General features: G+C 36.4%; 3 long non-coding RNA genes and 1 pseudogene across 3 annotated transcripts; all 4 read right to left on the reverse strand.

Annotated features, from left to right (window-relative positions):
- LOC147510413 (puromycin-sensitive aminopeptidase-like) overlaps positions 1-290 on the reverse strand; it is a 9,195-nt pseudogene extending 8,905 nt beyond the window's left edge.
- A 26,378-nt stretch (positions 291-26,668) lies between these two features.
- Positions 26,669-27,592, reverse strand: LOC147510414 (uncharacterized). The gene is made up of 4 exons (XR_015216784.1): positions 27,529-27,592; positions 27,218-27,456; positions 26,824-26,923; positions 26,669-26,739 (listed from the first exon to the last, which is right to left on the reverse strand). It is a non-coding gene; the product is annotated as an uncharacterized LOC147510414 (long non-coding RNA).
- A 988-nt stretch (positions 27,593-28,580) lies between these two features.
- LOC147510415 (uncharacterized) lies at positions 28,581-29,966 on the reverse strand. Its single transcript, XR_015216785.1, has 3 exons — positions 29,760-29,966; positions 29,597-29,639; positions 28,581-28,620 (listed from the first exon to the last, which is right to left on the reverse strand). It is a non-coding gene; the product is annotated as an uncharacterized LOC147510415 (long non-coding RNA).
- Positions 29,967-34,128: 4,162 nt separating this feature from the next.
- LOC147510416 (uncharacterized) lies at positions 34,129-36,175 on the reverse strand. The gene is made up of 4 exons (XR_015216786.1): positions 36,054-36,175; positions 35,164-35,908; positions 34,665-34,741; positions 34,129-34,586 (listed from the first exon to the last, which is right to left on the reverse strand). It is a non-coding gene; the product is annotated as an uncharacterized LOC147510416 (long non-coding RNA).
- Positions 36,176-72,089: the final 35,914 nt, after the last annotated feature.

The following is a 72,089-nucleotide window of genomic DNA, read 5'->3' on the forward strand; positions in this document are numbered from 1 at the left end:
TAGGATTTAACATGGAAAACTTACTGAATTTTGATTGCTTGGGGCAGATGGACTTTGGTGGTCACGTCGACCCTCAAGAGATCTTTCAGTAGACACATCTTTCGATTTAGTCCGTCCCTGTACGAAAACATATAAGGAAACAATAATATAAATGTAAATCTAGGAATTTGAAATTTTAAAAAAAAAATAGAATCCAACATTGTATACATACAGAATTCAGATTGTGATTGCTTTGGGAAGATGGACTTTGAGGGTTCATTGCCACCTCTGGAGAAGGTTGAACAGACGAATGGTTTGGTTGAAAATAATTTTGATGTTAGTAAATCAAAACAAAAGTATATATGGAATCCCCAAACAAATTGGAATACCTCTTCACTATTCAATAGTTTGGCAACAAGTTTCTTGACAGAAGACATTTCTTCCAATACATCATCATATTTCTCCTGCAATTCACTCATCCTCCCATTGCATTGTTGGATACCATACAAAGTAGATGGAGTAACTCCATATCCCACTCCATGCGCACGCCCATTAGGATCAGGACCTAAAACTTGTGAGAGGGCATCTCCTCTTCCACATTCTATATCACAGTCTATTTCATTCAACTTATCCTATAACAGCAACAACAACAACAAGAATAAAAAATATAACTAGAGTCGCATGAAAATCGAATAAGCATGCCTTTTATCTTAGAAAATATTTTATGAACAGTGAACGACATACTATTTTCTCTTTAGCAAACTCATTTACTGGTTCTCCATTTTTCTCTTGTGGCCCCTGCACCCAACCCATACTGATACCTCTTGTAACAAGCTTACCAATCTGACCCTTTTTATGCCTCTACAAAACAAGTAAATAAAACATTTCACATATATATATTAAGTACTCTTAAGGGGAAAAATCTTCACAAGTCAAAAATAGATCATTCAATTACCAACTCATCTTCCAATCTTGCATAACCTTTACGACTACAAGTATGGGGCATCTTGTGGTGTTGAACTGCCTTCTTCCCATTTTCCCTTAGTTTCTACAAAAAAAAAATATATGAGTCTTGATATGCAAAATGGATTTTATAAACCATATAATGTATGATGAATACCTTGTATCCTTCGCGTGAACAATTTGCAACAAATGCTTTCCAATCAGGTAGCTTTACATTAGTTGGGCAATGTGCAATTCTAGCTTGGTCAGTATTATATGCATCATAAATTCTTGATCTCAATTTTGTTTTGAACCCACGCCAGAGCTTCCCAATAGACTTAAAAGTCTATTTTCTAGCACGTTCTGGTGCTACAAAATGTTGCTGTAAAAAGATGCATAAACAAATATTACTATATTTCTTTGATAATATATAACTTGCCATGTAAATAAAGAAATTTACCTTTATAACAGTCCACATTTTGTCCTTAATCTCAGGTGTTACTTTATACCAAGTAGGATAGCCAATTAGAGCGCGATCCCTTACTACTTTGCCCAAGTAACTGTTGTATAAGTTTGAATTAGGACCTATAGGTAGACCTTTTTCATTAAAGTCAAGCACAAGTTTTTTTGAGCTTTTTGGATCCAATTGATTCAGTTTTGTGGGCCCCCTGGTATTGGTTGGCTGAGGATCATTCGAACCTTCTGATGCATTACCTTCTCCTTCGTAGTCATTTTCATAGTGGTTTTCCAACCATTCGTCATCTTCCATTTCCAGGTCATGATTTCCATTTTGTTGCTCACTTGGTAGCTTTTCCATATCCCTTGGCAACCTTTCCACTTCTTGAACTTTCTTACCATAAACTTTATTTAGACTTTTGGAACCTTGTACATGACAAAATAAATTGGTTTAATATACTTACAACCACACCTTAATGACACAATCACAACCGAAGCATAATTATTTTTCTAAGTGGAAATTAACAATATACACAAACCTGAATGTGCACGTCCACTTTTCTTAGATGCTTCTACAAGTGCTCTTTTAAACTTTTGAACCTTAGCTCTTGCTGCTTTTTGGTACTAGAAAATCAAAACAAACAGAAGAAAACAAAATTAAAATACTACAAATGCAAAGATGAATAAAAAAAATGAGAGAGAATCAAAATATCTTACCGGGGTTAGTTCTCTAGTCTTTTCCTTTGCCATTCTTCACATGCATTGAAAAGATTAGAAAATATGTATAGCAAAAAACAAACAATCATATACATGGCACTTAGGTAAAATAAAGTACATAATTTGATCATGACCATAACACAACATGCCTTGCACCATTATAAGAAGCACTCACAAAACATAATAAAGTCAATAACTAAATAGACAAAAACAAAAACCACATAATAATCAGTCTAAATGGACAAAATGAAAACAAACAGACCCAATTACACTCTATTTCTCTTTTTTTTTTGTAGCACCCAAGTTCCCTCACAATCTTGATGCTTATAGACTTCGCCTTCTACATCACCTTCGATGTCATTAACTAGCTCCACACTTGTAAAAGGTGGTGGTGCAGGCACATTGCTAAGGTCCTCCTCCGTACTACATTCAAAATCACGGAATCCATGAGAAGGTGCTTTCAAAACCACAAACCAACTGCCATCATGTGATTCTCGTGAGTAGAAAACTAGTTCAGCTTGGGATGCAAGGATAAAAGGGTCTTGCTTGTGTGTTAAACTTTGATGCAGATTAACTAACGTGAATCCCTCTTCTACTTTGATCCCACTTCCTACGTTTGCCCAATCACAATTAAATAATGGGTACTGAAAAACAACATAATCTAGCAAAATTATCTGTTTTATCACACCATAATATGTCACATTTTCCTCGATTTGTTTGGTGTCTTTAGCACTTGCCCTACACAAGCTACTAGCTGACAATGACACTCTAGAGTTTTGAGTTCCTTTTTCTCCATCCTTTATGTGGAAGCGGTAGCCATTTATCAAATAACCTTTATAGCTCCAAGCATCGCAACAAGGTCCATCCGAGAGCAAATCCAACATATCAGATACATGTTTGGTTTTTTTCTCATTTTCAATCTAAAGACAAACAAAAATTGAAAGTCAAAATCTTACATTGATTAAAACTTCTATAAATTTAGATAACAAAACCTACTTCTTCACCTCAAGCTTAAACCACTCATTGAACGTTTCAGCATGCTTTGCTCCTAAAGCACCTTCATTTCTTCCTAAGCGAGGTTCCTTGCGGATGAGCATTTTTTTGTGTCTTCTGTTTAAAAAGGTGTTCATTAATATATATATATATATATATATATATATATATATATATACGATGTCCTGCTTCAACCATGTCTCTTGTTAATGTAATAATTGTCCCCTTCAATAGTGGCTTACCTTCAAGAATACTGGATTTTGTGGACTCATCATTATAGTCTTCATTTCTACTTGGTTAGTCATTATTAATATCAACTCGCTTCATATGCTCGGAAAAAAATGTTACACTCTCTTCAACTAAGTTACATTCCGCCATGCACCCCTCGGGCCTTGCATGATTCCTTACAGTTGCTTTCAAATCCTTCATATACCTATACTCGATAAATAATTTAGAATGCAACACTCTACAAACTAAAAGGTGTATCTTTTAGCTAAAATATATTGTAGTAATAACAGGGAAATATAAAAAAAAAAATACCTTTCAAAAGGATACATCCAACGAAATTGCACCGGTCCTCCAAGGCACACCTCCCGCACAAGATGAAGCATCAAGTGTACCATAATGTCAAAGAAAGATGAAGGAAAATATCTTTCTAGTAAGCACATTGTCACTACAACTTCATCCTCCATTTGTTCCATTTTTTCCTTATCAATAGTCTTTTGACATAGTTCATTAAAGAATGAACAGAGTCGGAAAATTGCATTCCTAGGCCCTTTTGGTAAGAGATTCCGCAAGGCCAAAGGCAACAGTTGTTGCATTAATAAATGGTAATCATGGGACTTCAAGTCATATATAGCATATTCAGACAAGGAAACACGGTATGATATATTGGAACTATACCCATCGAGGCAACTTGGTAGCTTTCAACCTTTCACAAAAATTTGCTTCTCACTCTTTAACAAGGTGCATTGTGATGCGAGGAAGTAAAGTTCTACTCCCATTCTCAGATAGGGTGTAAGTCGGTCTTAATCCCATTTCTTCCAAGTCTTTCCTAGATTTAAGGTTATCCTTTGATTTTTTTTTTTTTTTTTTTTTCAGATTCAACAAAGTTCCGAGCAAACTTTCACAAATGTTTTTCTCTATATGCATAACATCTAGATTATGAGTTAACAAAAGAAATCTCCAGTATGGCAAATCAAAAAATACAGATTGTTTCTTCCACAATTTTGCACCTCCAGTTTTTTTTTTTGCTTACCTTGTATGCCCTTTCCACGTTTTCTTTTTTTCTTTCCTATAGGTTTTCCCCAATCATCTCTCAAATTCTTTTCCGAATCTTTCCCCCAATCATTTTCTATAGATTTTACCTGAGTAAAAATCTCATCAAACTTCAAAGGAACTGGCTTAGCCCCGTGTTCTTGCTTCCCATTAAACCAACTTTTCTTCAAACGATATGGATGATCATCATCGGAGGAACCTACGACTTCCCATGTAAGAGAATTTCTGCTATGCTTTTAGCCAATCTGCACATGTATTAACGCCACACCTAGGACATGCTAATCTGCCCCGTTGCACATCCAAATAGGTTTCCAAATGCTGGAAAATCATTAATGGTCCACATTAAAACAGACCTTAATGTGAAGGTGGATTTTCGGTATGCGTCATACGTTTCCACACCATCTGTCCACAAAAGTAGCAGGTCATCAATCAGTGGCTTTAAATAAACATCTATGTCATTACCTGGCTGGCTAGGACTGGGGATTATCAATGTCAACATCAAATACTTCTTTCGCATGCACATCCAAGGAGGTAAGTTATATATTGCCAAAATGACTGGCCAACAACTATACCTCGAGCTAAGAGAGCGATGAGGATTGACACCATCAGCAGACAACACTAGTCAAAGATTTCGTGCTTCATCACCAAAAGAGGGCCAACTTCTATCAATATGTTTCCATGCAGGACTATCAACCGGATGACGCATGTTTCCATCAGTACTCTCATTGGATGCATGCCATGTCAACTGTTTTGCCATTTCGACAGATTGAAACATCCTCTTGAACCTTGGAATAATAGGAAAGTACCTCAAAACCTTTGCTGGAACCTTCTCGTGTACTTTTTTTGTATGAGGATCAGTTTTCCGTCGTGTAGTCTTGCACTTTCGACGACACTCACATCATTTTAAAATCACCAGTGTATAACATGCAATCATTTACACATGCGTCGATTTGCTTATAATCCAAGTCAAACTTCCTTAACAGCGCCCTTGCTGAATTATTTGACTTTGGAATAACATTACCCTCCGAAAACATATCCTTCAACGCCTCTAAAAACTCTGTAAAACCTCTATTAGACAAACCATGTTTAGCTTTTATGCTATATAGCGTAACAATTGCTTCCAACTTCGTATACTTGCTACAACCTTCATACAATGGCCTTTCAGACTCCTTAATTGCCTTTTGGAATTTGGCTTCTTTTTTTGGATCACCAGAAAACTCTTCTTTCTTATTAATCTCATTTGTCGCTTTAAGCATCTCATAAGTCTCAGTGAGGTTAAAGTTTGTAGTTTCAACTCTTTCATCTACTACATGCACTTGCCCTTCTTCTCCATGCAAAACAAAAGGATCATAAGTCATATCAATACCCTCAATGATCAAAGGTCTTTTACAATGTCGGGACTAAAATGGTTAAAGTTTTTGCAACTAATGCACGGACATCTAATGCTTGTTTTATCCATCAAAGGAGCCAAAGAGAATTCGATGAATTCATCAACAGCATCTTCGTACTCATCACTAGCTCTGGAAAATTTCAGTATAGTTAATGATATATGTACATAGTAATAAGCACTTGTTTCAAATAAAGTAATATAAGTGTAAATTATTTAACCTATTTAAAGTTCTCCAAGTCTTGTCCATAACATCGCTTATATTGAACATACTATATCGAAAAGTAGCACCTAGATGTATAAGAATCAGAACAGCATTACCATTTAATCTTGGGCGGTTTTAATGGCAAAAAATTGTGCCTCGACAATTTCTTATTATTGTAGAGTTGTTCAGAACTTATATACATATACAATTCATCATAGAGGCAGGTCGGAAATATGACCAGCCAGAAACGCACCATGCAAACTATTAAATAATATCGATAGACCTCATCTAATTAAGGGAATACTTCAATAATAGACTGCAAACCCAAACCATGAGTTATTTTGTAACTTGTAAAACCAGACTCCATGACTACCATCTAGATAGCAAGTATCACCATTGCAGTATCATCATGTCCAATTCCACACAAAAAAACAACTTTCTCTCTACAAAACCATCCCAAAAACTTATCCATAAACAAGTGCAATCCAAAAGATTGCAGCCAAACAATCCCAAACAATTAATCTTAAAGATGAACTAAACACAGCAAATCACAATAATTCAATAAACATATCGAGAAATCTTAAAGAGGCCATGCCGATTCACAAGTAGAAAAACACCCAATTGAAAAACACTAAAAATTTATCACACCACCAGACAAACACAAATATATTGAATAAAAAGATCGGGAAATTAAGTATGGAGAGGGGGCGAGAAAAAAAAATGAACCTGTTTGCGTTCTTCCTTCACTCACGTGTAAGATCTACTGAGAAAGATGATTCTTTTTTTGAAGAAATCTTGAAAACAAAGTATAAATTAGTTAATGTATATGAGAATAAAATCAAGAGGAGAGGAAGAAAGGAAGAAGAAACTAACCTGCTTCGCAATAATTTTCAGCCGACTTTCTAGCTTTTCCCATACCAGTTTGCTGTAAGTATAACTTATAGCAAGTTCTCTCAGCGGGAAACCAAAATTTTTCGTATCAAATTCGCAGTTTTTTATTTCTAATTTTCGTTTAAGGCTAGTCGAGCAAACCAATGGCTGTTTAATTTCTATTTCTAATTTTTTGATGATCTTTCGATTCTAACTGGGGAAACCAAAATATATTTAGTAGAAAAAATCGCGGGCTTTTATTTTTTATTTCTTGTTTAAGGCCGAACCATTCACGCGCCTATTTTATTTCTATTTAACCTAATTTATTTTTAGATGGTTTTTTCTAACTAATTAACTTAATAATTAATAGGTATATTAATAATAACACTTTGGAAGTGATTTCCAAAACTTGGCAAAATCACTTTTAAAGTGATGTTGAATACATAGATATTACATCACTTTATAAGTGACACGGTGAGTGACAACACTTTTAAAATGATGTTGAATACATAGATATTACATCACTTTTTAAGTGACATGGCGAGTGACGTAAAAAAATGTTACTATATCACTATCACGACATCACTTATTAAAATGATGTTGTACAACTCTACTACATCAGTCTTTCAAATAAGTGATGTTAAAAAAAATTGTGATAATTATTACATCACATACTGAGAAAAGTGATGTCATAGTTTTCATATGACATCACTTAGCTGAAAGTGATCTAAAATTAGTGATGTCATATGTCATATTTGTTGTAGTGTTTTTCTTTGTCCTTGGGTATAGGTGACAGAGGAATACCGATGGAAAATGATGGAGACTCATTTGGCACCATTTATGCATCCTCATTGAACACCATTTCTGCATCCTCATTCAGTACATGATGGTGGACTGCTTTATCAGTTTAAGGTTGCACTTCTTCCTTGTCCCCCTCTTACTGGTCCTTCTTTTTCAACTCTTCCTTGAACTTTTCATTTTCTTCTTTGCACAACAGAAGTTCTTATTCTAGTATGTTGTGCTTCTTTTTCAACTCTTCCTTCAACTTTCCATTTTCTTCTTTGTACAAAAGAAGTTCTTGTTCATGTGTGTTGACCTTCTCTCTCAACTCTTCCTTGAACTTTTCATTTTTTTTCTTTGCACAACAGAAGTTCTTGTCCGAGTGTGTTGGCCTTCTTTTTCAACTCTTCCTTCAACTTTCCATTTTTTTCTTTGCACAAAAGAAGTTCTTGTTCATGTGTGTTGACCTTCTCCTTCAACTCTTCCTTGAACTTTTCATTTTCTTCTTTGCACAACAGAACGTCTTGTTCGAGTGTGTTGACCTTCTTTTTCAACTCTTCCTTCAACTTTTCATTTTCTTCTTTGCACAAAAGAAGTTCTTGTTCAAGTGTGTTGACCTTCTCCCTCAACTCTTTCTTCAATTGTTCATTTTTTTCTTTGCACAACAGAAGGTCTTGTTCGAGTGTGTTGACCTTCTCCCTCAAAATTTGGATCTCCAATCTTATTGACATGGCTTCTTCATCTTCTTCAGTCGTAAGCTGGACAATCATTTCTTGATCAGAGGGTACAATGTCACTGGATATGTTCTGCAACAATGTTATTTTCTCATCTGTTATAGCTTCGGCATCAACAATTACCTGATAAAGTTCAGCATCAACAATCTGTGTTTGAAATTTAGACCATGAACAATCAATGTTCTTACTCTTATTGGACTATGAACATTCAGTGTTCATGCCTATTTGGGGGTATGAACACTGATTGTTCATAGCCAATGGAGTATGAACAATGATTGTTCATAGCCAGTTTAGTGGTATGAACAATATTTGTTCATAACTACTTTTGGATATTAATAATACTAATACTATAGTATATTTATACACTAATATTATAGTGTATATTTATACACTTCATATAGGTTGAAATCTACCTGATCAGAGGGTACAACATCACTGGATATGTTCTGCAGCAATGATATTACCTCATCTGTTATAGCTTCGGCATCAACAATTACTTAATAAAGTTCAGCATCAACAGTTAGTGTTTGAAATTTGGGTCATGAACAATCAATGTTCATACTCTTATTGGACTATGAACATTCAGTGTTCATGCCTATTTAGGGGTATGAACAATGATTGTTCATAGCCAGTTTAGTGGTATGAACAATATTTGTTCATAACTATTTTTGGATATTAATAATACTAATACTATAATATATTTATACACTAATACTATAGTGTGTATTTATACACTTCATATAGGTTGAAATCTACCTGATCAGAGGGTACGTCACTGGATTTGTTCAGCAGCAATGTTCTTTCCTCATCTATTATAGCTTCAGCATCAACAATTACCTGATAAAGTTCAACATCAACAATTAGTGTTTGAAATTTAGACTACGAACAATCAATGTTCATACTCTTATTGGACTATGAACATTCATTGTTCATGCTTATTTGGGGGTATGAACAGTGAGCATGATACAAATCAACTAAGTTGACAAGAAATCTACTCAAACAAAGTTCATGCTTCAGTTAGCCGACCTGAATCACTAACTAGCTTCAATCTAAAGAGCGACTGAGTTTGTCACATTCCACAACTCCAAATCTTCCCCACATAACTTTCACAAAATCTACTTTCTTTTTCTTTGTGTTTTCTAGGTCTGTGTTTTGGAATGGGCTAGAGAGACGAGAGTGAGAGAAAAGAAGTGGTTTGGGGTACGGACAGATAGAGAGGAGGGTGACACGAAAGAAGTGGTTTTTTGGGGGACTTTTGAATAGTGACCTCAAGAGTTCGCTACGCTCACGGATTATAATCACTCACAAACTCAATTCCCACGTTTAAATAGCCCACGAACCCAATTTTTAAATTTTAATAAACCTTAACGACAAAATAAGTTGGCCCGACCCTTTTTATTTTTTAAAATCCAACTTTTACCCTTTCTTGTTAATAAACAAAATTACGGATAAGAAAACCAACTGACAACATGTTTGCAAACGGACTGTATATCTCATCATTTCATAAGATTTCGCTCTCAAATGAAAGAAAACTTCCACCTTTCTTAGAATATTTTGTTTCCTAGTGCCTACTTTCTTAGAAGAAACAAAGAGTAGCATAATAAGTGCATATCAACCATTCTCTGCTACTACAACTTCCACCTTCGAACAACCAACTCTGTTACTCATTTTGTATTTACTACTGTCTAGTCCATTAACATGTTTCAATATCCATGGCCAAAAGAAAAACTTGAGCAATAAACTTTAGGTACTTTAATCCCTCATTGTCGGACCCAACTTGCAACATCACGACTCTTTTTCATCACTCTAATTCTCTTGAGCCTGCCACACTTAATTTACACTAATACAGTCTCAAAGATTACACTCCATTTTCGTGTGGTTTATGATGTAACTAATAACTAGATTTGTATTCAATCTTGTCCATAATATTAATCTATTTTTCTTAACAATATTTGGTAATCAAAATAGATTTTGATATTATGAATAATCTCCCGAAAAACAGGTTTGTTAGTTTGTTACCGTGTTTCGATATTATGATAATCAAAACAGATTTTGAGTCTTTGATATGATAATCAATCGATCGACCAAACTCTAGAACAATTGGACAATGAACAATGATTGTTCATAGACATTAGCTATGAACATTCTTTGTTCATATCACGATTGGACTATGAACAGTGATTGTTCATAGTTTGGTAGCTATGAACACTCATTGTTCATAGCTATGAACAATAAGTGTTCATAGTCCATACTGAACAATAAGTGTTCAATGTTCATAGTCATGAGCTATGAATATTCTTTGTTCATACCACAATTGGACTATGAACAATGATTGTTCATAGTCATGAGTTATGAACATCCATTGTTCATAGCTCTAATAGGGATGAACACGCTTTGTTCATACTCTAGTAGGTATTATTAGGTATGAACAATCATTGCTCATACTTTACAATAGGTATGAACAATGAGTGTTTATACTCCAATAGGTATGAACAATAAGCTCGCATGTTTTGTATATGAACAATGATTGTTCATACCTATTGGAGTATGTTTTGTATACTTGACCTTTCATCTACCCGACCCGTTTTTTATTTCGCGTCAAGGGTATACTTGACCTTTCATCTACCCGGTCCTTGAGAGTGATTATGAAAAAAGCTTGGGTTTGGGAGTGATTATTTCACTCGATTTGTCCTCGAGAGTCACTCTCTGTTTGTTTAAAAAAGCGACATCAAAAGAGTTCGCTACTCTCACAGATGATAAATAATGACTTCATGGTCCATGAACAGAATGTCAATGTTATGTTCATTGTTCTTCTTATAAGTCCAACCTATCATGCTTGCTTTGTTCACTAAATAACACTCTCACCGAAATAATAATGGATCTACATTAATAACTATACACACCATTCAACTATATGCAACACTCTTAAATTCCGTCTGTTCAAGTATCATCCACATTTGACTTACTCAAAAAGTCAAAATACCTTTTGCACATATTACATTTACATTACAAAATGCAAACTTCTAGCAGAGACAATCTGCTTAACAAAATGAACACTGAGACAATGCCCTACAACTTCAACCCTCTCCGCCTCTTGCACAGCCAAAAGTTTGTCATAGGCCTCCTTGGCAACCTCTAGCTCTTTATTGTACAGGTCGGAGATAGTTGCCATCTCCCTCAGCTTCCTGTACATGGCCAGAACCTGACAAACCACAAAATAAGTCAAATCGGAAAGATACTTTCAAAACATAAAGAAAACAAACTCAGATCGGAAGGACACTCACAAAGCGTGTTCATCCCTATTGGAGCTATGAACAATGGATGTTCATAGCTCATGACTATGAATAATCATTGTTCATAGTCCAATTGTGATATGAACAAAAGATTCCTATGCCCAGACCTATGAACAAAAGATTCCTATAATTATGATATGAACAATCATTGTTCATAGCTATGAACAATGAGTGTTCATAGCTACCGAACTAAAACAATCACTGTTCATAGTCCAATTGTGATATGAACAAAGAATATTCATATCTCATGACTGTGAACAATCATTGTTCATAGTCCAATTGTGGTATGAACAAAGAATATTCATAACTATGAACAATGAGTGTTCATAGGTCATTGTGTAGGAACTGTTATGGTTTCGCCGAATGATTTACTACGAACCGTGAAACACCCACGTGTAACGGAATAAGGGGTGTCACAGTTTGGTTAGAAATTTACCTTTAGATCGGCTAAGATAACTCTAAGAATCCAGAATTAGCAACCTCTTGATCTTCTGTTGTATTCCTATGTACAGAGTGGACGTTGTGTGGGCAATGATCTTCCAACCTCTTCTTTCTCACTTGGCCTCTCTCTCTCTCACAACCTTAGAGCCGAATTGGATCTGTTTTTGCTTGAGTGATGTCTGAGAAGAAAATGTCCAGAGAAAGAGGTTTCGTTTTATAGGCTACAACAGGGACCATGAGGAGAAATTAGGGTTGGGCCTCCTGACTGGCTTGGGCTTCCCATGTTCGCCCAGAACACACAGCCCAAGTCCGTCAACAAATGGCTTATTCCACTAAAGGCCATTGTTGCACTACCACCCTAATCCCAAATTACATGTCAGCATTTATGGGCTCCATATTATATGCTCGTTGATCTCCCTGTGTTTAAGATATCGAATGCCCGTTGATTAAGTCAAGTTACTGACAACTACATTAATCAACTTCTTATGTCCTTGAGTAGTACCACTCAACCTCATTGTCATGTCAGATCAAATCCACCTGCAGGGTTTACATGATAATCCTTATGAGCTCCTCAAGGGGACATCATCAGCCCGACTTCTTGCGGGACACGGATTCCTTCTATAATCAACAACACACATTACATACAATGTCATTACCTAATCCATTGAGTTTGTTGATTCACAAATGAATCTCACTCATTGATGATTTAAAGCAATGTACAATGCACGTAAGTGTCCGTTATTATATCCGGATTAAGAGGACAAGCATCCATAATAACAGAGGCGTTTGTTCTCTTATATAGTCAGTATAAAAAGAAACAACCTTACTTGGTCTTGTTCAATACACAAAATATACTAGTGTAATCCTATAGTCAAGATAGACTAATATCAGGTTATACTACAACCGTACCAATGGTTTGTCCAAATCTATATAGGTTGTGAACGTTTACTTATACTTTATAAGATACTGATGATATGATTTTCTGTGTGTCACCACACACTATATCATCTACAACATAAAGTATTAGACACATACATATAACTAATAACATATATAATATGCATAACATTTACCCATATGATTCTCATTCAAAATATACAGAATTACAGTTATTACAAAAGTAATGTTTTTAGTATATAACCCTATCACATTGTTCATAACTACCAAACTATGAACAATCACTGTTCAACGTCCATTTATTTAAAAGACCCATAAATAAATATCATATTATTATTTTCCTTTTATTATTTATCATATTATTTAGTTTATGTCAATTTTTTTTCCACCATAGATTTAGCAATTTTATTAATAAGTGAATAAAAAAAACGATACAATATGAAGTGGGGACTTAGTGTTTGCAAGACCTACATTTTTATTATGATGGAGCCGACATGAAAATATCGAATTTTAGATTAAAAAAAGTTTCCACTAATTAGAGTAAATTAATTAGGCAATTTTAATGGTCCTCTAATTTTGAAGAGAGAAATCTAAAGTTCTTTTAAAAGCTCACGTGGGCCCGACACTACACCATATCTGTTGAAAAAAGACATGGCAAATGTGTCGTTTTTCTAAAAAAAAGACACTTTTGGGTGTCGTATGGTGACCCGTTTTTTTTTGCAGTCGTTTTTTTTCTACAACACTTGACAAGTGTCGTTTTCATTTTTTTCATTTTTTTACAAAAGGCCGAATCAGGGGCAAAAGAAGCCCCTAGCCCAAAATCTACTAAATCATAGCCAAAAGAAGCCCACCCAATATAGGGTAATTGGATCCATTCTTTCCTAACCCAAAATTCTCTTTAGAAGCCCCATATCCAAATATACCTTCCATAAAAAATAAAGAAACTTCACAAAGTAAATAATGGGTCGATGCTCCCACAACACTTAACAAGCCCAAAAGTGACAAAGAAGGACCGCGATGTATTAATGTTAGTGTGTCCATAAACCACTACACTATTTAACCAAAGTCCTACCCATCCGATGAAGCCCAATCCGGACTTTGGCGTCAAAACTAACAAGCATTAGAAGCCACCCCCTGCAGGAGTTAAATAGTGTAATTACTAATTAGAGACAAGATGAAATTAATAGCAAAAGTGATCACTAAAAGTAGCTTTGCATCTGCTCTAGTCAATTTTCGATCGGAAGGTAGGTTTGCATCTTTTGGATTAGCTAATTGTATGTGGAATTGTGGATAAGAAAACTACTCTTGATTCATAAAAATCAATTATTAACTAGTCGTCATACTCATTAGTACTTGTTACATAATCCATTGCTCCAAGAGACAATAAATTAGTGGACAGGGCAGCAAGAATGTATTAAAAAAGAATAATGTTGATGCATACTCCTTAATCCCCCTCTCAATCCCCACATATATAAGAAACACATTTCATAATGATCAAAACTAGGCACCTTGATAAATCGAAGAGGCGGGGACCTAGACATCCCTGTTCTCATCATCTTGAAAGATGATCCGCATGTAATCTAACAAAAAATGGTGCTAAGTTCGAGAAACCTACGCTTGTCGTATGAGGAGCTAATCTTTCCAACCGGTTTTTTTTGAAGGTAGGGTTTTTTGCTATACCGGTTAACACGCATTCATGTCCACTAAAAGCAATCTCTAACCTTCTTTATAATAAGGATGGAGATTTTCAAAATTGGGAATAAGTACCAACTCCTGCTCGAGACATCAATAAAAGATAATGAAACAGAAGCAAATAAACACATGAAGGCCCAGAATGAACAAAAAAAATAACATTGGAGGGTCATTCTTTAACTAGGAAAAAACTAAAGCATCATGTTTTCCATTCAGAGGCAATTAGAAAAATAAAGACCAACTGCTATATACAGCCTAAAAATCCATAAAAATGACAATACAGCTGCTATGCTACTTGATAAGAGCCCAAAACTGTAGTTTTAACCCCTTAACAATCATACTTTTAGACCAATTATGTGAGTAATAATTAAGAGTTAATACTGATTACGTGTTTTTATGCATTTCAGGCTTCAAAGTCTATTATGTGCAGAAATGTGCCACTTTAACGAGATAAAGGAGCGAAGGTCGGTTGCTAAGGAGTTCTGAATAAAGGACAAGATTCAAGGAGACAAAGCCTTTGTAAAGCCCGGTTAAAAGTCAAGAGTCAACACAAAGTAAAGAGTGCACAAGTCAGCAGAACTTCCGAAGGCCGTATCTTTGGACTCAGATCTCGGAATTGGGAGTAGCTTATGTCAAAACGACCGGCTCGAAAAGAGCTTTCCAATGGTCCAAGCCTTGGCCCAATCAAAGGAGCAAAAGTGGACGAAACATCTGTCGAAGCCAACTGCAGCTGAAGAGCCCATTTTGGACTAAAGAAATTGGGTTTTGGGCCCGATTTTCCGGCCCAAAACATGGCTCCAAGCGCATGCACGATTTTTGGATCCAGAAGTATAAAAACAAAAGCTTGACTCTTTGTTAATGGCAGTTAGGTTAGGAAGCTAATATTAATGGAGTTTAGGGTTAGAAAAAGTTAGATCTAGATTAGTTAATTACTTAGTTTTCATTCCATTAATTAGTTTCATTCTTTGTTTTAGCTTAGTTATTTAAATCATTGAATATCATTCATTAGATAAATAAAATAGTTGTTATTCATTCAATCATATCTTGTTCTTATTGTTCTATTAGATAAATAAAGTTAATTAGTTCTCCATAATCTAGTTTCATTTTCATTTATTTATTAGCTTAAATCCTTAGATTTACTTATTTGTCATTATTAGTTTAATTCAATTATTGCATGAGTAGTTTCAAATTGAGTTTAAACAAATAAAGTTCAAATCTTTATATTATGTCTTGTTTAGATTCAATTGTTGGGAATGGTAGAATAGAAAATTCACAGCAAATCATTACTCTCACCATTGTTTCTCTTGGGTTTGAGTAGTTGAATTCTATTTACGTCTTGAGGGTTTAAGAGTGGAACGAATCCTGACTCTCTGATATTACTTCATTATTGAGAGTAGGAATATTGATATAAACACGTATTTACGTAATTTGATTATTTGTGTTTACGCATAGATAGTTAGAATACGTAAAATTACTTTTATCAAATGGCACCGCTGCCATCTTAATCTCGTTCAAGGCAAGAATTCAATTGCTTGAATCCAAGGGGCAATCCCCCATTCTCTACCCACCCACCCTTTTAATTTTTCATTATTATTTCTTGAATTTTCTGAACTGTTCACTGTTTTAGGCATAGGGGCTGCGGATTCACAGAGACAAACACTGCGGTGAAGGTATTTCTAAATTTTTGAAAATTCTGAAAATTTTCAGACATAATATTTAATGTGTTTTTGATTTACTGGAATATTTTCAGATTTTTCAAAGTTGGCTTACCTTGTGAAAAAAATACGATCTTTACAGTGCTGCATTTCAGTTTTCACACCGTATGTTCTTAAAAAACAGACGAATAAGGTTACTTAGGGAGCTCTAAAAATTCTATAATTTTTGCAGGAGTATCTATCCTAAGTCAGAAGTTTTTAGTAAAAATTTGACGAGTTTTTTATTTGTTTTGACCTCCTAAATAGTAGAGTGTTTCCAGTGTGTTTCTGCAGTGTTGCAAACACTTAATATCTGGAACACCAGCCGATAAGGAGAGGTTGTAGAACTCCAATTGCTCTCAAATTTTTACAGGAACAAGTAGGATCTGTTAGGAGTCTCATGTAAAAATTTGGCAATTTTTGGATTTGTTTTGATGGGTTAACCATTCGGTTGTTTGTATTGTGTCCGAAAACCGTTTCGCAAACTTTGAAGGGCTGTAGAGGGACTTTCACAGCTCCGATTGATCTGAAATTTTACAGACTACTTGATAGACGTCTTAGCAAATTACTGTAAAAATTTCAAATTTTTTGGAGTACGATAAAAGGCCTAAAACTTGAAAACCCTGGAGCGCGACCCGCGCCCAAACCGAGCGCGACCCGCGCCCAAAACACTGGACATTCGAAAACCTTGAGCGCGCCCGCGCCCAAACCGAACGCGACCGCGCCCTCCAAGGAAAATTCAGCGTGAACAGCCCGATTTTCACAGGTTAGTTCAAATTTCTGTTTCTTCAAGTTATTCAGTGTTTCTAACTTGTTAAATACACTGAGATCGCGTATACAAGACGCTATTCAAACGCGTAGCAAGGAGGCATTCAGGTACTCCTTCTTCCACTCCTCGCCTCTTCTGTCAGAGGAGTTTTAATTCTAGTATAATCAGGCTTGTTTTTCATAGAAATAAATACAACACGCCTATCTAGAATTTCACACACTACACTTGCATCAATGGCTAAAGAACAAGAGACTCCTCTCTCTTTTTTTAAAAGCCCTAAACGATGGCCCTAAGTCGCATCGTTTTTGCAGACCTAGTGGGGATTTTCGATCCCCCCTAATATATTTAACTTGTTACCGGGTTTTCATGGTTTAGACCATGAGAAGCCTTACCAAACATACGTAGGGATAGACCAAGTTCTCACTACATTCCATCATCCTAGCGTAAGTCCGAACAAGTTAAACTTAGGGTGTTTCCTTTCACCCTAGCCGACAAGGCGGCGTCTTGGTTAACTGCCCAAACGCCAAACTCTGTGGACTCATGGGCTCAACTTGTTCAATTGTTCATGGAACAGTTTTACCCACCACTGAAGACAGATGAAATGCTTCACAAGATTCATTTCTTCCACCATAATCCTCATGAATCCTTTTCGAGGCACGGAATCGTTCAGCGATCTTCTCATTGAATGCCCATCATAATCTTGCGAAAGACACGCTTGTTCGTGGCTTTCTTCAAGGGGCTTTCACATTATCATAAGGAGGTTCTAGATATCATGACTGGGGGTAGTTTTCTTAGTAAAGGAGCCTTGGAGGCTTATACATTCTTAGAAGATCAATCTAAGAGGAACAACAATTGGGGAGGTAACGATTCCTCCCGCCCTCTCCTTCTTCTCTTGAGGTTAAACATGATCCCGAAGCTTAAAACTCTTATCGATGCCCTCACTAAAAAGGTAGATGCCATCTCGCTCAACAACAACCCACTCCAACCATGAACATTAACTCTACTCGTTGTAATGTCTCATTTGTAGTCTTGAGCATTCCGACTTCTATTGTCCTCTTGTCTATGCACAAACACCACCACAACCATCACACTTTAACCAGTTAACTCAACATCAAGGACAAGGGAACTTAGGTGACCAGAATAGAGGTTTAGTACCCATAACCCAGAACTATCAACATCAAGACATGAACGCTCAACAAGCTTTAATTCCAATACAACCATCTACAGACAAAGTAGTAGTGACCTTGTTGGAGAAACAAAATCAAATTATGCAACAAAACTCCAACTTGATGAAAGATCAGCATGATCAAAACTCTAATATGATGAAACAAACGATGCAAATGATGCAGTCTTTGTGCCAAAAGGTTATTGACATGTCTTCTAACCAAAATAATAACCAAACCGTGTTTTCCAAGTCAAGCAATGCCTAATCCTAAGTCAACAAACACCGCCTTTGAAATAAAAAGTATTCAGTGTAATGGTAATATAAAAAAAGGGGACCTCTACAAGTCACTACCCTTCGCTCGTTGCAGTAGTTGATAACCAAGTGACTATACCTAAAGATTACCCAAAAAACTAAAAATGATACCATACCAAATACTATAATAGAAACTCAAGACCTTACAACCGTAGAAGTACCCGGTTAAACCACAACCAAAAGGGAAAACATTACAAGACCCAATAATAGAAAGTGAAGACCCTACACCTGTAGAGGTTCCAATATGGAAACCTAGTTGGAAAGTGATAAAAGATAAAGCAACGGTTAACAAATATGTTCCCCCTCATATTAGGTATAGGGATAAAACACCGCATGAACAACTAGATTTTCCTGTAGAAGGTGAAGTTAAGTCTATTGAGAGTTTTGTATATCACATTAGTGCTTCTGACGCTTTAGTCCCCACACTAGTAGATACCCCTCTTATGGAAGAAGACAAAGATCACAATTTTGACTCTTTGAACATAACTGAACTAGAGAAAGAATTTTCAACCCTGCCTTCTGACCATACAAGAGATGGACTAAACCTCACAATAGACGAGATAGATGAATTCCTCAAAGATGGAGATGAATACCATAATTATATGGATATGAACAACCTAGATGAGGAATTCGACGAGTTTCTAAGAGCCTGTGATGATCCACCTTCTCAAGCACTACCTAGAGCGCCACCCTACCACCATCCACCTGAGTTAATCCCTCATAAAATCCAATCATTCTTCCCACCCTTTTCTTCTAACACTCATCCACATTCCAAGTATTTTCCAAAACCATTAATTTACTCACGATCATTCACTTGACTCCTTCTTATTCAACGGTTGCGTCGTAGAAAGTTTTGGAGCTTGATTCTGTTTGGTGGTGCATTCCATGTTAACTATTTATGGAAAGATCCACAATTGTTTAGATTATTGATATATGGGAAACTGCATGTAAATACATATATATCACTTTAAGTCTAGGGAATCTGACTTTAAAAGACCCACGTTTTAAAACAAATTTTTACAAACCTGTTTTCAAAAATTTGTTTGGGGGTGGGGTGTTTGGTTTTTCCATGCTTGATCACTAAACTTCCTATTCTTATCCCCACCTCGCTCCCTTTAAGAGTAGCTAGATTTCTCTTTGTTTGTTGTTTTGATGTTGTCTTTTATTATTTTTAGTAGATAGGATGTTACGTTGTTAAATTCCGTAGTTAACTTTGAATTTGGTAGTTAAATGTTGTTTGAATTTCAATTTTAATATAATGTTGTTCTTTTCAAATTGTGCATGGATTTTATTGTTAATCCCACCTTCCCAAATTGTTTGGGGGTGGTATTATTTATTCTATCATGATTTGTAGAAGATCCTCCATTTTAGAGTTTGTTTTGGAGTGAAGGTTGAGAATATTGTCATAATTGGCATACCTATGATTAGATGTGGTGGTATGATGAAATCTAAGAGAGTTTAGAAGTTACTAGTCTAAATCCAAAGATAAAAGATATTAGGGTTGTTATAGAATCAAGAATATGAGTTGTTTCCGTTTTCGTTCGAAATTTTATTGTTTCCGGAAATTGCCTTAAAGCTTTTGGCAACTTACCGATTCGTTTTAACAATTCAAAACCTATAAAAACTTCATTCATTCTACACTCACAACCCACACTACACCTAACTTCCATTTCTCACCTTTCACTCCCACGTTTCCCACGTTTCGTCACATTTTTCACGAATCAACACTCTGAGCGCCCGCCCACGCCTTCGGCAGCCCAGCCTACACTTTTGTCAGAAATTTTGTTCAGAGCGCACCCGCGCCAAGGTCAAAGCGACTTCGCTCAAACACTGGAATTCCAAATACGAGGCGACGACTTCGCGCCCTAGTTGGCCTTTCGCCTTCTTCTTCGTCGACCAGAAAAATTGCAGTTTTCAGCGGGTTGTTCCTGGTTCATTCGCGAGTTGTTCCAGAGCATAGTTCGAGATGACATCTCCTATAATAATACCGAACAGTCTTTCAAAGATTTGTTTCAAAGCACTACTTATGGTGCTTGGTTTCGCTAGTGATCACACACGTAAATTTTGGGAACCGCTTATGGTTCTTGCTAGCATTTGTTCTTGGACTTGCTATGCCCGCTGAAATACAAGACCCATGGTGCTATTGGGTAGATAATATGTATGTCTACACTTATGAGTTTTTGCATGAGTCGTATGGGGCAGGCATTTTCCGTATCGAGGACCAAGGGGAATATAACGTCGCCCTCGGTAGCCTGTCCATGAACATAGGAACTGTTATGTTTTGGATCATGCTAAACATTTTAGGGGAATGACATTTTTCTTCTGTGAATGATGTCACTTGCAGCGTCTTCCTTGCTTTAGCCACGGGGCCGTATGTGCCATGACCTTCCCGAACTTTGATGTCTAGTTTAGCACGAGCCCATAGCATGAGGCATAAGTATCTTCTTATGCCTATATTAGTTTGCCGTATTATACTATGTTTCTTCCCTATTTTTGTGCCCGTTTCACGGACCGGGTTAGGGGTCGACATTGTGAGATCCACCAATTCTATTATTCGATCTTTCCGCGTAATGACTTGGCAAGGGTGGAGGATACAACCTCATCGGGTTGCACCTTACACCCCATCCCACCAAGTGGCGCTTTAAATGGTTAGGATCCGTAGATGATAAATGGCGGCAAGCTTGGCAAATTATAATGGCATGGCAGGGATGCGAAGGAACCTCACTTCTTTATAGAAGAGGATGGATGACGAAAACGCTTTGGAGTGGAGGTAAGTTTTTAGTTTTGGGTTAGTGTCTACTTATGTCCCAAGCAATTTAATTCTGTTAACCCCATAATGGGTGGAACTCTTATAGAGTTCGCGTCGGTTTTTATTTCCTATATTAGTATATTCTAACCTTGTTTTGCGATGTTCCAGAATTTCACGCATTTCCATGGTATTTTTCTACCCTCTTTATTTAAATGCTTTGAGGACAAAGCATTCTTCTTGTTTGGGGGGCATAGAAATCACATTATAATTAAGGCATCCTGTTAGGATATAGATATGTATAATATGCATTTGTTTTCAAGTTAAAATTTTCAAAAATATAAATAAATAAGTTTATGCTATACACTTAGGAATATTGGTATTGTTTTCTTTCTCTATGCTCTTAACAATCTAGAAGTCTCACTCGTAGCTTTTGCATCATAATAATTGTTAGAAACTTAGGTTAATATGTAGGTAATAATCTTTGCATCTATCTATAAATATATTACATGAGTATCTATGATTGTTAGTAGTAAGTTTCTGAAATCTAGGCTAGAGTACTTATTCTACAAATCCTGTGAGAATATAGCCTAAAGCCTTATATGAGCGAAATATTTGAGAAATGACACAAGGGAGAAGTAAAATCCGGATAGAGAAATCACACGTCCACTTGCTTGATCACTATGCCATATCCTAAGCGAGAATTTAGGCCCTCTTTGGATCGATATAGCCAAAAATTCAAACCTATGAATTATTTTCCGCTAGTCGCCCCTCTGAGCCTTTCTTTAGCCTTCCATAAACCACAATTCCTTTACCCTGTTACAAAAACAAAACAAAATAAAAAAATTCAACTTACCCAATCTAGAATAAGTCTGAGAATAGAATGAGTGAAGAAAGAAGAAGAGAAAAAACCTGTGTAAACAAAAATTAGTTAGTTGCTTCAGAAAAAGAAAAGAAGTTTCCATCCAAAGAAAAGAAAAGAAAAAGAAAAATAGAAATAAATAAAAACTCCAAAAATAGAATAAAAGGGAGTCAAAAGCCAAAGAAAAGAAAAAGAAAAATATGGCTAATGATGGAAACAAAGTATAGAAGCAAAAGAAAATAACAAGGTTTTCTCTAAGTTATATAATATGAAGACTCTATTATCTCAGACTTGTCCTTTTGTATATCCATTTCCTTCCTTCTTAAACCATCTCCTAATCCCATGACACCTAATAAAGACCTCTAGCTCAATTAGGAATAGGTTAGTGTGATAGTAAGTGGCAGTTGTGTTTGATCGACTCCGGCTTCCCTTTGTGTGTCATTGAGATTGTAAGGTAAAGTGTGCCCACTTTACAATCGGAGTATGAAACTTGAGAGGAAAAAAATCGAGTGATTTTTGTCTTGACTTTTATGTGAGGACCTACTTAAGGACGCTTATTCCGAAGTTTTCAGAAACGGACCTGCTAAGCATTTCATAGCATTACTCATTGTATATATGTTTATTCAGTAGATGATTGATTATTATGCATATATTAGCTTAGGTTTTCGACATGATTATTCTCAGATTCAATTGCTAGTGAGATGTATAGATAGTTGAGACATGAATGAGGAAACAATAGTTTTATTTCTTAGTCGTTGTAGTATAAATGAAGTTTGTGAGTACCTTCAATCGAAAACTCCCACGAGGTTATAACTTCGCCCACTAGGGAATTCCTAGTGGTTTAAGGCCTTGTTGCATATGGTCAATGCAATCGCACTCAAATAAACGAGAGTAGATAGAACTCCATTTTTGGTCACTTATTCTAATTTCTCATCTTTGCTTGAGGACAAGCAAAATTCTGTTTGGGGGTGGTTTGATAAGAGCCCAAAACTGTAGTTTTAACCCCTTAACAATCATACTTTTAGACCAATTATGTGAGTAATAATTATTAAGAGTTAATACCGACACGTGTTTTTATGCATTTCAGGGCTTCAAAGTCTATTATGTGCAGAAATGTGCCACTTTAGCGAGATAAAGGAGCGAAGGTCGGTTGCTAAGGAGTTCTGTGAATAAAGGCCAAGATTCAAGGAGACAAAGCCTTTGTAAAGCCCGGTTAAAAGCTGAAGAGTCAACACGGGCGAGAAAAGAGTGCACAAGTCGCCAGAACTTCCGGGCCGTATCTTTGGACTCAGATCTCGAATTGGGAGTAGCTTATGTCAAAACGACCGGCTCGAAAAGAGCTTTCCAATGGTCCAAGCCTTGGCCCAATCAGAGGAGCAAAAGTGGACGAAACATCTGTCGAAGCCAACTGCAGCTGAAGAGCCCATTTTGGACTAAAGAAATTGGGTTTTGGGGTCCGATTTTCCGCCCAAAACATGGCTCCAAGCGCATGCACGATTTTTGATCTGGAAGTATAAAACAAAAGCTTGACTCTTTGTTAATGGCAGTTAGGTTAGGAAGCTAATGTTAATGGAGTTTAGGGTTAGAAAAAGTTAGATCTAGATTAGTTAATTACTTAGTTTTCATTCCATTAATTAGTTTCATTCTTTGTTTTAGCTTAGTTATTTAAATCATTGAATATCATTCATTAGATAAATAAAATAGTTGTTATTCATTCAATCATATCTTGTTCTTATTGTTCTATTAGATAAATAAAGTTAATTAGTTCTCCATAATCTAGTTTCATTTTCATTTATTTATTAGCTTAAATCCTTAGATTTACTTATTTGTCATTATTAGTTTAATTCAATTATTGCATGAGTAGTTTCAAATTGAGTTTAAACAAATAAAGTTCAAATCTTTATATTATATCTTGTTTAGATTCAATTGTTGGGAATGGTAGAATAGAAAATTCACAGCAAATCATTACTCTCACCATTGTTTCTCTTGGGTTTGAGTAGTTGAATTCTATTTACGTCTTGAGGGTTTAAGAGTGGAACGAATCCTGACTCTCTGATATTACTTCATTATTGAGAGTAGGAATATTGATATAAACACGTATTTACGTAATTTGATTATTTGTGTTTACGCATAGATAGTTAGAATACGTAAAATTACTTTTATCACTACTAAACATGACAATATGTATACCAACGTGATAGAATTGACGTGTTTATAATAATATAGATATACCTAGGGTGCGGAGAGCCCTTGATTGGCTTCTGTTCGTACTTTCTCCATGAATACTCATCAGGTGGTATATCGAACCTTGTTACTAATAGTCGGCACCTTAATTGATCTCTTCACTCTTAGTTTCCTACATAAACACAATAGCAGTTAGCAACTAAATATAGGTAAGAGCAATAAACTAACATAAAGAATGATATGAAATTAAATCTTCTCTTTGAGCAATGGCATTTACCACTACTTCCACATTTGACATTTCCATTTGGTCCCCTAACAGAACACCTCCTTTTGTGCATTTGTTGAGAACTTGATGACTGTGGTGCACCAATCAACTGGAAAGAGTTGCTACTCAAGTTAGCCACACTCATCCCATGCTCAAAGATGAGATGAAAGATCTAGTGGACGACATGGTAGGCGTGCAACTCGGACTATCAAACTTAGAGCTTATGCTACTATTGCTCCTTAAATACATCATTTTAGCTTGGAATTTCATCTGCTGCTGCTGCTGTTGAAATTGTAATCTATTTTGCTGTTGTTGTTGGAATAATTGATATGGAGTTAAAGGAGGATGTTGTTGAGTGAGGTTGAAAGAACTTTTAGAAACAGACCCCCTATCTAATACCGAGCTTTCAAGGAAATTTTTTGAGGAGCTAATCGAGATAAAATTATCCGGTGAAAAGCTGAATAACATTCAACAAACAAAACTAAGTTGATTGGCCCAGGAAATAAATAAGCTTAATATTCCTGAAATTTATGATATTGAGTTGCAAATTTGAGGAACAAAACCAATGTCAAAGATAATGCATTATTAAAAGTTACTCGGTTCATCCCCCCATATAATCAAAATCCAGTTCACCCAGAAGAACACAATATACCTAGTCTAAGTCAAGATAAAAGTAAATAGATAAATAGCATCAGTAAAATGGAAAATTATGGCATTGAGGATAGTAGAATTCAGCATACTCAAGTTATGGCAACTGACTCTTAACAAGATACCCACCAAAGTTGAAACTTGAATATAACGAATTTAAAAGATAAGAAACGAAGAAGATAAAAGAACAAAGCATACGAGACAATTTGTAATAAGTTGTAGTAGTATCAACAACATGTAGTTTCTAACATGGTTAAATACCTTAAACGGTTCTCAATATTCCAAGAAGAGTCCGTAAGCGGACTCCCCATTTGAATCGGTTGGTAGGGGTGGATCTGAGCCCAAAAATTGATAGGTTGACGGGGATGGCAAAGGAGTTCCAAAACTTATCCACTTCAGTCAAAGCTTCCTTTGTATTATGTCTAGGTGGAAATAATGCATCTTGTTACTTGGTGTTAACATCACGTAGAGCAGCAGACGATTTGTAATAAGTTGTAGTAGTATCAACAGCAGTAGTTTCTAACATGGTTAAATACACCAAACGGTTCTCAAAGATTCCAAGAAGAGTCCGTAAGCGACTCCCCATTTGAATCAGTTGGTAGGGGTGGATCCGAGCCAAAAATTGACAAAGTTAACGGTGGATGGCAAAGGAGTTCCAAAACTTATCCACTTTAGTCAAAGCTTCCTTTGTATTATGTCTAGGTGGAAATACTGCATCTTGTTCCTTGGTGTTAACATCACGTAGAGCAGCAGAAACTAACTTGCCGCTTTGACCCTAAAACGGGCAAAATTGAATTTTCGTGGTGGCTAAATGAATTTCCTAAAATAGTTGTTCTCAGAGAAGATGACACGCGCTCCCGGTCTACTCGGGACCTTGCTCTCCAAACCAAGACATTACAGTGAAATGTTTCAAGTAGTAGCTCATTATCCGGCAGCTCACCGCCACATCTAATAAGGTCCAAACACTATCCCGTAAGGAAGAATGATTGCCCGCATAAATCACCTCTTCCCCAAGTAAGCAAACAATATAAGATTTTATTTTCTTCATTAAATGCATATCTTAATGAAGCAACAAATTTTCTCATACTTATTAAGAAACAAAAATTTAATCAGAAACGCAGATTGTTTATTAAAGGCAGATTTTAAAAAGAAGTGAAGTCAAAACACACAAAAACTCTTATGTACTATTGTGGTTCGAAATCAAAATCAAATGTAAAATATGAAATGTGAGGAAATAGTTGTAATACCCATCAACATTCAAAGAAACCCACCTGCACAAAAGAAATAAATAGCTTCAAATCTCATTTAGGAAAAAAAAACATAAAAAAGTTCTTATATATGTGCAATTTTGCTTTTACTTGGTTTGTCATGGATACCAAGTTGAGCCCAAGTGATAACTTCCAATAACTCTTCCAATGTTCCATACCCACCTAAGTACACAAATAACTCTTCCATCTTACAGAGAATAGAAATAAATGGGGACTGATGGAATCAGAAAAGGTAAGATTTTAGACCTGGTAATGCAATGAAGCAATCGTAATGCCTAGCCATTTCAGCTTTCCTTCGATGCATGTCGGCTCTCGGTCTTACTTCTCCAACAGTTTCACCAGTTATCTGCTTAATAAACAATTTTTTTAGACCAAATAATGAATTATAAAAGCACATATCTCAATGCATTTGACATTTTCAGCAAAACACTTTAGTTAGGCAAGGTGATATTATAACCTTGTAGTTCACGTATGCTACCAATCAAAATGACAATAAACCATTAAAAAAAGAAGACGTGTATACAGGTAATGAGGTAACTAGAACTCCCTGCATAGTGACAGATGGACAACCTACAAATTCTTCAGTAATATCAACAACTAAGTTTATTTTTACTGTATAATGATTTAAAAGAACACATACTTTTCAAAAGTGTCACGAGCCATTCTTGCAATCTGCTTTGCATCAGCTTCTAAAAAAGTTGACAAGCCTGCACCAGAACCATTTTCAAAAGGAAGAGGCACCAACTTATTTTTCCCGACTGCAAATGGAAATTGTGAATCACCATATATACGCCTCAGGACGTAATCTAACTTCTTGTGTAGAGAGACTGGGAGCCAATGAAGCCAGTCATTAATACCTCCTCTTGGCCTGGTAACACGCTGCATACAGAAAATGGTCAATGAAAGCTCATTTGTAACTTGACAAGAATTGGAATAAAAATTACTACTTACATAGAAGGATTGATGATTGGAAAGGCCTAGAGCACGAACTAAACCAATACGTTGATTTTCAGCAAGACTTGAAAAACCGTTACCAATTATAACACTCTTCTAATCACATCAGAAATCCACTTGAATATCTCTAGCATCCCTATTGATGACGTACTTGGTGGCTCTGGAAGCCTTATTGGCCTCATTATTATTTACTTTTTTCAACCTACTAATTACGAAACACTAATTATTAAAACAAAATCCCCTTTCTTTTCTTTCTTTCTTTCAATTAAATAATTTAATAAGTTTTTGTAATTGAGATTGGTTTTAGTTTGAACTAAAAACAGTTTTTCTTTATCGTCTTGAAATCAGTTTTTGTTGTGGTGGGTATTAATGGGCCTTTTTTTTTTGTTAGTTTTAGTGCTAGATAATGATATCAGCAATTCACTATTTTGTTAATACCGTGACCTTCAACTTCACTTATGGACAGAAGATCCATGAGAAAAATCACTACAAATTCACCAACCTATATTCTAGTAGATTTGCGCGTCCAAGCCATATATAAGCAACCACACATAAACTTGTAGGAGAATAGTTAAAAACTTATTAAATTAAGAAAGTCAAGTCAAAGCAATACCAAATGAAGATATTGATGAAAGGTGTCCCAATTTTTTAGATCCAAATTAAGCCATATATACTTGAGCAAGAATAAGGTTAAAACAGATCTTGGGTGAGACGGAAAATATCTCGCTACTATCTATTAATAGCATAAAGATAGAGTTATCATAACCCATAAAGAACATCAAAGGCATGGGAAGTAGTACATACATGATAACTGCATGAAGATAGAGAAGTCCACCATTACTTCAAAGAATGTAATACGACATCGATTTACTTATGACCTTCAATGGCATCCCACAATTTCTGAAAAAGATATTACATCAATTACTAGTCTTCACCATGATTTTGTAACTCTTTCTACAATCTAGAACCGGTATAAGCAATTAAATAGTATCACAAAATGAAGCAGATTTTAACTCATATAACGTCCATGCTAGATGAGGTACATTACACTGCTAACATTGGCCACCAATTATTGTAAAGGGCACATGCCTACAACACCACACATAGAATTGATTAGGTAATGGTTAAAAAAAATGAATACTGAAATCTGGTTAAAAAACAAAGGCCCCTGTTCAGCCAAGACACTTTACATGCTTTGCTACAAGGTAACAAGATCAACATGTAAAAGAGAGTTTTGTGACATCATGGAGGCAAGAGCTTAGATTTTGTCTACTGAAGAGCTTCTATTTTCAAAAGAACTAAAATCAATGTTAACAAAGCCATTATTACGCTAACATGTTCCATATTTTTTCAAATTGGCTGAATTGGTGCAGGATACTTGACTCACCCAAATTTCAACAAATTGCATCGTTATACCGGTTAAAACTCATAAGCTTAAGGCTTGGAGGCACGGAGTACAAGATACCTTTAAAAAGGGTATAAACTCATAAGAATAGAAAATGAGCATAAAGCAAAACGAAATAAACTCAAAAAGGGTATAAACTTTAAACAAGTGAAGATAAGAAAGTTCTGATTACATTATGTATGCTTTGAAGATGCAAGAAAATGTACGACATAATTCAGATTAACAAATGACGTATGTATTAACAAGCTTAATTCGAAATCGATAATTTTATTGAGCATTGAATTCAATTTCAAATTTCGAGAAGCTCCAAAATTCCTAAACACAATATTAAATTCCTATACACACACCGAAAAGTTCAAATTAAAATTCATTAATTTTTTTTTCGGAACCTAAAACTTACAATACAACAAACAACCGACAAAATGCAATTGAATTATAACCGATCGATACTTTTGTAACCATTACTAGTCATTTCCACCATAACATTAATGTTTTCTAATAAGGAGACAACACATTTCAAGTCATTTCAAGCTTTATTTCATATCGTCACATCACAAAAAAGCTAAAAACAATCAATAATAAGCTAAAAACATATCCAAAATAAACATTTAACATTTATACAAAAATTTAGGGCTATGAAAGCAAGGTTTGTTTACTTACTGATGATATTAAAACAATGATCAAACAGCTGAAAGTGAACAATCTGTAATGATTAAAAAGTGATCGAAATCAATCAAAACATCAATTGAAGTGATCGAAATTAAAACTGAAATAGTTTATTTGGGATCGAAATCAAAAGATCAATTTAAGTGATCGAAATTACATGAAGAGAGATGGTATGTGATTGAGAAGAGAGTGATTTGAGAGCGATTTGAGATTTGAGATTCGAGAGTGATTTGAGATTCGAGAGCAATTTGAGAGCGAGGGTTTTCTTATTTTTGTGAAGAGAACGAATGAGTGAAAAGTGATTTTTTCTTTTTCTTTTTGTTCTCTCCTGTTTTTTATCTATGGGTTCTGATCCGACGCCTCATTGGGGACTTCAACGACACACGTGGTGTGTGCTCATAACAGACTAAAGAAGGGCGTCGGTAGTCTTGTCTTTTTTTCGAATATCTGGTGTAGTGCCACAAATTTTAAAAAAAAAACATTTTTTTCAAAAGTAAGCCCCTACGAATTCTTAGTTTAAGCTTTTTTAATCGTTATCTTTTTTATTTTATTTTTCGTCTTTGTTAACTTAGCAATTCAAAAATCGAGAAAATTGGTTTTTTGTGGGACCCACATAATAATAAAAAAAGGTAAATTAGTGATACCTCCACATTCAAAGATGGCTTTTGTGATCCCCCCCCCACGTTTGAAGATATGCACAAAGCAATGGCCAAGCAGAAGCGACAAACAAGGCCATCAAAGAAAACATCCAAAAGAAGTTGGAGAGCAAGAAAAGCCAATGGCCAGAGCAGTTCGAGAACATTCTATGGGCATACAGAACAACATCCAGAACCAGTACAAATGAGTCTCCGTTCACACTTTGCTTCGGAACAGAAGCAGTAACACCATCAGAACTCACACTCACAACAACACGTTCTGACATCGTCGAGTCAGGAGACAATGACAGCATCTTGGCAAAAGAAGTTGATCTCCTAGAAGAACGAAGAGAAATAGCTGCAATATCCCTAGCTCAGTACCACCAAACAATCCAACGATCTTATAACAAGAAAGTCATCCCAAGATCTTTTCAAGCTGAGGACCTTGTCCTTAAAAAGACACTTGCTCCAGCCAAACTCGACCCAACATGGGAAAGCCCCTACATTGTTGACAAAGTCGTTGGAGAACGACACATACTGGATCAAAACTCAGCTCGGTGATATGCTTCCCCGACCTTGGAATACAGCTCTCCTAAAGCGATTTTATCAATAATTCTTTCTCCAGATACATACTTCGATAGGAATAAAATTTCATTAACATTTTGTGTACAACTATCATTTGGTGCATTACATGAGTACCATACAGCTTACACTATGCAACCCGACCTAGGACATCACAATGTCAGGGCGTACATCAAAGGCGAAGTCTACAATGACTCAACCACAACCACGCAATGGTCAATTATCAATCAATTCAAACAAGGTCCCTCAAAAGGACCCTAAATTAACTTAACACCAACACCAGGGTTAAGTATGATTCAACTGTAATTGCCACTCAAAGGCCAATTATCAGACAAATACAATCCAGGGGACCCCCAAAAGGAACCCAAGTCAACTTACGACCTCGAAATGGTTTAAGTTAGACTCAACCACAATGGCCATTTAAAAGCTAATTATAAGAGCTTCCCCCAAAATGAACAACTCGCACACACCTAAACAAGGCAAAGCCTAGGTGTTAACTGCACAAATCTACCAGGTCGTACAAAAAGCACCACGACCTGTAACAAATAGACGACCTAGCAAAGTCAAGCAGTTCATCAATATTACTACTATACAACACAGGTCGTCAACCAGCAAATCAAAAGCAACAATAGCAACCACATGCATGCTTCACACCAATTTTAACAAGTAAGTAATTTAAATATTATTACTACTTACAAAAATCGGTTAGATACTAGAGGCCCCCGGGTTATCCTGAGAAAACAACCTCAGTACCCCCATCAAAAATCAAAAGTATCAGTTTCAGTATCAACTCAGCAAGAAAGAGAATATTGTTCAAACATTTCATCCACATCACAAACAACCAACAAGCACGACAAGATCAATTAACAAAAGGAAGATTCTCCACAATCAAAGGCTCCACTGGTCCACCCTCTTCACCTACTGGGCCACTAGCCGGATCAACAACAACTTCATAAACGTCCGAGACAGAAACAACAGGAGGAACAACTGGAGCAGAACCTAGATTGGTTGGCAGGTCAAATCGTTTACTAACATATACACCAGTATCTTCAACAGACACTGTTCCGACCTAAAAAATCCCTATTTCCTTTTTCATTCCCCTTCTATTCACTCATCTTATTCTTTTTATACTACTGACCTATGGGCCTCATCTTTCAAACCTATGGGCCTCATAGGCCTAAATAAGGCCATAATAGTTGCCCCTTTTGGTACCGCATACCGTTAATTTGGTCCGTGGTGCCAAGAACCCAGAGTTCGTTCTACTATTTCCACTTCCACAAATTATATCACGGTACACTTATCTCCATTCCTAATACCAAACTCACCTGAACTGCAATTTACATTAACAACTAGTTAAGAACTCGTTTGTAACTGTCCAGGTCTCCTGCAATGGTATGGTCAACATCAAGTTTAGAGTCAACAGCGTTTTGTGGACCAATCTTCTCCACTATTCCTTGATTTTTCATGTTGTAGCGTTCTGTGGACCAATCTTCTCCACTATTTATTTATTGATTTTTCATTTTGTAACCTAAATGGACAATATTCTCAATGTTATCACATGTGACTGTATGATAACTAATACATACACTTGAACATTTACGATGCATTTGTTTGACTGGTGTCTTTGTCACGTCTAGCTAATGTGCATATGTTAATTGTCCCTGGTTGCACAACGTAATTGAAAGTTTGACATTCCTTTTTGGTTCTTGTGACAGGCTAAGACGCTGCTTAAGTATTTGATAGAACCAAGACAAGAGGCTTCTTCTTCAAGTCCCTAAATGGTTTACATTGTATCATACTGTGTTGTCTGTAGATAGTGCTTTGTAATAGTACTTGATTTGTAGTTTTGTACAGTGTGGTTGAGAAAAATTGAGAGAAAACAAGAAAGTTTCTTTCAAATAGATGCTAGTTGACCTTGAACAGTATCTTGCAAGATTGAAAGAGTTTTTGGATGTTTGAAGTGGTGCTGGCTATACATTGATGAGGGCATTTGGCTATGATTGTGTTTCTGGTTTGAGTGATCCAAATGTTATTGAACACCATCCTTGATTTAGTGATTTCCTGTTGTCTTCTTTTCAAATTGTCCTTGAACACCATCCTTGAAACGTGGAGTGTACTGTTGTCTTCTTTTCAGATTGCCCTGGTTTGTTTCATTTTGGATGTGAATGGGAACAAACATGAGTTCTTTAGCTTCTTGATTTCTTTGTGATAAAGGCTGTTTTCGATTTTTTGCATTCTCACTTGTGGGATCTAAACATATTCCATTAGACAACTTTGTTACAACGTTTAATATATGTCACGGAGTGTGCAGTCCAAATATCTGAAAGCAAATAGTTATATTGAGATATGATTCTCCAAGTACTTGGCATTGTAAGCAAAGCAGCAAACCACTTGTAAAATCACTTCAAGGTGTAGGCCTTGTGATTGCAGAAACCAATCCCCTGTGCATTTCACACTTAAGTTCAGATAAAAAGTCAAATTGTTCCTATGAGATAATTCCCTCTCTACCATTTCCTTGGTATTAATTAGCCAAAGAACGCTCTGTTAGTTATTTTAAATCTTGACAGTCAGATGTACTCCTTGGACATTTTACTTGGAATGCACATTTTAGAGAAAAATTAACACAATTGACTGCGTTATCCTTGAATACCCTCTAACTACCTGTTAATCTAGTCTAACTTCCATGTCTTTTTTCTTCTTCTACATTATTTCTGATTGAAATCTGCAGAGTGTTCCATTTGCTTCATTTCACTAAGCTTTCTAGATGAATATTTATGGGAAGAGTTGGTTTATTTGATCTAGAGAAGCATTTTGCCTTTTATTTATGGGGCTTATCATAGCAACCCCATGAACATATACATTCATATGCTATGTGTTTGGCCAACATGCTGGACGACTATTTACTATGCCCATTTGCCAATTGTGCCGATCTTTGCTTACAACTGAACTTATGAAATAAACAATCCTCATGGATGCCACCTCCATGCAGTTATGCAAACATAAAGAAAAGTGGTGTTCGATAACCTAACATACCTGTGAATCTCATACCATTTTTTGTGTTTGTTTGTAAAAATATAGTAAGCGCAGTTTCCATTTAAAAACATACTTAAACAGAGGACTGACTGACTGAATGACTAGGGAACAAATTATTCATTTACAACTACAGTTGAGTATGTAGATGCAGGTTTGTCTATAAGTTTTGCACAATTTATACTACTTAGGACTTGTCTAATGATAATCATAACAGTGGTTCTATAGATGAGGTATTGAGCTACTGCTCTCGAAAAATACTTAATTGGTCCACCTTGCTTGTTCAATTTTCAATTTTATTTGCTAAGAATCCCTGCCACTGTGAATAGAGCATTGCTATTGGGACTTCAGATCATACATTGATACATATACCTCAATCCTGCTTTTCAGACTTTACAAGAAGTCTCTTATATCTTTATTTGGCATGCATCTTAATCAATAAAGCTTGACAGTAGTCACTTTCTTATTAACAGCATGTTAAGACGAAATAAATTTCTCAGAACTTGCGCTCCTTGCTTAATAATAGCGCTAGGCCGCCTATATAGACTCATAATGGTACCTATATAGACTCATAATGGTAATTCGTATACTTGAAAGCACAACTTTGGAAAGAATGATATCCTTCCTTCTACCAACCCATTGAGATCTCAAATTTGAAAATTTGAACACATCAACATATGACAGTTTGTTGTTTACCCTTCTGGACAAAGTGATCTTCAGATGCTACAAGGTAATACCTGTATATTCAGGAAGTACAAGCAGGGAACCAATGAGAGGGTTTGTAATCTTGCACACAGAAAAGCGATGCACAAAACCTGACATGAGAGTAAAGGTTGCTGACTCAGCTCTGCAGCTTGAATACACATCTTACTCGCAAAGAGTTGTAGTTTTCCTATTCAACAACATCGAGGAAGTGATGTCATCAAGTTCAACACTGTCATAGCTGCTTCTTTCTAAAAGAAAAGCTCCTCGGAAAAGTTTTAAGGCTGCCTGGAAGTAAAGACCAGTAGTTTCAAGCTCTGATGAAGTTGGAAACAACGCATTAAGGTCAAGTTCATTGTAGAGTTCCTCAGTTAATATTGGCAACATGCTAACGGAATCTGTTTTCTTTCGAACTTTCAGTGATGCGACTTTTGTTGGAATGACTAACCTGGCAACAGTTGTACATAATAGTTTGCCAGTGAATCCCCAAATGCCGTTTGGTCAATGACAACGTACCGAACAAAAGCAATAAAGCATAAGAAAGTGTTTCTTAATTACCTTGTGTTTCCGGAAAGCAGCCCAACATACTATTAGAGATAGGTGATAGTAAACGTTTCTCAGGGACTGGGAAAGAAGTCATACACTCAATTATGCCCAAGGGTAAGTCATAAAGTGCAACTTGAGTTTCAAGCGTACATACTCTACTTTGGCCAGTGTTACGAGGATAGCACTTGCTCGTGCAATACTAAAGAATCCAGCAATCCTGCTATTGGATGAGGCGACAAGTGCACTCGACAACGCATAAGAAAACCTGGTTCAGGATGCACTTGACAAGATAATGATTGGAAGATCTTGTGTAATTGTAGCTCACCGACTGTCTACAAACCGAGAACATATTTTATCTTTATGAATGTCAGTCGCCATTTTTCTCATAATCCACTCTTTCCTTTTGACCAAGTACTTGAGTATCTGTATATGCCTATTTGTTATATTCGTGTGCCCCCAAGTTGATTCCGGCTGGTTTAGTAAAACATGTCCGGGATCAACTAACAAAATATAACTATTGGCCGGATTCGAATATTATTTTGCCCCCAAGTACTGCTAGTCCTCCAAAATCTATGAAATTCTAAAAATTCCAGAAACCAATATCATGTGCAAGTGTTCAGAATCTTGGAAATACTTAGTTATGTCATTGTTTTGTTTTTGTTTTAGAGTTCTGTTAATTCTCATGAATGCTTAGCTATTTCCTTGCTTATGTTGCCCCAAGTGTTAATTAGGACACACATTCGTGCCATTTACATTTTTCGGATTGGCCCAAACGCTGCATCAAGGACTTGCCCCTTTTTCATTTTTGGGACTGGCCCACACGCTACGTCCAGGACTTGCGCCCTACAGTCTTTGATTCAGACCGGCATACCATGCCAAGTCCAAGGACACCTATTATATGCCCCCGAAGTCTTTGATTTGGACTGGCGTACCATGCCGCGTCCAAGGACCTCCGCCCCCAAGTGTTTGATTCGGACCGGCGTACCATGCCAAGTCCAGGGACAACTATTATCTGCCCCCTGAGTCTTTGATTCAGACTGGCCTACCATGCCGCGTCCAGGGACATCCGCCCCCAAGTGTTTGATTCGGACTGGCGTACCATGCCAAGTCCAGGGACAACTACTATCTGCCCCCGAGTCTTTGATTCGCACTGGCGTACCATGCCACGTCCAGGGACCTCCGCCCCCTAGTCTTTGATTCAAACCGGCTTGCCATGCCAAGTCATTCCGCGACATTTGTTGTGAACTTATACCTTGTTTCATCCTTTAAACGAACAATTTGTATCTTTTCATGTTTCATATTCCCATCAATGATATTTTGATATGTGCACAATAAAATTTCTTTAACCAAATTTATAATAAGCAAATGCACAATCACGCTTTAAGGAACTACATTCCCCTTTTCCCAAATGCATTACTAAGACTACAATAAGTAACTGTTTCAAACACAACTTCAAAAATGACCATGCCCCAAGTTTTTCAATTACATAAAATAAGCTCAAATTAACCATTTAAAAGTAAAATTGAGCTGAAATAAGTCTATAGCTTGAACAAAAAACCAATCTTTACAACATTCAAATAACCAAAACCAATCAAATTACTTACCGCACCATCAGTATCGCCATTAAGAGTATGAGAAACAATCAAACCATGAAAAGACCTTGGACCAGGACTTAAACCAGCAACAACCATATCATAAATAACATCAGAAACACCTGTCACATCACGGTTACGAGCTTTAAACATTAACTCTTCCATAAAAGTGAATCTCAGTCCTTTCTCTTGAGTTGAAGGTGAAGATGAAGAAGAGGAAGGGTCAGTTTCTTTGGGTTGTTTCTTTTTTCTTGTTTTTTCTTTTCTTTTCTGGTGTTGAAAAGGATAAATTTTTGGATAATGCCCTCTTAGCCTCTTCCGACTCAACCACTTCGGAGCGCCTTTTCAGAATAGGCCTCTGGAACGAAGTGGGAGCATCACCCTCCCCACCAGCAGCAACACCACTAGCACTTCCAGCACCCGTATCTCCAAAGGAGAAGCAGAACGATCTGTATCACCAGAGGAGAAGCGGTTGGATGCAGAGCATCCTCCATCCCCCATCTCAGAATATTGAGGTGCCAAACGATTCACATCACCAACCTCAGATCGGCTATCACCAGCCCCTCCAGCTGTCCTAAGTGCCCCAGATCGGCTATCACCAGCCCCTCTAGCCCTTTTCCCTCCAGAAACAGGTGCTTTCTTTTGGCTCTCCCTCTCCATAGCAAAATCCGAACTAGAATCAATGAGAACAACGACAGCCTTGCGAGCCCATCTCTTTTGCTCCAACTTCTTACGGTTAATCTTCTCTCCTCCATGCCTTTTGAAGTAATGAGCAACCTCCCCCAACATAGCTCGTTTCTCCTCCTACCTCAAACAAGCAAACCTTTCTATAACATCGGCCTTGGTACGACCACGAATAGAAATCTCTACAAAAACAAAACAAATAAGTTAGAACGTCCAAATCAAACTATATCGTACACACATTACGACCTAAAACCAACGACCTACCAGCTAACTGAACAACATGATTTGTCAGCTCTAAACGAGGAGGACAATATCTACCCATGACCAGAAATGGTCTACGACTCCATTCCTCTTTACTCACCCCCACGATAATAGGAGATTGCCCTTTACCGACCTAAAAATTGAAATTCATAGCACCCGACCTCCTCACAACAAAGTGATCCAACACATCTGTTAAACAAACGTTATAACCCCTATCATTCAACAGATCCAACACAGAGAAGATCCTCCAACTGCTCCCTACGAACTGACAAGGGGCTTTTCTCAAAAAATTAAGCACCTCCACAGTAAGACGGGATAGAGGCAACCTCATCCTAGCCTTCAATTGTCTATAGCAAACAACTACTCCTCCACCCCAAGGAATGTAGTCATTATTAAATAAATTCCTCTCCCCCCTCAGGTCATACATAGACAGGTCGACCTCCACCTAACCAAACTCCTCCCTCAGAGAAGCATAACAATCCTCCGACTTAGGCCTCCTCACATCCTCAGTCCTCGTCTCCAAAGATGAAGACGACGAGGCCTCTGCACCACTATAGAGCCTATCATCAACCTCTTCATCACTTACCATTCTCTCTCTCCATTCATCAACTTCAATCTCATCACTCAAACTATCACTAGTCATAGACATTTTAAGTTCAAAGAAAGATTAAAAGATCAAATTTAAGTTGAAAACACGCACCTGATAGCAAAGGAAGAGAAAGTTCTTTCTTTTCTTTCTTTCCTCTTCTTTTTTTTCTTTCTTTCTTTCGCTCTGGTTTTTTTTTCCTTTGCTTGAAAAGTGAACAGACGAAAAACCTTTTACAAGTTAAAACCCCTCAGCTGCCTAATCCTCGAGAATACAAAAATGTTCAGTGTTCCTAAAACCTAAATCATTACTCGCCCACAAAACGCCGTAATTTCGGGCCCACGAATCCAGCTCAACAGTTCCTGCACATTCTCCGAAACCTAAATTCAAAACAAAGCAACTGTCAGACATGTGCTTCCTAACTTTACTTTTTAACCGTTCTTTTACCACGCAACAGCTGTCCAATGAACAAATAAAAAATAAAGGGGGCTGTGTAAGTACCCTCCGTTCCACACTACAGTGCACGTGTCCACATACCAGGTTGTCCACCTTCAGCTCGTCTTACACCATCAGATCGTATCGACAACCCAACACCCAGGTCGTCCACAACATCAGTTACAGCCATTTATAGAATCAAATCCACTAGCACAACCTTGGAGCTCAATCAACACCACAATCAAGGAGACATTAACTTTGTAATAGTAGAGTAATGGCGAATCATCAAGATAGCACACAAGGTGGATCAACAATTCATAACGGTCCAAAGCAGATATGGAAGGTCAGCTCAAACATCTATAAATAGAGAGAGATGAACTACGTAAGGCTTGATTCAAGTTTACCCCAAGAAACTTGATACGTAGGCAACTCTTATCCCAAGAAGAGTGCAGCCATTCCCTACCACTCAGATCATCAGGTCGTTGTCCAGTAAACACAACATCTACACTAACATTACATTAGTTAACATTCCCCCCCTTAATGGAATGTTCATGGACTCCTAAGAGTTCCCTTAGCTGCTAGAATTTCTCCCTTGACAAAGCCTTGGTAAAGATGTCTGCAAGTTGCTCTTCGGACTTGCAATACTTAAGTTGGATTTCGCCTTTCTCTACGGCTTCCCTTATGAAGTGATACTTGATCACTATATGCCTTGTCTTACTATGGTCCTGTTGGTGAAGAGGGCTGCCCACTGGATCCCTTGAATGTGGAACAACTTTCTCATGTTGATTGATCTTGATCTTCTAGCTTTTGATTTGTTGTTTGGATGTAGATTTTTTGAACAATGTTGAAATACTTCTCGTGTGAGTGCGTCAGTATATCTGTATATCAGTTGTTATGAAAGACAAATCAAGAATCAATTTTGTTATGAAAGTGAACTATTATTGATGTTTATCATGTTTTCTCTTAATCTTTATTCTCTTATTTGAAACTATTATAAACTCATGTCTGACAAGTGTGAACAATGAATGTTGTTGTACTATGAACATTTAGTGTTCATACTCCTAGTGAACTATAAACAATGAATGTTCACACTCTTGTTGGACTATAAACATTCAGTGTTCATACTCCTATTGGACTACGAACAATGAATATTCATATTCTTGTTGGACTATGAACATTCAGTGCTCATACCATTGACTTATGAACACTGAATGTTCATACACTTTTTGGACTATGAACATTCAGTATTCATACCATTGAACTATGAACACTGAATGTTAATACCTATTGGACTATGAAAAACCATTGTTCATACCTCAACAACTGTTAGATTATGAGGTCCAGACAATTCTAATTTCAGGAATCTCTTGCATCAAATGTTTAATATCATCAAGTAACACAACAGTCTCCACTGATAAATGACTAGGGCCCATGAACTATGTAAATGGGCGCAAAAATATGCAGGGATAGGACATCATTTATCAAACATCTGACGTGGCCTTAAATGTTTAATATGGGTCTATGGGTCAATAAATCTCAATTAAACCTTTAGCAAACATCTAATATAAGCAGGGTGATTATCAAAAAAAAAAAAAAAAAAAAAAAAATTGTTCAAAATATTTATCTGAGATCTGACGTGGCAATGACGAGTTTAGTGGAGGGGTATTTTGGTAATCTCCACTATTAAATTAGGTCAATTTTTATTCCTCTTATACCATGGAAATGTGGGGGGTATTGCAAATGATCTTCAAATGTGGGGGGTATCGCAAAAGTGATCTTTGAATGTGCGGGTATCGCTAATTTACCTTTTTTTATTAATATGTGGGTCCCACAAAAACCAATTTTCTCGATTTTTAAAAATTGCTAAGTTAACAAAGACGAAAAAGGTAAAATAAAATAAAAGATAACGATTAAAAAAACATAAACTACAAATTCGTTGGGGCTCACTGTTGAAAAAAATATTTTTTTAGATTTGTGGGGCCCACGTGAGCTTTTAAAAGAACTTTTGATTTCTCTATTTAAAATTAGAGGACAATTAAAATTGACTAATTAATTTACTCTAATTAGAGGAAACTTTTTTTAATCTAAAATTCGATATTTTTATGTCGGCTCCATCATAATAAAAATGTAGGTCTCGCAAACACTAAGGCCCCACTTCATATTTTATCTTTTTTTTATTCACTTATTAATAAAATTTCTAAATCTATGGTGGAAAAAAATTGACATAAACTAAATAATATGATCAATAATAAAAGGAAAATAATAATATGACATTTATTTATGGGTCTTTTAAATAAATGGACGTTGAATAGTAATTGTTCATAGTTATGTAGTTATGAACAATGACCTATGAACACTCATTGTTCATAGCTATGAATATTCTTTGTTCATATCACAATTGGACTATGAACAATGATTATAGTCATGAGTTATGAACATTCTTTGATCATATCATAATTGGACTATGAACAGTGATTGTTCATGGTCTGCTTGCATCCTCTAGTTAGCTTTCTCTGGGTTTTGTAATCCTAGGATCACTTGCTAACAAACTCCTTGTAGTCTGACAAACTTAATCCATTCTTTCTTTCCCAGCATCGCACCCACCTCAGCAGCTATGTACTCAGCGTCTTCAGGAGATCCAGCACTGAACTCCTTGCAAGCTATTGCCACTATCCTCCCATTCCATCCCATAGAATGGCTCCAGCAGCTCCCTCCCTAGTATCCCTGTAATTTGGTTCGTTGTGCCTCCCAAAATTTCAATATCACAGTCCTCCTTTAATAAAGCTCCTCCCATATTTAATCATCTTCCCTACAGCTGCAATCCTTCTACTACCCACCTTTGTTTCCGCTAAACATATAACATCCGGCTCCTGTTCTCGGATATGGCCCTCTAGAGATCGAACCGCCGTGTTGGTGCCAATCCCACGACAATTCCGGGCCATCATTAAAACAGAGGCGGCTGTTGAGGAATAGCCATAGTAAAAGTCCCCCCACTTTTCACTCTCCGGCTACCTTCTCCTAGCTTTTCGAGAATCTTGGCTTGGGGTAAATCCTCAGTGCAGTGGAACGTATCAGATTCACAGTCCTCTCATGGTTCGTCCTCCTCAGACTCCCCCTCTTGATTCATCAATATATTAGGATCATCCACCACTACCTTCCCTTTAGCATTTTTTGCCTTCGCTTTGTCCTCCTCCGTCTCACTATTACTCTCCTCATCACTTGTGAGAAGATTGATGACAGTAACCATTTTTACCTTTGTTTCTTGAAATGATCCTATTTTACCTATGAAAGCCAAGCTTTTAAAATCCGCTCATCCTTTCCGTAGTCCACCACTCAGATTTTGTCATCTTCCGTTGCATTCTCTCTTTTCACCCTGGTTTCCAGAAGAGCGCGCCTAATCGCTGTTTCATTATTTATCTTTTCCTCTCTCCTTGTGTTTCTCCGCTTCCATTTCGTATTTTCTTTAATCTGATTACCATCACCCAGAGGGAAAGGGCATTAGAGATCCTTGATTTCCGAATTTCTCACCATGATTCTTTGAAAATCAAGATCAAAGCTCAGAAACGAAGTGAATTTTCTCTTTTCTGGTTCAGGATAAGATAAAGAAACACACTGTTAGTGCATTGAAAACGGAACAAAATGACTTGAGATGAGTGCCTGGCTATCTTGCCTGGGGATACTTAAACTGTTTCCAATTCCCAGTGAGGGGGCGACTGGTCCACTACTCCTGTTCATTTCCCTTGGCCACTTACCAGTTACCATTCGCCGAGAATTCAAATAGACTCCCAAAAGATGTATGTAATTTGGGCTGAAGATTTGGATCACCGCTCTTTTGTTTGAAGCATAGCGAGTACTTTTGTCCGGTCCCGAAGCGAAAGCCCAGCTCCAGCCCAGGATGAAGGGTTCCTTCAGCCTACATTCCTATCATTTCTATATAGGGAGTGTGAACAGAAACATACCGAAAAGTAGCTATGAATAGTGATTGTTCATAGTTAGTTTGCTATGAACACTCATTTTTCATAGCTTTGTTCATAGCTTTTCATAACTCAGTGTTCATAGTCCATATTGTATGTACTATGAACAATCAATGTTCATAGTCATGAGCTATGAATATTCTTTGTTCATACCACAATTGTACTATGAACATTGATTATATACTATTTGATTTCAAAAGCTAATTTATTTTTCATTTGAATATATTGATTCACTTAACTCGACTTGTATGCTTATTAATTAGATATGGCAATGCAATGGACAAATGAGATGGACAGTGTTCTTATCGATACATTCCATAGCAAGCTACTTCTAGGTGATAAGAATGAGAATGGATTTCTTCTAATACCAAAAGAGCGTGCAAAGGATCGACTTGACTATTAGTCATGTAACTTAGCAAATGAAGACCTTAATTACGATGGATAACACGCAATATTGCTAGTGTAACTATACAACAAGGGTTTGAATGGAGTTATGATGAACAGAAGATCATAACTAGCAACGAGGATTTGGATCAAGCAATAGCACAAAATCCGAATATGGGAAAGTACAGCTTTAAAATCTCAACTTGGTAGGGCTTTTCTTAATTCGGGTAGCTTTGATCCCATATATTATTTTGTAAACTATGATATGGAATTGATTCGGGATATAAATATCAATAACGTAAGCCATAAATTGTACTCACTAGTGTAGTAGTAAACTAGTAATGTATGGGTGCAATACTTTAAGTGGGTGTAATTATTTAAGTTAGCAATTGCATTTAATTAGTGCCTCTTTAATTAGCATATTAATTAAGCCCGACCCGCAGATTCTCAGGCAGATGGGCCATGTCTTGGTTATATCCAATTCATGGTAAATCATTAGCTGATAGGGGCTTTTACTACAGTGAAGTATTCGGGCAAACCTTGTTACAAGTCCATCTCCTACATCAAAGGCTAGAAGCACAATACACATCATTTACATGAACATGTACCAACCATTACATATTTACATGGGCATAGACATGAAGCCAGTTGATGCTAACAGAATGACAAAATTTGGTACATTGTTGAAACAGCCCCTACATATGTCGCCTTCTCCTCCTCTAAAAAAAGTGAAGTCATCCTCGTTCCCCTTAACAACAACTTCCATCACACCATTACATCAACGTGTTAGTACTCGTGCAATAGAACATATATTACATCTAAGCTACATACTCATCAACAATTTGGGTGCCTACTTCAAATGTGCCTTGCATATTCTTGTTCCACCAGGTTACTTGATAAGAACCCAAAACTGTAGTTTTAACCCCATAACAATATAGCTGTTAGACCAATTATGTGATTAATAATATAGGTTTATCATTAATTACTTGCTTTTGAGTATTTCAGGCTTCGGAGTTGAATAAATGTAAATTTGTTACTAATTAGGCGCTAAAATGAGCTAAAGTGATTGCTATGAAAGTTCTATGAAGAAAGCCCAAGTTTCATAGAGAAAAAGCCTTTAAAAAGCCCAAGTCAAGCTGTTAAGTGAAAGTCAAACCGGATTAGGAAGCTGAAGAAAAGTAAACAAAACTTCAAAAGACTATATCTTTAGGATCAGACCTCGGATTTGGGCCCATTTTATATCAAAATGACTGGCTCAGAAAGCTCTTTCCAATTGGTCCAGACCGTGACTTGATCAGAGTAGTATAAGTTGGTGAAACTCACGCTATAGTAACATGACTAGAATGGGAAGTCTTGGATTCAACGAATTGGGTTTTGGGCTCGATTTTTCGGCCCAAAACATGGCTCCTCAGCCCATGCACAAATTTGGGGATCTAACTCTTCTATATCAAAAGACAAAAGCTTAGCTCTTAAGCTATCTAGATCTAAACCTAGTTCTAGTTCATAAAATTTAGTTTTGGTAATATAAAATTAGTTTTAATTCATTAAATTAGATTATATATATTAATCTAGTTAGTTGTCAATTTTATTAGTTGCGAGAACAAGTTTTAAATTTTAGAATAAATTACTTACTTATATTTCAATATTTAAATTCGAATTCAATCTTTCATTCATATATTTAGTTGTTTTAAATTGATAATTAGTATTTATAATCTTAGTTCTAAATTAGTTTAAATTTTAATTGTAATCCATGTTTGAATCTTAGACTATTGTTAATTTAGATTAAGAAAGTTGAATTAGTTATTCAATAATGACTTGTTTTTACTGTTCTTGTGTTAGAAATGATAGCCTAATGAATTCTAGCTAAACCTCCATTAGAGGGGTCTGATGAAGCTTGGATGAAAACTTGATGTGTTAGTTAGAATTATTGCATTTAAGAGTTCACTCTAGTAGGTTAGTTGATTTGCCATGAGAATGGGTTGAACTTCCTCACATGCTAATTATTAGTTGGCAGAGATTGCCATGAATAATTAGGGATCACAATTAATCTTAATTGGTTATGATTGCAATAATCTACACTAGCATATTAGGAATTTATTTAAGTGAAATCAAATCCCCCTAATATCTTTTCCATATTCTTCTCTATATTTTATTCAATTCATATTCAATTGCTTAGTCAAATTAGTATAAGTTAAATTCATATATTTAGTTTCATAGTATAAATTCACCTCTATAAATATTACTCTCACCATTGTTCCTTTGTGTTGATTAATTGATTTCTTTATGTCTTGATAGTTTAGGAGTGGAACGATTCTGTACTCTATATATTGTATAGATCTATATGTGAGAGTAGGAAATAAATAATTGATACCATAAGAATAAGGTTAGAGTAATCTAAGTGAGTTTTTACGGGTTATCAAATGGCGCCGCTGCCGTCTTAAACTCTTTCAGGACAAGAATTCAATTACTTGAATCCAAGGAGCAATCCCTCATTCTCTACCCACCCACCCTTTTAATTTTTCTTTCTTATTTCTCATATTCTTGTTTCTCATATTTTCGTTACTGTTCATGCTTGAAATTCACTGTTTTAATCCGCCCTCCCTTTTGCCTTGCACAAAGCGCGCCCGCGCTCCCTTAAGATTGCGGAATCACAGTGACAAATACTGCGGTAAAGGTATTTTTAAATTTTAAAAAATTCTAAACATTTTCAGGCATAATATCTAAGGTGTTATTGATTTATGGTAATATTTTCAGAATTTTCCTAATTGTTTTACCTTGTGAACAAATACGATCTTTACAGTGTTGCATTTTAGTTTTCAAACCGTAAGTTCTTGAAAAACAGACGAGTAAGGTTACTTAGGCAGTTCTAAAAATTCTAAACTTTTTATAGGAGTATCTATCCTAAGTCAGGAGTTTGCAGTAAAAATTTGACGAGTTTTTGATTTGTTTTGACCTCCTAACTAGTGGAGTGTTTCCAGTGTACTTCTGCAGTTTTGCAACACTTAATTTCTGGAACAATAGCCGATAAGGAGGAATTGTAGGACATCAATTTCTCTAAAATTTTTACAGAAATATGCATGATCTATCAATAGTCTCCATTAAATATTTGGAGACTTTTGGCTCTGTTTTGATTCGTTAACCATTCGGTTGTTTGTATTATGTCCGAAAACTGTTTTGCAAACTTTGCAGGGCAGTAGAAGAACTTTTATAGCTCCGATTGTTCTGAAATTTTACAGGCTACTTATTGGATTTCTTAGCAACCTACTGTAAAAATTTCAAATTTTTTGGAGAGCGCGACCCGCGCCCATACAAGGCAAAGTTTGAGCGCAATCTGCGCTCAAAACACTATAACTCGAGTTCCACCTGAACGCGACCCGCGCCCTTCACAGGCAAATTCTGAGTGCCCCCCGCACTCAACTCACTGAAAATTCCCTTAGGAACTAGCACGACCTGCGCCCTTCACCGGCAAATTCTGAGCGCACCCCGCGCCCTCTTCTAGAGTAGCCCGATTTTCACAGGTCAGTCCAAACTTCCATTTCTTCAAGTTATTCGGTGTTTCTAACTTCTTCAATACACTGAGATTGCGTATACAAGACACTATTCATACATGTAGTAAGGAGGCATTCAGGTACTCCTTCTTCCACTCCTCACCTCTTCTGTCAGAGGAGTTTCAATTCTAGTATAATCAGGCTTGTTTATTGTAAACATCAACATACATGCCTATCTAGAAATTTATAGTTAGAGTTTTGTTGCATATTAATTGTCCTATAATATATTTGTAAAACCAATATGGCATATCAATATGTTGACCAACAATCATATGGTTATTATGCAAACCCTTCACCATGTTCATGCTGTGGTAGTCCTTACCATTGGGATTCTTATTGCCCACCATATCATAAGTTTGAGCCTACTATAGGATATAATAATAATTATGAACCTCAATTTTCAAAATGTTATAATGACCCATGCAATCAAGAGTTTTCTAGTCATCCAAACTATATAGGGAGTCAACCAGTGTCGTATAATTCTAGTTCTGTAATGAGTGTGTATAACGAATCAAACACTTTTCCGTACACAATTTGTTCAGATCCATACCACACTACCCATTCATGTCCCATATTTATTCAACCTCAACCTATCCCATCACAATACCGAGATCAACCTGAGTCACTCAAATTCCAATAACTATAACTATCAAACACCATACCACCAAGACATTTCCACCATGCCAGAAATCACCCACCCATCTAGTTCGCCACCCTTTCTAGACCAAATTTTCCAAACTATACTTAAGAACCTAACTATGCTTCAGAACATAGCTCAGTTGATTTCCATGATCTCCTCGCCTAACGAAGAACTTTCAACCTTGCCAGAGATCGACACACAACTAGAACAACCTATTCCCATAACCACACCATTCGACCTGGTTAAGACCTACCCTGAATTTCATGAATTATTATCTTCCCATGACCTTCCCATTAACCATTATGTTGACTCCACACCCCACCTGGATGAGGAAATTCTTGAAGACAACTCTTTAGGACATGTTTTGGATGACCACTCAAATTCGATAGATGCCTCCGAGGAACCTCCCACTGATCCATCTGAAGATTAATATAATGATGATACATTAGAAGATATTTATAAAGATGTGACAGAGAAAGAATTTCATAACTATTGGCATACTCTTAATATGGACCCTCCCGTTGAGCATGTCCAGGCCTTTGTGTTTGCTAACCGCACTCGGCTGGATGATTCCTTGACACATTCGAATGATGCCATTGAGGATACTTATAGTGTTTTAGAGGAAGAGGGTGAGGAAATAGAGATTAACAATTCTAATATAAGGCATGAACAAGGTCATGTGCAGGAATTAAAGGAAGAAACTTATTTATCGCAATGTGAATCTCAATTTAGTTTGGTAGCTGAGGAAATAACAATGGAAGAAATAGATGAATTTCTTCCACTAACCATAACTTTATGGATTCAACTAAGCTAGATGAAGACTTCTATGATTTCTTAAGAGCGTGTGAGAATCCACCAACTGATGAACCACCAACCAACCACCATCCACTTGGGTTACCACCTCCTATAATCTAACCATCTACCACAACTAAGCCATCCATTCACCCACCATTTCAAAGGAACCTCGATTTTGCCCTTGAGCCAATTGCCTCAGAGACCCTCTATAATTTTTTCAACCCTCACGGTGAAGAGTGTTTGCCTAGCACACAATCCCATGAGTACACCATTCTTGTAGTTGAGAACCAAGCTTTGACCGAGTGTAGTAAGACACCTAGTTTGTCTTATTTTTCCTTATCTGAGCCTCTTGAAAGACATCAGGATCCATACTTCATTCCTTTCTCACCTAAAGTATCGCTAATTCTTCTTTTGGGTCATTCCAACTTTTTAGCGCAGCTACAACATGATGGTTTGCATATGTTCTTTGATGGGTTGCATAAGTTTTATTTCATTCTTCTACATGATTGCTTCCAATTATACAACTTCATTCTATTTGAGGGTGCATTTAGTATCATGTTTTTATGGCTAGACCCCAAACTCTTTCGACTACTAGTTTATAGTTGATCGCGCATCATCTATTCTATGCCACCCCAGTTTCTTGTTTGTTTGGGGGTGTGCACTGTCTAGGGGAATCTGACGTAAAATGACCCCACATTAAGTCTACGAGAATCTGACTTTAAAAGACCCACGTTTTAAAACAAATTTTCAAAAACCTATTTTCAAAAATTTGTTTGGGGTGGGTGTTTAGTTTTTCCATTCTTGATCACTCAAATTCCTATTCTTATCTTTTTCACATCTCATAGCTAGATTTCTTGTTGTTTGTTGTGTTGATGTCATTTTTATTATTTTTAGTAGTTTGGATGTTAAGTTGTTAAATTCAGTAGTTAAATTTGAATTCGATAGTTAATTGTTATTTGAATTCTTTTTTAATCTAATTTGGTTCTTGTCTAAGCATACGATGATTTTTGCGTTAATCCCACCTTCCCGAATTGTTTGGGGGTGGTATTATTTCTTTTAGCATTGTTTTTATATGATCCACAATTTTAGCAGTAATTTTGCTATGATTTTTGGGAATGTTGCCAATATTGGCATGGCTATGATTAGATATTGTGGTAGGATGAAATTTCAAAAAGTTAGGAAGTTGCTATTTTAAATTCAATCTAAAAGATATTAGGTTTGTTTTGGAATAATGCATATGGGTTGTTTCTGTTTTAGGTTTTAGAAATATTTTGTTTCCGGCAATTGCCTTAAAGATTTTTGGCAACTTGTCGATTCATTTTAGAAACTAAAACCCTATATACACTTCTTTCATCCTCCACACAAAACCCACATATCTCACTTTCATTTCTCACCTTAAACTTCCAAATTTTTCCTTTTATTTTTCCCTTCATCCTACTCAGAAACACACAGAGTGCGACACACACCCTAGCAAGACCAATTCTGAGCACGCCCCGAGCCCAAAACACTGTAACTCGATTTACACCTGAGCGCGACCCATGCCCTGACCTTCGTAGCCACGAAAAATCCTGATTTTTTGTCAGGTTTTCCAAGGTAGTTTGCAGCAATTCTAGAGTGCATTTATTGAAATTAACTCTCCTACACTCATACCAGAGCAGTCTTTTGAAGACTTGTTCCAAAGTGACACCTATGGTGCGTGGTTTCGCGAGGTAATCATACAAGCAGGCTTGGAACTGCTAATGATAAGATCTGATGAACTTTAATATCCAACACTTACATCTTATTTTTATGATAGTTGTAAGTTCTTTGATAGACCGGATGGAGAACAAGTGTTCTCCATCACCATTGAGGATGAAACGATGGAAATTACCAGGTTTTTGTTAGCCTTTGCTCTTGGACTTGTTATGCCCGCTGAAATACAAGACTCATGGGCCTATTTGGTAGATAATATGTACCTCTATAATATGTGGATTTGCATGAGGATTATAGGGCAGGAATCTTTAGGATAGAGGACCAAGGGGACTATAACGTAGCCCTTGGTAGCCTGTCCATGAACGTGCGCACTGTTATGTTTTGGATAACTTGTGACATTTTCCTTACTTTAGCTGGGGGACGTATGCTCTATGATATTCCCCAGACCTTAATGTCTAGTTTAGCACGAGCCCAAATCATGAGGCATAAGTAGCTTCTTATGCCTGTTTTAGTTTGTTGTATTATGCTATGTTTCTTTCCTGTTTTTTGTGCCCGTTTTATAGATTGGGTGGGCGTCGACATTGTGCGACCCACCAACTGTATTATTCGTTCTTTCCGTGCAATGACTTGGCCGGGGTGGAGGCTACAACCTCATTTGGTTGCGCCCTACACCCCATCCGACCAAGTGGCACTAAGCAGGTTAGCGATTGTAGATGATAAATGGCGTGAAGCCTGACAAATCATAATGGCATGGCAGGATGCGAAAGAACCTTATTTCTTTATAGAAGAGGTTGACAACACTTAAACGCTGGAGATAAGGTAAGTTTTTAGTTTCAGTTAGTGTCTACTTATGTCCCAAACAATTTAATTCTTGTTAACCCCATAACGGGTGGAACTCATATAGAGTTGCGTCTATTTTTCTTTTTCTATATTAGTATGTTTTAACCATGTTTTGCAGATATTCCAGAATTTCACGCGTTTCCACGGTATTATTCTACCCTTTTTATTTTAATTCTTTGAGGACAAAGCATGCTTCTTGTTTGGGGGTGGCATAGAAACACGTGTAATTAAGGTATTTGTTAGGATATATATAGGTACAATATGCACTTATTTTATAGTAAAAATTCAAAAATTTCAAAAATATAAATAAAAAGTTTATGCTATACACTTAGGAATATTGGTATTATTTTCTTTCTCTATGCTCTTAATAATCTAGAAGTCTCACGTAGCATTTGCATTAGAATAGTTTTTAGAAACTTAGGTTAATATGTTGATAATAATCTTTGCATCTTTCTATAAATATATTGCATGAGTATCTATGATTGTTTGGCAGTAAGTTTCTGAAATCTAGGCTAGAGTACTTATTCTACAAATCCTGTGAGAATATAGTTTAAAGCCTTATATGAGTGAAACAGTTGAGAAATGACACAAGGGAGAAGTAAAATCCAGATAGAGAAATCACACGTCCACTTACTTGATCACTATACTATATCCTGAGCGAGAATTTAAGCCCTCTTTGGATCGATATAGCCAGAAATTCAAACCTTGTGAAATTATTTTCAACTAGTCGCCCCTCTGAGCCTTTCTTTAGCCTTTCATAAACCACAATTCCTTTACCCTTTTACAAAAACAAAATAAAATAAAAAGTCAAATCAACCTACCCATTATAGAATGAGTCCGAGAATAGGATGAGTGAAGAAAAAAGAAGAGAAAAACCGGTGTAAACAAAAATTAGTTAGTTGCTTCAGAAAATAATAAGAAAAGAAAGTTTCCATCAAAATAAAATAAAATAAAATAAAGAGTTAGAACTCCAAAAAAATAAAAGGAGTCAAAAAGCCAAAATAAAAAGGCTAAGGATGGAAACAAAGTGTAGAAGCAAAAGAACAAAGGTTTCTCTAGTTACGTAATATGAAGACGCTATTATCTCAGACTTGTTCTTTTTGAATATCCATTTCCTTCATTCTTAAACCATCTCCTAATCCCCGTAACACCTAATAAAGACCTCTAACTCAATTAGGAATAGGCTAGTGTGATAGTAAGTGGCAGATGTGTTTGATCGACTTCGGCTTCCTTGTGTTTCAATGAGTTTGTAAGGTAAAGTGTCCCCAATTTGCTTAATCGGAGTAAATGAAACTTGAGGAAAAAAAATCGAGTATTTTGTCTTGACTTTTCTGTGAGGACCTACTTAAGAACGCTATTCCAAAGTTTCAGAAATGGACCTGTTAATGCAGTTCATAGTATTACTCATTGTATATATGTTTATTCGTAGATGATTGATTATTATGCATATATTAGCTTAGGTTTCGACTTGATTATTATGTATTCATTGTTAGTAAGATGTATAGATAATTGAGACATAAATAAGGAAACAATAGTTTTATTTCTTAGTCGTTGTAGTATAGATGAAGTTTGTGAATACCTTCACTGAAAAACTCTCACGAGGCTATAACTCGTCTACTAGGGAATTCCTAGTGGTTTAAGGCCTTATTGCATATGGTCAATGCAATCGCACTCGGCGAAACGAGACTAATTAGAACTCCATTTTTGGTCACTTATTCTAATTTATCATATTTTCTTGAGGAGAAGCAAAATACTGTTTGGGGGTGGTTTGATAAGAGCCCAAAACTATAGTTTTAACTCCTTAACAATATAGCTGTTAGACCAATTATGTGATTAATAATATAGGTTTATCACTAATTACGTGCTTTTGAGTATTTCAGGCTTCGGAGTTGAATAAATGTAAATTTGTTACTAATTAGGCGCTAAAAGGAGTTGAAGTGATTGCTAGAAAAGGTCTATGATGAAAGCCCAAGTTTCATGGAGAAAAAGCCCTTAAAAATCCCAAGTCAAGCTGTTAAGTGAAAGTCAAACCGGATAGAAAGTTGAAGAAAAGTAAAGAGAATTTCAAAAGACCATATCTTTGGGCTCAGACGTCGGATTTGGGCCCATTTTATATCAAAATGACCAGCTCAGAAAGCTCTTTCCAATGGTCCAGATTGTGACTCGATCAAAGCAATATAAATTGGTGAAACTTATGCTACAGTAACACGACCATAATGGGAAGTCTTGGATTCAACGAATTGGGTTTTAGGCTCGATTTTTTGTCCCAAAACATGGCTCCTCAGCCAATGCACAAATTTGGGGATTTAACTCTTCTTTATCAAGAGACAAAAGCTTAGCTCTTAAGCTATCTAGATCTAAACCTAGTTCTAGTTCATAAAATTTAGTTTTGTTAATATAGAATTAGTTTTAATTCATTAAATTAGTTTATATAGATTAATCTAGTTAGTTGTCAATTTTATTAGTTGTTAGAACAAGTTTTGAGTTTTAGAATAAAATACTTAGTTATATTTCAATCTTTAATTTCAAATTCAATCTTGCATTCATAGATTTAGTTGTTTTAATTTGATAATTAGTATTCATAATCTTAATTCTAAATTAGTTTTAATTTCAGTTGTAATCCATTTTAAATCTTAGACTATTGTTAAATTAGATTAATAAAAGTCAAGTTATTGTTCTTCATTATGTTTTCTTATTATTCATATGTTAATGATAATCTAATGAATTCTAGCTAAACCTCCATTAGAGGGGTTTAATGAAGCTTGGATGAAAACTTGATGTGTTAGTTAGAATTATTGTATTTAAGAGTTCACTCTAGTAGGTTAGTTGATTCGCCATGAGAATGGGTTAAACTTCCTCACATGCTAATTATTAGTTGGCAGAGATTGCCATAAATAATTAGGGATCACAATTAATCTTAATTGGTTATGATTGCAATAATCTACACTAGCATATTAGGAATTTATTTAAGTGAAATCAAATCCCTCTAACCTCTTCTCCATATTCTTCTCTATATTTTATTCAATTCATATTCAATTGCTTAGTTAAATTATTATAAGTAAATTCGTATAATTAGTTTCATAGTGTAAATTCATCTCTATAAATATTGCTCTCACTGATAACCCGTAAAAACAATAGAATCCTAAATATTAATGTTAACAACACTAATATGTAATCCTACCGTTCTTACGTTTAAATCAATTCTTCTTACTCTCAAAACATAATCATGCAATATAATGAGTAAGGATTCGTCCACTCTTAACTCTCTAGACTTAAATCGAATTCAACTAATCAAACCCAAAAGGAACAATGGTGAGAGTAATGATTTGATGTGAAATTTCTATACTACCATTCCCAACACAAGAACAATAATAACAATAAGACATAATTAAATTAAACTGAAATTAAAACTAATTTAGAACTAAGATTGTGAATAACTAATTATGAATTTAAGACAACTAAATCTAAATAAGAATTTAAACAATAATCTAAATTGAAATGAAGAACTAATACTTTATTCTAAAAACTAAATATGATTCTAAACTAACTAATTGAATGAATGTAAAAAAACTAGATCTAGATCTAAAAACTAATCTAGATCTATCTTTTTCTAACCTTAAACTCCATTAACATTAGCTTCCTAACCTAACTGCCATTAACAAAGAGTCAAGCTTTTGTTTTTATACTTTCAGATCCAAAAATCGTGCATGGGCTTGGAGCCATGTTTTGGGCCGGAAAATCGGGCCCAAAACCCAATTTCTTTAGTCCAAAATGGGCTCTTCAGCTGCAGTTGGCTTCGACAGATGTTTCGTCCACTTCTGCTCCTCTGATTTGGCCAAGGCTTGGACCATTGGAAAGCTCTTTCCGAGCCGGTCGTTTTGACATAATATTCTCCCAATTCCGAGGTCTGAGTCCAAAGATACGGCCTTCGGAAGTTCTGCTGACTTGTCTTTTTGTTTACGCCGTGTTGACTTTTCAGCTTTTGACCGGGCTCTACAAAGGCTTTGTCTCCTTGAATCTTGGCCTTTATTCACATAACTCCTTAGCAACCGACCTTTGCTCATTTATCTCGCTAAAGTTGCACATTTCTGCACATAATAAACTTTGAAGCCTGAAATACATAAAAACACGTAATCAGTATTAACTCTTAATTATTACTCACATAATTGGTCTGAAAGTATGATTGTTAAGGGGTTAAAACTACAGTTTTGGGCTCTTATCAAACCACCCCCAAACAGCATTTTGTTTGTCCTCAAGAAAATATGAGAAATTAGAATAAGTGACCAAAGATGGAGTTCTATCTACTCTTGTTTCGCTGAGTGTGATTGCATTGACCATATGCAACAAGGCCTTAAACCACTAGGAATTCCCTAGTGGACGAGTTATAGCCTCGTGAGAGTTTTCCAGTGAAGGTACTCACAAACTTCATCTATACTACAACGACTAAGAAATAAAACTATTGTTTCCTTATTTATGTCTCAATTATCTATACATCTCACTAGCAATGAATACAGAATAATCATGTCGAAACCTAAGCTAATATATACATAATAATCAATCATCTACGAATAAACATATATACAATGAGTAATGCTATGAAATACAAGAATGTGTCCGTTTCAAAACTTTGGAATAAGCGTCCTTAAGTAGGTTCTCACATAAAAGTCAAGACAAAAATCACTCGATTTTTCCACTCAAGTTTCGCTACTCCGATTAATGCGTGGGCATACTTTACCTTACAATCTCAATGACACACAAGGAGGCCGAAGTTGATCAAACACATCTGCCACTTACTATCCCACTAACCTATTCCTAATTGAGCTAGAGGTCTTTATTAGGTGTTGCGGGGATTAGGAGATGGTTTAAGAAGGAAGGAAATGGATATTCAAAAAGACAAGTCTGAGATAATAGGGTCTTCATATTACATAACTAGAGAAAACCTTGTTCTTTTGCTTCTACATTTTGTTTCCATCCTTAGCCTTTTTCTTTTGGCTTTTCGACTCCTTTTATTCTATTTTTGGAGTTTTTATTTTATTTCTATTTTTCTTTTTCTTTTCTTTTCTTTGGATGGAAACTTCTTTTCTTTTTCTTTTCTGAAGCAACTAACTAATCTCTGTTTACACAGGTTTTTCTCTTCTCTTTTCTTCACTCATCCTATTCTCAGACTTATTCTAAAATGGGTAGGCTGATTTTTTTTTTTTTTGTTTTGTTTTTTTTTGTAACAGGGTAAAGGAATTGTGGTTTATGGAAGGGGCTAATGAAAGGCTCGATTAGGGGCAACTAGCGGAAAATATACTTAGGTCAATTTCTAGCTATATCGATCCAAAAAGGGCCTAAACTCTCTCTTAGGACATGGTATAGTGGTCAAGCAAGTGGACGTGTGATTTCTCTATTCGGAATATACTTCTCCCTTGTGTCATTTCTCAAATGTTTCACTTATATAAGGCTTTAGGCTATATTCTCACAGGATTTGTAGAATAAGTACTCTAGCCTAGATTTGAGAAACTTCTTCGCCAAACAATCATAGATACTCATGTAATATATTTATAGATAGATGCAAAGATTATTACCTACATATTAACCTAAGTTTCTAAAAACTATTCTAATGCAAAAGCTACATTGAGACTTCTAGATTATTAAGAGCATAGAGAAAGAAACAATACCAATATTCCTAAGTGTATAGCATAAACTTTTTATTTTTATTTTTATTTTTATTTTTATTTTTATTTTTATTATTTTTAAGACAAATAATACGTAATATACAATCTAATATGTGCTTAACATTTACATCGTGTTTCTATACCACCCCCAAATAATTTGGGAGAAGGGGGTTCATGAAACAATTCAATAGCACAATTAAATTATGTAACTAACTAATTTTTATAATTTTTAACATTTTATAAATAAAAGTGCGTAATTTACATCCTAAAAGTGTCTAATTTTTGCAAATGTTTCTATCCCACCCCCAAACAATCGAATGCTTTGTCCTCAAAGTGTAAAGAGATAAGGAAAGAATTTACCATAGAAATGTGGCAAAAATGGCGCACTGTAATGAAATATTGTAAAGATGATATGATAATATGAAGCATAATTAAACCGGTGCGTGCTAACTAACACAAACTCTACTGGAGTAAACATGACAGGGCTTAGGGTGGCAACATGATTTGAAATGAATACCAAAATCATGCCACCCCCAAACAAAATTGGAAAACTCTTTTTAAGTTTGAAAATTTTGTTTGGCCTATACCCGAAAGTTGGTATTGTACAAAAACTTGGGTCTTTTAAAGTCGATTCCCTAGACTTACTAATATATGTTTATGTTTTTATTTTATTTAGTTTTTATATGTTTGATTTTTAGAAAAACAAAACAAAATTACGATAAAGAAATAAAAATGAAACTCACTCCATAGAGAAGCACAACTCAATCCACGAAAAAAAGTGCAAGAGATAAATGCGTGAGTCACATGAAACGTAGACTAAGAATCTGACACTTACAACCACTCACTCCAAAAGGAGGGTCCGGTTGCCTTAATGGTCCACTCCCATAACATAAGATTGGAATGGAGTACACCGAAGAATAAAATGAGTCTTTTATAGTCAGATACTCGAGACTTTATCTAATATATATGTATTAAAATACAGTTTACCATATATCAACAATCGAAAAAGTTGTGGGTCTTTCCACAAATAATTAACATGGAATGCACCATCAAACTGAATTAAGCACCAAGATTTCCTATGACGTAGCTTAGTGGAATGAGAGCAAAGCCTTATAGATCTAAAACCTAATCGAGTATACAATTTCTTCTTTGTCCTCCTACGAAGGGGATGCCAAGTAAATGAACGTGAGAAAATTGATGGTTGTGGAAGATACGTAGGATGTGGATAATTTTGAGAAGGAAAAAATGGAAAAAATGAAAAAGTATCAGGTGGCTTGTCCTTGGGTGTTACTTCTTCACCAGTTGGTTTTAGATAGTTATGAAGCATAGGAGAAACGCGAAGGTCAAGTAGAAACTCAATGGTTCTTTGAAAAGGTAGAGGGCGAGGAACATTCATGATGGAAGGTGAATGAGTGACATGAGGATGTGAGGTGGGTGAATGGTGTTCAACTAGTGTTCTTAGGTCTATATCATCAGAGGCCTTGAGATATGCAAGACATTCCTCAATAGGTGGGTAAGAAGAATCACTGGGATAGAGGGCGAAAAATTCTTCTTCCGTCATGGCGTCAAGAGATGAATGGATGTCAATAGGAGAAAACTTCGAGAGGCGAAAAAAGAAGGGTTGCAAAAGAGTCGAAGGAAATCCTCCTTGATGTTATCTACGTCTAGGGAGTAGAAATTGTGATCCTTGTCTTCTTCCATAAGAGGGGTATCTACTAGTGTGGGGACTAAAGTGTCAGCCGCACTAATGTGAGGTACAAAACTTTCAATGGACTTCACTTCCCCTTCTACAGGCAAACCTAGTTGTCCCTGTTTTTGTCTAAACATGTTAACTTCTACAGAAAGATTTCCAAAAGAAAGAGTCATTGAGCCATCCCGACAATTGATTTGGGCATTAGCGGTTGCCAAGAAAGGACGCCCTAAGATGATGGGAATGGAATCATGAGCAACTTCTGTGTCAAGAATAACAAAGTCGGCTGGATAGTAAGAATCCTGAACTTTAACGAGAATATTTTCAACTACACCCTTGGGATACTTAATAGAATGATCGGCTAATTGCAAAGTCATTTTGGTTGGTTGAAGTTTTGTTAGACCTAGTTGTTTATATAAATAAAAATGGAGTAAGTTAACACTCGCCCCCAGGTCTAATAAAGCAGTTGTTATGAAGGTATCACCTAAGGTGCATTATACAGTAGGACGACCAGGGTCCTTGTACTTAACAATTCCGTTATGTTAAGATAAAGAGGGATATTGTTCAGTTAAGAATGCTTCGTGAGGTATGTTGGTTTTCCTCTTCTTGGTGCACAACTCTTTTAGAAACTTAGCGAGTTCAGGTAGACTTTTTATAGCTTCTAGAAAATGTAGGTTTATAGTCAAATTTTTAAACACTTCTCTAATCTCATCAAAATTCTCGTCCTTTTTACACACAACTAGTCTTTGGGGATATGGTGCTTTATCGCTATTTTTAGCAGAAGGGATAAAAGTTTTATTAGTCTTTGCTTTATCTCTATCCGTTTTCCATCTAGGTGTCCATATTGGAACCTCTACAGGTGTAGGGTCTTCACTTTCTATTATTGGGTCTTGTAATGTTTGCCCTTTTGGTTGTGGTTTAACTGGTACTTCTACAGTTGTAGGGTCTTCAGTTTCTATTATAGTATTTGGTATGGTATCATTTTTAGTTTGCGGGTAATCTTTAGGCATAGTCACTTGGTTATCAACTACTCGCTCTGAACGAAGGGTAGTGGTATCATTGTCCCCCTTGGTTTATATTACCATTACACCAATACTTTTTATTTCGGCGCGTGTTTGTTGACTTAGGATTAGGCAATCGCTTGACATGGAAACACGCCCGTTTTGTTATTATTTTTTGTTAGAAGACATGTCAATAACCTTTTGGCACAAAGACTGCATCATTTGCATCGTTTGTTTCATCATATTAGAGTTTTGATCATGTTGATCTTTCATCAAGTTGGAGTTTTGTTGCATAATTTGATTTTGTTTCTCCAACAAGGTCACTACTACTTTGTTTGTAGATGGTTGTATTGGAATTAAAGCTTGTTGAGCGTTCATGTCTTGATGTTGATAGTTATGGGTTATGGGTACTAAACCTCTATTCTGGTCACCTAAGTTCCCTTGTCCTTGATGTTGAGTTAACTGGTTGAAGTGTGATGGTTGTGGTGGTGTTTGTGCATAGACAAGAGGACAATAGAAGTCGGAATGCTCAAGACTACAACAGACATTACAACAAGTAGAGTTAATGTTCATGATGGAGTTGGTTGTTGTTGAACGAGAGATGGTATCTACCTTTTTAGTGAGGGCATCGATAAGAGTTTTAAGCTTCGGGATCATGTTTAACCTCAAGAGAAGAAGGAGGGGCGGGAGGAATCGTTACCTCCCCAATTGTTGTTCTTCTTAGATTGATCTTCTAAGAATTTATAAGCCTCCAAGGCTCCTTTACTAAGAAAACTACCCCCACCATGATATCTAGAACCTCCTTATGATAATGTGAAAAGCCTCTTGAAGAAAGCACGAACAAAGCGTGTCTTTTCGCAAGATTATGATCTTGGGCATTCAATGAGAAGATCGATGAAATGATTCCGTGCCTCCTCAAAAAGGATTCATGAGGATTACGGGTGAAGAAATGAATCTTGTGAAGCATTTCATCTGTCTTTAGTGGTGGGTAAAATTGTTCCATGAACAATTGAACAAGTTGAGCCCATGAGTCCACAGAGTTTGGCATTTGGGCAGTTAACCAAGACGACGCCTTTGTCGGGCTAGGGTGAAAGGAAACACCCTAAGTTTAACTTGATCCGGACTTACGCTAGGATGATGGAATGTAGTAAGAACTTGGTCTATCCTACGATGTGCTTTGGTAAGGGTTCTCGTGGTCTAAACCATGAAAACCCGGTAACAAGTTAAATATATTAGGGGGATTCGAAAATCCCCACTAGGTCTGCAAAGAACGATGCACTTACTTAGCCATCGTTTAGGGCTTTATAAAAATCGAGAGAGAGAGTCTCTTGTTCTTTAGCCATTGATGCAAGTGTAGTGTGTGAAATTCTAGATAGGCGTATTGTATTTATTTCTCTGAAAAACAAGCCTGATTATACTAGAATTAAAACTCCTCTCACGAAGAGGCGAGGAGGGAAGAAGGAGACTGAATGCCTCCTTGCTACAGCGTTTGAATAAGCGTCTTGTATCACCTTGATCTCGGTGTATTTAACAAGTTAGAAACACTGAATAACTTGAAGAAATAGAAATTTGAACTAACCTGTGAAAATTGGGTTGTTCACGCTGAATTTTCCTTCGAGGGCGCGGGTGAGCTCTCCTTGGGCGCAGGTGCGCCTCAGGGTTTTGTGAATGTCCAGTGTTTGAGCGCGGGTCGCGCTTCAAGGTTTTTGAGTTTTAGGCCTTTTATCGTACTCCAAAAAATTTGAAATTTTTACAGTAATTTGCTAAGACGTCTATCAAGTAGCCTGTAAAATTTCAGATCAATCGGAGCTATGAAAGTCCCTCTACTGCCCTTCACCGCAGTGTTTTTCTCTGTGAATCCGTAGCCCCTATGCCTGAAACAGTGAACAGTTCCAAAAATTCAAGAAATAAGAATGAAAAATTAAAAGGGTGGGTAGGTAGAGAATGGGGGATTGCCCCTTGGATTCAAGCAATTGAATTCTTGTCTTGAACGAGATTAAGATGGCAGCGACGCCATTTGATAAATATGATTTTACATATTCTAACTATCTATGCGTAAACACAAATAATCAATTTACGTAAATACGTGTTTATATCAATATTCCTACTCTCAATAACGAAGTAATATAAGAGAGTCAGGATTTGTCCACTCTTAGCGGCGCCATTTGATAACCCGTAAAAACAATAGAATCCTAAATATTAATGTTAACAACACTAATACGTAATCCTATCGTTCTTACGTTTAAATCAATTCTTCTTACTCTCAAAACATAATCATGCAATATAATGAGTAAGAATTCATCCACTCTTAACTCTCTAGACTTAAATCGAATTCAACTAATCAAACCCAAAAGGAACAATGGTGAGAGTAATGGTTTGATGTGAAATTTCTATACTACCATTCCCAATACAAGAACAATAATAACAATAAGACATAATTAAATTAAACTGAAATTAAAACTAATTTAGAACTAAGATTGTGAATAACTAATTATGAATTTAAGACAACTAAATCTAAATAAGAATTTAAACAATAATCTAAATTGAAATGAAGAACTAATACTTTATTCTAAAAACTAAATATGATTCTAAACTAACTAATTGAATGAATGTAAAAAAACTAGATCTAGATCTAAAAACTAATCTAGATCTATCTTTTTCTAACCCTAAACTCCATTAACATTAGCTTCCTAACCTAACTGCCAATAACAAAGAGTCAAGCTTTTGTTTTTATACTTTCAGATCCAAAAATCGTGCATGGGCTTGGAGCCATGTTTTGGGCCGGAAAATCGGGCCCAAAACCCAATTTCTTTAGTCCAAAATGGGCTCTTCAGCTGCAGTTGGCTTCGACAGATGTTTCGTCCATTTCTGCTCCTCTGATTGGGCCAAGGATTGGACCATTGGAAAGCTCTTTCCGAGCCGGTTGTTTTGACATAAGATTCTCCCAATTCCGAGGTCTGAGTCCAAAGATACGGCCTTCGGAAGTTCTGTTGACTTGTGCACTGTTTCTGCCCGTGTTGACTTTTCAGCTTTTGACCGGGCTCTACAAAGGCTTTGTCTCCTTGAATCTTGGCCTTTATTCACAGAACTCCTTAGCAACCGACCTTTGCTTATTTATCTCGCTAAAGTGGCACATTTCTGCACATAATAGACTTTGAAGCCTGAAATGCATAAAAACACGTAATCAGTATTAACTCTTAATTATTACTCACATAATTGGTTTGAAAGTATGATTGTTAAGGGGTTAAAACTACAGTTTTGGGCTCTTATCACTCACCATTGTTCCCTTGTGTTGATTAATTGATTTTTTTTATGTCTTAGTAGTTTAGGAGTGGAACGATTCCGTACTCTATATATTGCATAAATCTATATGTGAGAGTAGGAAATAAATAATTGATACCGTAAGAATAAGGTTAGAGAAATCTATTTGAGTTTTTAAGGGTTATCATTACTCTGACATTTGGGCCTGCTCTTTTGTGCATCTTCCACAACATGGGTCTCATTTTTTGCAAGTTCGCCTCTTTGAGGTCGCTGCACTCGTATAGTGTCTTGTATCTGCAATGACAGTCGTACTTGTTTGCCCACATTAGATGGCCCTTGCATTGGAGATAGTAGTTGCTGCTGCAGTAGCTGTTCTTGCGCTTCAAATCCTGGAACATACCGACGCCCATGATAAATCTATGAACAATTGCATATCAACTTTACGACTATAGAAGCTATGTATGTTAGGCCTTTGATCGATCTACTAAAAAAATGATTAAAACATAAAACGTACGAAACCAATCAAACCAAACTACCAGCAAACCATAAGGCAGCTTGGTATGGTAGATTAAGGAGTTTTCAAAGTCTGTTATGCTAGAGTAATAGATGAATACATACAATTCTACAAGAACTTCAACTTTGGTAGTGTCAATTCTTACACAGGAGAAACAGAAAAATCATAAATTGACAAAAAAGGGTTAAAAACCCTCATAACCTAATTGTGTTCCAATATAGTTCACCTGATTGTGTTCCCTCATAAGCTCCATTTACCCTGCTTTTCTAACTTGTTTCCGATCGTAAGTACGTCCAAAATGACGGTACTCAATAGTGATGTTGTTGTCAGGTATAATCAATTCTACATGGATTTGGAATACACGTCAAGAAATCTACCAATATGGATGCCCAGGAAGTTTGATGTAGCATATAATACCCCTAAGTAGTTAGTACTAAAGATAACAGTCATTTAGGATGATTTATATAGGGTTTTTTAGACCAAAAATTACCTGGAGTAACGCCATCAGAAACATGACCAACTCGTCAGCGAAGGCAAATCTTGTTGGGGAGAGCTACTTTAACCGTAGTAATTGTTTCTCTCTGCAAGTCTTTCTTTGGTTTCTTTTTCATTGGGCCATCTAAATATGAATGAACAAAATAAAAACACACAGTGAAAAATTACTTTACATGACAATACGACACAGGAAAAGGTGAATGATAAGATAAACGTGATCAATATATAGTCGACTTACCTATTACACAATCCAGTCTGCTGTGAACCTGAGCCACAAAAGGAGCTGGAGTTTGTGGAGTACAACAAGGTGAACTTTGACTTTGATTACGATGCCCGACTGTTGTCTCAAAGACGGGAGGTTTAACATGACAGCTTCTGCTTGGCCTTCTATAAACCGTTTCATCATGGGAACATCTATGCCCACACAAATCATATATATTAAATGCTATGACTATGATTTCACTATGTATATGTGATTCAATGAGCCTTTGAATAAAAATTTGAACAATATTGTTTATATTATTAATTATTAATTTAGCACAATATCTAACGGGAATGGTTGCATATCACGAAGAAAATGGTGCTAATAATATATCGTTAACCATCCCCTCGTATGAAGGGCGGCAAAAGTTATTTAATACAACATTTCTTAACTACTTTTTGGTGATAGAGTCTGCCCTAGGAATATATGATGTTCCATTATGGTTTCGGCATTATTTAACGACAAATATCAGTATTGAGCACAAGTACAATAATGTAATGACAACAAAGGTAACCCCTTTACCTTTATCCTCGATCACATTCACCCTCGCATCACCTCCATTATTGTTGTCTACACATAAATTCGTTATTTAATGCACATACAGAACAAATTTATAAGTCAAATATTCAAAATTACACACAATAAAATTACTATGGTAAATTAGTTAATATAATATAATAATAGAGAAATGCTAGCGAGCTACCCCTCTTTGGCTCTTTCGCGTAGCATGGTCATACCCCGTAAGAATACAAGAAAACTTAAGTTGGTGTATACATGGGAAGTTCACATTTAATACCCAAGAAAAAATATTCTCTCTGTTCCTTCTCTATTTTTCAACCTTTTTTAAGAATATTGTGCCGTCACAGAGTTGTCTCCTAATCCTCATGTTTTGACCAAAGTACATTGTTTCAGTGGATGATTTTTGATGACCAAAGTACATGAAGATTAAGGACTTATGTCAAATATACAAATTAAAGTACTTCAAATTTTACAAACAAACCCATTCATGTATCTACGAACACTGTTAATGTCAACATGCTACCCCGAAAGATAACACGGATGTGAGGGTGTAATATTATTGAGATATAAACCAAATAACGCAAATGAAACTTGCTACCTTCATGCATGTCCCTCTTCACACTATCTTCGTGCACTAAGTTCAAGATGTTTGCATCCGGGCCAGCGCGACTACCTGCATAACCAATCAAGACCTACACAACATATATTAAATGCTAACATTGCGTGGATGTTAAATTTAGACATTGTTGAGTTGATTGTAAGACCTAATAGTACTATGTAGGTCTAGGTTGCATATCACAAAACGGTACTAGTACATCGGTTACCATCACATACATAGTCTTAAGGGCAACGTAAGGTTATTAGATATGGTTGCGCACTACCTTTGGTGGTTTACTCCCTCCGAAGAATCGTGTTCCATTTCGATTTTAAAATAAAGTACCCACCAACAATTACCATTATATACCAATTACAAGTATTTAACACAAATATTATTAATTTACAAGTATTTAGTACAATTAAGAGTATTTTCCTAATTTAATAGATATATAGCATAGCAATACCATTGTGTATAATATTTTCTTTATAATTGCATTAACATAGATGTACCCAAATAGTTGCAATAAAAACTCGTTTACCTACACAGATGTCCGACATCTCTGTTCCTTCAAACACCGACTTCAACATGTTTGCATCCGGGCTACCACAAGTACCTTCATAACCAATGGAGAGAAACGTGCGTTACAAGTAACCTATTTACGTCAAAACATAGTCATCCTTGACTAATTTACCTTTGATCACCTCCTCCTCGACTTCTTCTATGCCACTTTCACAGCCTCCACTAATATTATCTACACCAATAAAATTTAATTCATATACGGTAAAAAAAAAGGTGAGCAACTCCAACATTTATTGGTTGTCGTCATGCACCTACCATATTCAGGGAGAGGACTAGGTTCTGTTACAGTAACGACAATATTATCAGCTAAAGGAGAAAAATGCATAGCTCTCGGACTAGACCAACTTCCTGCATAACAATAAGGAAAAAGGCATGTTAGAATGATGAGTTTTAACAAGACCACTCCATCCATTTTTCTTTTCAAGTATACGTACTGACCAAGATTTAACTACAATGACAATATAAATCATGTCAATCTAGAAAACTTATACTGCTGAATAAACTATCATACACCACCAATAATGAATCAAATTTATAGTTGGACCCCATTACCTGAAGGCATGGTTTGCCTTCCCCGAGTCGCTGTAGATGGTGAAATATCTTCAAAAATATCCGTTGAGCTTCCGCAATATTGTCTTTTTGGCCAGATTCTTCCAAGTCACTATCACTATCTGCACTTGAATATGTTAATGCCCGAAATGGATCTTCTTGTTCAAATTCATTGTGATTATTACTCAAACCATTACCACCACCCATTTCAACTAGTCGACCATTTTTCAATATCTCTGCACGCAACAGTTGTAACTCTTGTGGGATTTCTTCATCAGGAGTTGTTTTTAGTAATGGTTCAACCAACTCTTGATAGTCATAACGGCGCATCTTCTACAACAAATCCAACACTAACAATAAGTAGATAATGAAAACAACGTTGAAGATATATAAACTAAAAAAACCTCATCTATGTTTTCATAATGTTGTCAATAAATACTTAATCTGCGCATGGAGGATACTGCTATGGGAATTGGGAAGGCAGATTGGTGGTGGCTAAAGTAATATTTTGTGTACTTCTTATCCACCTACACCACATAAAATACAATTGTACGTTCCGATTAGAATAAATTCCTTCCACTGAATTAAATACAAGCAATTCTATGAAAACATAGATAACGACATGTTTTTATTACATTACTTCATCAAAAATAACATATTGAGCTGATGAGAACCTATGCTGTCAAAAACTCAACAAAAAGAAGAAATAATTGCCACCTTTTTAGCTTTCCAACAAAAAGGCATTAGTAGGTTACGCTTACAATAATTACTTTGAAGTCTAAACTAAATGGAGGGGATAATTACAGTCAACAGATTAAAGCAGAAAATGGTTGAGTGCGACTCATACAATGCTCCTGATACCAATCTAGATAAGCTTCATTTGAAGCAGAAAGAAAGTTGACTTCAACTTCACAACCACCCTTCCACCAAACATTCCACTCCGTAATACATCTTTCCAAAAAAAAACTATTTGCTTTAGGATCCCACCTGAGTGGTTGCTCTGGTATGTGTTGGTCAAGCCCAAATTGACGCATACATCGATCAGGCATATACCTCTCTACATAATCGAAATGGATCATCCATGTAGAGATAGGCAGCACGCGAGAATGGCTAGAGGCAAAATGAGGAGCATGTACCCATTTATCCCACGGCTGCCAGATAACCTAATAGAATAGAATCAATACTAGTAAGAAAGTAGACAATAGTTTGGTGCAGTTTGATGAGTTGTGGGTACTAATTTTATACTAACCTGATCTTCAGCAAGTGGATCCAACTCTTTGCTTAGGACCTTATACACTTGTTTTGTACAAGGCCGGAATTTGGGATTTTTCCATTTGCAAGCAGCAGGGAACACAATTTTCGGTTCCCGTTTCAATGGGTGTATGCGGAACCTTTCATAGAACCATGCTTACAAGCAAGTTTTCAAAAGTAATAAAAAAATAGTAAGATATACAAAATAAAAAATCATCAAGTATAAACGGGATATATGTACCAACAACAACGTAGACGAACCACAAATATTCCTCACAAAATTAGATTCCTTTTCTAGCTTGTTCCTTTTCTTTGTTGTGGATTTATGGCAAAGTGACACTCGACTGAGCGCTTTAAATAGATATGCAAGAACAGCAGCCACCCAAGCATAGGTAGCACACACCTCTGTATTACCTAGGAATTTTAGGTACTTGGTGTGCACACAATTGCCGCCACCTTCTGAAAATATTGTGCTCCCAATGAGGTACAACACATATGCTATTATGCGTTTTTCCTCGTCAACAACAATTCTAATGCCCTTAAATGTATCTCTCAACCAGGAGACACAAACGGATTTCCCTCTGATTTTATCTTCTGGAGGAGATACTCCCAAATATTTTAAACAAGCTTGTTCGGCAGTCAATTCTGAGGTATCGATGATTGCTTCCCCAAAGGCATTCAAGCCCAATATGTGGGCCACATCCTAAAGTGTAATTGTCATTTCTAATGACGGGAAGGGGAAAATATTTGTTTCTGGCCTCCAACGGTCAACCAGAGCAGAAATAAGGTCTCTATCAGTTTGGAAATGTCCAATTTTCCTGATGTGTTTGAAACCCATTGCAGAGATAAGCTTCTTCTGGCTACGACTCAACTTCCATTCTTTCAATTTTCAGTTGTGCTCATGAATTTGCACAATCGGATGCTCCTGTTCACCACTTACACTTGTTATTAGTTGTGAAGTCAAATAAGCAAACTGAAACCGGAGTAATAAATACCAAAAAATTACCGCTCCATGCATTAGTAAAGAAGATATGTAGCGACTCTGCATATACAAGTATTGATTATTTGTTGCCCCTCTCACCGTCCCCATCTCGTCTGGAGATATACTAAAATAAAGCAATAGATTAGTAAGTAGAATCAAACTAAGATAATATATACACAGATGACAATAAATGTAAACCCCTTTCAGAAAAATAGATGTCTACAATGTATAAAACAATATGCAGCAAAATCATCATTCTCATTTATTGAATGTTTGTAAGAGATAATAGTGAACTATAGACATGTGTGGAGGTAACGAAGGTGAGTTCTCGACAAGTGCAACCAAATCACGCTCTCAACCACAACCACTACATGTAAAGTGGTATCCCAAAAACTCCTCTTTCAGATTAGCGATGTGTGTCAGAAGGATGATTGGAAGTCTTTTCCAAACGGGAAGCATGATTGAAAAACTATTAAATAAATTTCATTGTAGCAACACTCCATTTTAGATAAGTCAGTCTTTCTAAAGAGGATCACTGCATTAATTTAAACCATGTAGTGAGCGGAGCTTATAACTTTGTCATGTGACCATTTGAGTTCACTAAGTATGCTACTTCATTATTTAAAATGTTGGTTTTTGATAGAAGGTGATGGTGCGAAAGAATATGATATATTACTTCATGAATCATACATAAGTTAACAACTCTCCATAAATACTTTAGTTCTTGACGCTAGTGACTCTTTTCTCAATTTGATAGTAGGGGAAATACTCGAGACATTATCACAACAACAAAACTACTAATAATTTGAACACATAGCCTAGTGGCCAAATCACAAAAAACCTTGAAAATTTTATCAATTGTACCATCAATTCCAGCTTAGTGCATGCTTGTGAAACATTTTTTATTTGTATTTAATAGTTAATAAGCAATACGTGAATTTTGCATACAAGTTTCGGTAAAAATATGTAAGATGTAAGAGGAAAACATGTTACCAAAACAACATGACTTTAGACGGTGGAGATGGTGGGTTCTAAGTCGCTGGTGGTGGCGGACGTGGTGCTTGGTGGAGTGTGAGGGAGGGTTTATGTTTATCAAAAAAGTGAGGGACGGTTTCTGACTTTCTGCAGCAGGAGGAGTGTTGGAGAAGTTTCATAGAGGGATTATGAAAAGAGGAAATGAAAATTTGCTGGCGTGGTCAGAGACTGGAGGGAAATTTGAGTGATTACGTGGATTTGATTTGAGGGTTGGGGGGAATTTCTGTTGAAATTGTTACTTACTTTATTCAGGAAAGCGATGGAACATTTCACTCGCTGCAGATATTATTTCTTGAAATATCAGGGTACAATATACATATTTTGACTATAGGCTATAGACTGTAAATAGGCCCTAAATCGAAAACCTAGCATATAATTTTGTGCAGGATCTCGAATTATACACGATTACTTCTCGAAATGAATTTATCAATTGAATTTTGTCATGTATGTATAATTTTGAAGGAATGTATGTATGTGCGCATAACTTAAGATAATGCATGTGATCCTCTTATGCCTAACTCTTGCTTAGTCGCTTTATGACTTTGATTTAATCTTAAGAAATGGTCACTCAATTTTGACTAGTCTCATGAGTATCTATTTTGCCATCACCAACATATTAGAAACTAAACTATGCTAAGAGTAGAGCATTCATATGCACGATTTCAACTAGGAAGAGAGTGTGTGTCAAAAGGATTGGCATTTTGGGCGCGTGTTTGGTTAGGACGTGGTAAGTGGTTCTAGTTAACTGACATATGCAGAAAATAAGGAGTATGTAATTGGACATGTAATTATTACAATCAAAATTATAGAATGATATGCTACAGCAGGCACCAAATGATCTACTGACCTAGAAACTTATATGGACACCATGTGGGAAGTACTTTAGATGAGATTGTTTGCTGGCACAGTTTCCTTTATTTAGATCAATGTAATCAAGTTAGATCGTGCACCCGTTAACATTACATTAGTACCAACACAAACACTTCCCATCAACTTTGTTCTTCTTCGCGCCTAGCATTAAAGGCCACATCCATTCACAAACTTCTCACAACCGAGGGTCCTTCTTGTTGAAAATCTGATGCCCCTTGCACTGTCGTTGCACCTGCTTGTGTTTCCTTGACAATTGTGGAATTAGGCAATAGAGCTGGATGCCTCAGAACATCAGTATATGTGAAAAACAATAAAATACAATTAAGAACACTATATTGTCTTTAGCTATATTTTCAAATATATCAGATGTCCTCTAATATACCGAAATAACAAATTGAACTATTTAAGTAAAGAACAAATTCACAGTCAACTGACTCTCAAACAGCCGAAGAAATATAGATATAGGGAATGGATTGGTTTACTCACTTACATACTCTAAATAGCGTGTCAGATTAATTAATTTAATGGCCAGTTTTTTACTTAGGTGGATAGCCATGTACTTTGTTCAGAAGGAATATGGCTTTGAGCTTGAGTCGAGAACTCAAGAGCCGAAACTAGTAATGCGTTAAGGACAATCATGGGTCCCATTTCTTCTCTCTCATTCCTTTCCTTTGTTGTTCATACTCAGGGTTCATAGTCCTCTAGGAGTAATGTTCATACTCTTGTTTGACTATGAACATTCATTGTTCATACTCTTAGTGGACTATGAACATTGAATGTTCATACTCTTGTTGGACTATGAACATTCAGTATACATACTCCTATTGGACTAAGAACACTGAATGTTCATACTCTTAGTTTTTCAGTCCTTCTCAGTTTCACCCATTGAACTTAGGAAAATTATGTGACAGTGACAAGTGAAGATGGAAAAGGAATACTCACCATCTTGGCTAGTTGGTTGAATTCTTGGTAGGACCGTCTCTGTCAGATCTTGCACAAAGTCCACATAAATATGAACGAGCCCATCTTCGTGAGGAGCCAAATTGGCAAAGAACTCTATCACCGCGTCATCAGTCTCTAGTGTAATTTTAATGCCCCTAACCAGCCAACAAACAGTAACATTTTCATTAGAGGGACATTCAATAACTTCTCGTATCGAAATGCCTTGCTGCCCATTTTGCTAGTTCATGGGCTTGGCTATTAAGATTCCTAGGAATCCAAAAGAAGTTACAGGGAGAACAACTATCTAGAACACTGATGGTGGCCTTGAAAACCGCTTGCATCCTCCAGTTAGCTTTCTCTGGGTTTTGTAATCCCAGGATCACTTGCTGGCAAACTCTTTGTAGTCTGACAAACTTGATCCCTTCTTTCTTTCCCAGCATCGCACCCACCGCAGCAGCCATGTACTTACTCTCTTCAAGAGATCCCGCACTGAACTCCTTGCAAGATATTGCCACTATCCTCCCATCTCCATCCCATAGAATGGCTCCAGCAGCTCCCTCCCTAATATCCCTATAATTTGGTTCGTTGTGCCTCCCAAAATTTCAATATCACAGTCCTCCTTCCAAAAAACTGCCAAGCCCCCTTTACTACCATCAACATCCACACAAAAGCTTCTCCCATATTTAATCATCTTCCCTACAGCTGCAATCCTTCGACTACCCACCTTTGTTTCCGCTAAACATATAACATCCGGCTCGTGTTCTCGGATGTGGCCCTCTAGAGATCGAACCGCCGTGTTAGTGCCAATCCCACGGCAATTCTAGGCCATCATTAAAATAGAGGCAGCTGTTGAGGAATAGCCATAGTAAAAGTCCTCCCACTTTTCACTCTCTGACTACCTTCTCCTAGCTTTTCGAGAATCTTGGCTTGGGGTAAATCCTCAGTGCACTGGAACATATCAGATTCGCAGTCCTCCCATGGTTCGTGCTCCTCAGACTCCCCCTCTTGATTCATCAAGGTATCAGGATCATCCACCACTACCTTCCTTTTAGCCTTTTTTGCATTCACTTTGTCCTCCTCCGTCTCACTATTACTCTCCTCATCACTTGTGAGAAGATTGATGACAGTAACCATTTTTACCTTTGTTTCTTGAAAAGATCCTATTTTACCTGTGAAAGCCAAGCTTTTAAAATTCCGCTCATCCTTTCCATAGTCCACCACCGAGATTTTGTCATCTTCCATTGCATTCTCTCTTTTCACCCTGGTTTCCAAAAGAGCATGCCTGATCGCTGTTTCATTATTTATCTTTTCCTCTCTCCTTGTGTTTCTTTGCTTCCATCTCGTATTTTCTTC

The sequence above is a fragment of the Coptis chinensis genome, chromosome 3, assembly GCF_015680905.1.
Source record: "Coptis chinensis isolate HL-2020 chromosome 3, ASM1568090v1, whole genome shotgun sequence".
NCBI lineage: Eukaryota > Viridiplantae > Streptophyta > Magnoliopsida > Ranunculales > Ranunculaceae > Coptis > Coptis chinensis.